This window comes from Perca flavescens, chromosome 5 (genome assembly GCF_004354835.1).
Source record: "Perca flavescens isolate YP-PL-M2 chromosome 5, PFLA_1.0, whole genome shotgun sequence".
NCBI classification, from domain to species: Eukaryota; Metazoa; Chordata; class Actinopteri; order Perciformes; family Percidae; genus Perca; species Perca flavescens.
The window spans coordinates 23,378,041-23,449,168 of NC_041335.1; the positions used below are offsets into that span (position 1 = coordinate 23,378,041).

The window sequence follows — 71,128 nt, forward strand, 5'->3', positions numbered from 1 at the left end:
AGTCAGCATCACATAGAAGAGACATTTCAGACTCCTGTTGGGAGTTAACATTGCTACTTGATGTTTATATCTCTAAAATAAATGAGGGTCAGACAGTTCATAGAGTTGATAATGAATCAGGGTGTTGTGGACGTTTGGGGGGTTTGACAGACATGTCAAGTGTATTAGATAATCTGAAATGTTCATTAGATGTGATTTTAGCATCACCCCAGCAGTCTATTTAAAAAAAAAACACTGTGTAAGAAGTAACACAACTTGGATGAATTGCAACTATTTGAAATCAAATGAGGACAAAACCAAAAATATAGTTATTGATGCTTATTTCAGTTTTAAGAGGGCTGAAACAAGCAACCTCTGCAAATTCCTTCAAAAAACATCTTTAGACTCACATTAGACAATTTATTTTAATAGTGCCACTTATTATAACTATTTCTTATGTCCCTTTGCTCCTCTTAATGTGGACAGAATCAGGCAGACTATGAACATTTTTCTATAGATTTCCCAGTTGTAACTTATAGATGCTTTTTGTGCGCCAAAGAGGACAAATATAGTTTGAGTGGTATCAGTGGCCTTTAGTTCCAATATACAATCTACAATGATAATGGGTTGAACGATGACATGAGCCTTGTGATTTTCAACCCTTTGAATCCATGATCAAAGACACTACAGATAAATGCAGCGTCTGAAGTCCATTATCTGGCCCCTATGGACGTGTACACCCATGACAGCCTATCTGCTCCTCTGTATTCTAAAATGCTTCCTTTACTCTCTGTGAATCTTAAAGAAGTTGAAACTGATATACTGCAGGCAGCTTGTTTAGGTTGTCAAGACAAACATCTTGATGGAGGTCCCTTTTTCCTGCATGCATCACTGATATGCATCTTACAAACATGTCAATTTTCTTACCTAACAGAAAGGATACAGACCAGGGCAGTGGGTCTCAGCTGTCCTATCTTTTTATAAGAACATCCCATAAACAGATTTGGGACTCATTATTTTTCTTAGTACAACCGTTTTTGTCACGATGATCCATTTTAATCTACTCGTTGAAATCCAAATACGTCTGCAAAAAACAGTTAAAAAGGATCGTTATACGTTGTAAACTTAACAGCAACAACTAAAGGGAATTGTAAGTGAATAAATATAACACTAGCAGAATAATTTGACACATGCACTGACCCAAAACCGCACTCTTAACCACATTCTGCAAAAGTACTTAAACATTTGAAATCAGATTGTAATCAGAAGTTACAACAGAAAACATTACATTTGGCCACACAGGTGCAAACATTAACAATTAAATTGTTCCAAAACAGAGTACAGAGTGCCAATTGTGGATGAATTAAGTTTAATGCAGGGAGAGACAGAGAGAGAGAGAGAGAGAGAGAGAGAGAGACACAGACACAGACACAGACACAGACACAGACACAGAAAGGCAGAGGGAAAAGGAGAGGAAGGGTGAGGGAAACAGAAGGAGGAAGATGAGGACAAGGAAGAGGATGATAAATCCAGGGATTCATTGTGGCTGAACACATACACTGTGTCTACTGTAGCCAAAGGAAACATTGCCAAAAGTGGAGACAAAAACCCTTGGCCAGACAGAAAATGAATACTAAAATGAAGCCTTTGTTATTGTTTTTTTCACAATTTCCCTATTTTCTACCATTTTGTTCATTATGTAAAAAGCTATACATATCACAGAGTTTGTAAATATATTCAGTATCTTGTTATTGTAGGTGTAGGCACAAAGCCTATCTTTTACACTGTGCATACTGGACTATAAGTGTACATAGAAAATTAAGAAACCACTGAGTTTTGAATTTAAAGTTCAGGTTTTGTGTAAAAAGCTTTACATAATGCATAGAGCTTGTTAGTATACATAAAGCATTTGTTTCTTTGCTGTTTTTCTTGTTTTACATCACAAACTGAATGATGCAACCAGTGCTTATTCTCTGTTGAATTAATGTAATGGTGCAAACAATAACTTACTTTTAATCCAAATGCAAATGAAGGTGTCTCCCTCTGCTGGCTGTAATCAAGCTTACACAAAACGCAAACATTCAGAGGCACCGTATTTTCATTTACTTTTTTGCTACATGAAAAGGTACAGAAGCAGTCCAGATCACTGTGGTCTGACAAGTAAGATTATGATGTTGTCTCCCTTTGAGCTGATTTAAACAGCAATTCCTCTTCGCATTATCTACTACAGTATCACATGCATATAATTGAAAATAAAATTAATTGCCTTAGAGTTTATAGCATGTAAAGGTCTTCATACTAAATGTTAATATGCCACCTTACAGAAAGCAAACAGCACAGACATGAATCTATAGACACTAACAATTCATAACCTTCCTCTCTGATATATAAAAGGGAATAAGTGGAAGGTCTATTCGGTAATAGAATACTTGGAAAGGATGTATGGTATGGACGCACATGCAATAATTTTGATCATTCTAGCATAATGAGTGTGTAAAGTATCACTAGTTTCAATACATTTCAAGTAAAAGTTCAGCCACATTACAATCAAACCCTAAAGCTGCACCTTTTACAGACAGAAAATGCTGATGGAGAGCACAACTAATTTAAAAGATATATTTCCAGCTAAATAAAAATACAGTAACTACCTTCCAGTAACAGTAGTTGGCATTTGATAAAACCAGTGGTGGAAAGTAGATTTACTTAAGTACTGTACTTAGGTAGGCCTATCTTGCAACTTATGTCTACTCCACTACAATTAAGAAATAAGAGGGGAATGTTGTACTTCTTACTCCACTACATTTATCTGACAGTTGTAGTTACTAGTTAGGCTACTAGATTCAGATTAAAAATACAAAATATAATCAACAAATAAATTATGATTTATTATTATAGATCAAGATAAGACTGGTATGCTTCATGTTGGAAAATCCACATGCTACTCAGCAGCATATAAAGTACCCTAATTGAAATTAATCCCACCTTTACTAGCGGCAACATTAAGGTAGGTGATGTACATTAATGCATTAACAATTAGCCTGTAATACATAAGCTACATATATACCTTTTCTTTAGGCACTTATTTTGATGCTAAAAGTTATGTACTTTTTATGTAAAGTTTTAAATGGAAGCCTTTTACTTGTAACAGACTATTCCTATACTTTGGTATTACTACTTCTACTTAATTAAAACCTCTGAATAGTATGAAAAACAAACAAACAAACAGATAAAGCAGCAGTTAATTTACATTGTGTCTACAATAACTCATAAACATGGCTTCAAGGGGGCAATGTTATTCACCAAATGTTATCAAATACACAATCGTACTCAAACACTAAAAGCCTAGGTAAACAAAAAAAGTAATGTTAATTCGCCGTACTCACCAATTCAATTCAATTTGAGTCTTGAGAAGGGAGCAGAGCCAAGCAGCCAGCGGCACAGTGCGTGACAATGTTGCAACTTGCTTGACCAGGCTTGCTTAACATCCTAAAACAGCACAGCCTAGCTAGCTGGTAAAGAAACCCGAGCATCAAAAACCCAGGTATTTTTCTGGTGGAGATCCCCAGAGCAAAAAAAGGTGAGTGAGTCTGGTGGTTGAAAACATTACTTCAATGGAATGTCAATGTTGTGTCAGCTGGTCTTCTTCGCAGTGGCCTAAAGTCGCTCAATTCACCTTTTATCTTATACAAAAGAAGGGTTCATTGGCAAAAAACGATATATTGCCGTTTTTATTTATTTCCTTAAATCATGTTTTTTTTATAGCACACTGGGAATATATATCAAACTGATGTTGGGTTGTTTTGATAAGTTATCTCAATTTCTTTTTTAAATGTTCATTAATTATGTTTTATACTGTGTAGGCTACTCAAGTTAACATTAATCAAACTGAAATGAACGCTTTATATAATTCAAAAAATAGTACATAGTATGACTTATTAAATAGGCGAACGTAAAGCAATGTTACATTCATTATTGGCTTGTTTGGATGTCGTCATCATCATCCACATGGGTTCTGCTTAGCTGCAGGCCCAGCTGTGTTTAAATGTTTTTTTTTTTCTTTTTAATCTGTTCATCCCTCAACTATACCTATAAAGAAGTATCTACAGTAATAACATTCCACTTTAAAGGAGATTGCTGTAAGCAGTTTAATTGTTTCAAGAGAGTTACTGCAATACCTCTTCTTCCTCTGGTCAGGTGACAACATGCAGATAATCATTTTGAATGAGCTCAGAGCATCTGCTGCTCTTGTAGGTCAGGATAACCAGCAGAGAGGGCTTCCCCTGCCACCTGCCAAACAGCAGTCTGTGAGCTCTACTCAGGCCTGTCCTGCCAGCTGGTCACTCATGCACAGTCTTGGGTCAGTTTAATCAAGTTTCACCGGAACAAACGGGAACCGGTTACAGTTACTAGGTAGTAAATAAATTAAAGATGCCCACAAAAAAGAAAAAAACAAGACAGGGCACAGAGGACGAAACCAAAGATGTAGGTGACGAGGACTCAGAGGATCAGGAACCAAAGCCCAAGAAGAAAAGTAAGCAGGTGAGTAAGTCAGAGGATGCTGGAAGGTTGAAGAAGAAGAAGTTTAAAGACAGCGATGAAGAAGGATCCAATTCTGAAACATCTGGGCTGGATGTGACGAGCACCAAGAAAAAAGGGAGAGATAAAAAAAAGGTCAAGAAGAAGAAAGCCAAAAGCGGGGATGAGTTGAGCAACGACTCACAGGATACTGATAATGAGAATAACAACAATGACTCCAAGAGTAAAAGGAGAGGAGAAAAACTACCTGATGTGATCGAGACCACTAAGAAAGGATCCAAGAAGTCCTCAGTCAAAAACAAGATGGGAGCAAAGGATAAAAAATCCAAGAAGAACTCGGAGAAAGAGGAAGAACATTCAGCTGAGGATGAAGAGGAAGGGAAAAAGAAAAAGAAAGAAAAGAAGAAGAAAGGTTCGGTAAAGAGAGATAGCGATGAAGACACCAAGAAGACAAAAGGAAAGAAGAAGAAGATTGAAAATTATGTTGAAATCTATGAGAATGAGCTTCGCAACTATGAGCCAGAAAAAGTGGAGAACTACGAGGATGAGTATCATAAAAAGAAAGGTGATTGCAAACTTTTTTTTATCTCAACCTGTAAAATGTACAAAAGGTAAACTCTGGAATTAAAGTACTCTCTATAGTGAGTATGTCATTAGTTCAAGGACAATTTGATGTAAGTTCTGTTTGGGGAAAGACACCTGACACCCAGAGTAGAGGTGAATTGCAATTATGGGATTATGCTTTGGTTTGATGTATATCGTAACATTACACTGAGGGAAGTACCATACATGTGCCGTCAGTATGTTATCTTCAACCTACAGCTATATGACACCTGTCCCTCACTTATCTTTACACAGGGTGGTTTCACATCCTAATGAGGGGCTTCATAGTTCTCCAAAGCTCCTTTTTGGCTCTCACTGTTGAATTTAAAAATCCCAATGTAAAGCCATACTGAATGTTTAACTGAGTTCTACACACACACACACACAAACACACACACACACACACACACACACACACACACATACACAGAGAGACACAGAAAAATGCTCTGACTACATGCACTCCATACATTAACCCAAAATTAACCTTTAAAGGTCCCATATTGGAAAAAAGTGAGGTTTTCTGTCTCCCCCATGAGGAATTCTAAGTAATGACAACAAAACTGTCGGCGCATCCACATGATACAATCCTTCCGTCATCGCGTAACACCCCCACCCGTCCTCCACGCTGTTGCTTGTAACCAAGGAGGACACGGATGATTTAAAAAAACATGATGGACTCTTCAGAAGAGGTAATTATCTTCGCTCGATTTTCACGAAAAAAAAACCCCATAAATAAGTTCCTTAACAACCCATGATACTAGCTCTTACTTTTTTATTGTGCAGGGCCTTCACTAGACAAAGTCATGTCACTCTCATAGTGGAGTAACATGACCTCACAATAAAATCCTTTTTCTGAGGAGTTTTAAAAAGAGGATAGAAATATTACAACATGCACAAACATACAGACACAGATTATAGCTGTAAACTGTACATCCCCCTACTATATATGTTTACTATTGTATCTTACCATACTGCCCAACATTCCCCTTGTATTGCATCTCCTGCTGTATTTATGCTTTCCGTCTGCTTTCTAAAACACACCTCTGTTTGTATTCTGTCACTAAACCCTGCAGTGTATGAGGTGGTGACCATCACTGGTGATGAGAATGGAGCAGGAACCGACGCCAATGTGTTTGTCATTCTGTTTGGGGAATATGGCATCACTCCCAAAATCCACCTGGCTAGCAAGTAAGTCCTTTTCAAAGATAACTGCAATTTAGATGTAAGGTCATCTGTTTTCAAATGAAAAACTTAAGATTTATTTTTTAATTTATCATGCTGGTCTAGCCTCAGATCCCATAGGTGAATGAGTTGGTTATGATGCTTTAATTAAAACTGTGTATTTTCTTCTCCACTTTAACAGCACAGAAAAGAGGTATTTATTTCTTAATGCAGTGATGGTGGTGGTTGTGAAAGAATGGCTACTCATACGACGGCCTGTGTGCTGTGATTTTGGTTATCAGTTTGCATGAATTGATTTGCTGCATGAATTTCCTAACAAAATTGACAGGCTTTGTGTTTCGTTATGAATTATGCATGTGTAATATTTTATTTTATTTAGATTTATCTAGATATGTTTAAAACTTTCCTGTTTTACTTGTTTGCATTTATTTTGTAGTTGAGAGTTTGATGAGTGAAAAGATGCTGAAATTCAGGGTGGTTCTCAAACTCTTACCATTTTGTGATTTCAGGAGCCGCACAGCATTCGAAAAAGGCAAAACTGATGTGTTCAGAATTAGAACTCACAATGTTGGACCTTTGCAAAAGATACGGTATGTTAGACTCTAGACATGTTATCCCTGATCCAGACTGTTTTTCAGTACAGCACAGATCAGCTTTTAGTTCGACCTAGGCCAAAGTTCCTCCCCTGAGTTTGTTTGCAAGAAGAGTGAGACTTATTTATCTAAATTTTGTGTTGCTTCAGGATTGAGCATGACAATACCGGCCTGAACGCCAGCTGGTTCTTGGAAAGAGTGGTGGTGACAGATGTGATCAGGCCTCACCTGAGGTTCTACTTTGCTTGTAACAACTGGTTGAGTAAGGTGGAGGGAGACTGCCTTTGTGTCAGAGACCTGCTGGGTACTATGGACCCCATGGACTTTCCAAAATGTATGTATACACAGATAAGTACTGCATATCTGATATACTTTATATTCAGAGTATTATGTAACAAATTGCTTTTTTTTAGAAAGTTAGTTATTTGAAGCATCCATATTTCCTCTAGTAACATACTATTGCTGCAACAAATCCTCATATCTAAACGACAGAGTAGGTCGATTGTCATTGACTCCCAAAACAACATATATGAGTATTCCATTTACTGCCGTGCGGTGGCCGTTTTTAACATGTGACCACGGTGGAAATTTTAATGTGATCATTCTATTCAACGTAACAAGCGCCGTTTTAAACACGTAGGAATTCTCATGAAATGGAACTAGTTACGTTTAGGCAACACAAATAAGGCTTAGTTAGGGTTAGTAAAACGTCAGGGATTGGTTTAAAATGAGTCACGTAAAACTACTTAAATGAAGATGTAACTGCGTCATGGACTAAGGTCTGTAAAAGTCGGTTAATTTCAAAAAGTGACCGTTGGTCTTTATTTTCCAGATAATAAGTATATAGTGAGTGTTTTCACTGCGGATGTAAAAGGCAGTGGAACTGACGCAGATGTCTTCATCAATATCTTTGGGGAGTTTGGAGACACAGGTAAATTAAAGCAGAACAGGTAACGTGTGCTTACATGAGCTCTCTCCCAAAGGGAATACCAGCTTAAATGCAGTCGATTCTTTTCAAATTGGGTTTAAATCAGGATTTATCTGATAGAATTAACAATTGTTTTGTTGTTTAAGGTGAAAGGCGACTTGCCAGTGACAAAAATAACTTTGAAAAAGGCACAGAAGACAAATTCACCATTGAGGCACCAAACTTGGGTAAAGTGAGGAAGATCACCATTGGCCATAATAACAAAGGCTCTTCAGCAGGATGGTTTGTGGAGAAGGTAAGAAACAAACAGATATTATTTACAAGACTGTTTCTTTAGTAAGCTAGAAATTAAATGAATTAATTTAAAATCCATCTATACTTAAGACAGATAAATAAAGAATAATGTGTTAATTTCATTTGTGTCATCATGTGTAACTTATGGGTTTTACAGAACCTTATCTTGAAACAAAACTCATAGAGTCTTACTGTACCTCATTCTGCTCAGTTCTGCCTCTGCAGAGGTACTTTAGACATATGATCCTCTTATTTCCTCTCAGTTTTCTCATCTGAGTCTGGTGTCCATGCTCTTCCAACACATAACGTGTGCACAACTGAGAGATGAGTTAGTTTAAACAGAAGCACACACACACACACACACACACACAAATATACACATACACATACACATACAAATACACACACACACATGTCGTCATTCTACCCTCTGTGTAAAGGGAAACCATGGCCCATTAAGGGATTGCCTTACAGCAAACAGACAGACGAGTCGGTAGATTTGTTGGTGACTGCAGCACAGACTGACACCAAAGATCAGTAATGAATCATATTCTATTTGCACTGCACCTGTGCTGCCTGTTAAAGTTCACATGGATTTGGGACAAAATATTATTTGAGCTTGCTTTTGCTATTTTCATTGCTGCTAAAACATGTTTAAGCTTAGGCTATATACTATATGATATGTTAGTAAATTATTAAGTGAAACAATCTTTAATTAGTTTATACAGTTCATACAATTTTATACATTTAATATCAGATTTAAAGACATCAATCAAATGATGTCAGTGTGTGTATATATATATATATATATATATATATATTATAATAAATATTAATTATAATTATAATTTCAATAAAGGCAACCTGTTGCTACATTAACTTTCTTAGTGATCAATATTTTCTTTATAAAAGAGCATTGTCTTGTAACTTGTTGGCTGGGATTACATTCTATTTTTCTTATTTTTCCTTTTTATACAGGTTATTCTGGATGATATGGGAAACAAAATAGTGTATGAATTTCCAATCAATCGTTGGTTTGCCATCGATGAGGATGATGGGAAGATCCAGAGAGACGTTTTGGTGGGGGGAAACCAGCCCACAGGTGAGAAATGTGTTTATGAGCCTGGATAAACTGCCTTACATGAACTTGTCCTCATGTCAGTGAATGCAACCATGGATAATGAACTCAACACTTGGCTGTTTAAATTATTTGCCTCATTTTGGAACTATTATTTGCTTCCCTGGTCTGAAAAATATTGCATAAAGGATTGTAAGACAACATTCTACTGCCAAGGAACAGATCATTTGCTGTTTTTCTTATTCAGTCCAAAAAGAAAAATGTGTTTTCTGTCCACTGCAAGATCATTAATTCTTGGGTCAGACTATCAATGTTTAGATCTGGTTGATCTGGTTCCTGCTAAGCTCCTTGGGGAGTTTGGGTGCCGTGACCATAGTGACCCACTGGCAGATGATAGCCTGACATGTAACTGTACCCACTAGGTATTGTGTACAACGTCCAGATTGTGACAGGAAACATCCGAGGTTCTGGGACCAACTCCAAAGTCCACATTGTGATGCACGGCTCCAAAGGCATGAAGAACAGTGGCAAGGTGATGAGAAGATAACGTAGACACAGAGCTGACAACTTATACCTCATTTTAAAAAGAATTGTTGCGGCAGTAGTTGTTATATACAGAGTATATAAAGAACTTTAACTTAATGTTGTAATGTTTGTTCTAGTAGTAATCCAGTAAATGGCATGTTAGAACCCAAAACAATTGAATTTTAGACCACCACCAGAGTATGAATGTGATGAAATCTCATCTGGGTTATACATCTTTCTTACAGTAGATAAACCACCGTTTCCTTTAACCTTTCTTCAATGTATTTGTATCCAGGTGTTTTTGGAGGGTGGAAAGTTTGAGCGGGGACTGACAGACATCTTCAATGTTGAGATTGCTGCGCTCCTTAGTCCCCTCAGCAGAGTCACCATCGGACACAACAATGAAGGAGTCAGTGCTGGGTGGCACTGCGAGAAGGTACATTGAACATGCACACACGCATACAAACGCTACAACCTGCTAATTTACTGAGAGTTAATTCAGCTGAATCAATGTTTTCCGCAGGTGGTGGTGTACTGTCCGTTCACAGGGATAGAGCAGACTTTCCCATGCAGCAAATGGCTGGATGAGAAGGAGGGAGATGGGCTGATAGAGAGAGAGCTCTATGAGATGGTCTCACTCAGGCAGAAGAGACAGAAGAGTAAGTTGAATGTCAATATTCATGGCTATTTTTTTGTACTTCTTTTATTTCCGGAAACACTGAGCAAACATATTTAAAACCCCATTCCAAACTCCAAACTATGTATCACACATTTGCATAATGACTCAGCAGGCAGTCTACATTCTACTTTGTAATTTTAATGAGTTGTTTTTCCTATTGCTTGTGAACTTAAGTATCCAATATCTATTTTAAAGAAAGGTAAATGATGAGTGCAGTTTGTATGTACTACCGGTATATTTGTTTTCTTCTGGTCCACAAACGTATACAGCAGAATTTGTGCATTAGCTTAAATTCTTTTCTGTCCACACAAATTTGGAAAGTGAGTATTCCTTTACTGTGTCATGTCTTGCCTTGCAGCTCCGCTACCATCGGTGTATGTGAATTGGTGAGGCAATTTGAAAGGCAAATTGTAAAGGGCTTTGTCCCGTAAGGCAGAAAGGCGCTATATAAATGCAGTACATTTACCATTTACCATCAGATGAGTAGTTTTCGAGAACACGCAAGCAGCAATTCTGGGAACCAAGCATTTTATAACTGCATTTTCTGTCACATGTTTGTGAGAATTTACATAGTAAAGTTGTGAAAAAAAAATAATACTGGGAACCACACAATCAACCCGTTCTGAACAGGCACGCGCTCCAAACGGGCACTGCATTAGTTTGGTTTGGTTCCCCTCAGAGCACCCATGGTCCTTGTGGATCTGGACGTCAGACCTCCCCGGTGCAGGAACCGATGCAGATATGTCCTTCCAGGTGTACGGAGAGAAGGGCAAGAGCGATGAGATCAGACTGGACAACAAAACAGACAATTTTGAACAGGGACAGGTGGATAGGTTTATGGTAAGTATCCTTTATTTTAATACCACACACATTAATATCAGCAATCAGATAATGAGGCTTCTTAGGAAACTTTTTATGTGATTTTACAGGTTGAGCTGCCTGATTTTGGAAAACTGACCAAACTCCGTATCTGGCACGAGAAGAGAAATCCTTTTGCAGGATGGCATCTCAGTAAGGTGAGGAATTATAATATCTATCATCATATCAGTTAAATTAGCTCAGTTTGTAATTTACTCAGATGCATTCTGCCAGTATTAATATATAAAGCAACATTTTTGCTATTTTATATTAATTATATAATGCCTAAATATGCACAGTTGTAGGTATGCTAGTTAACATGAAAACTAGGATAATGAAACAGTTTAGTATCCTCAGTTCATAAAAGACACGGAAAGGCATTAACAGAGTATCTCATTTTTAAATATTTCATTCAAACAAAACAATTCCTTTTTTATGTACCTTAGAAATAAAGAAGGAAATTCCGAAGATTGTTCCGCTTTGAGTGTTCAGTGTTTACACACGTGAATGAATTGATAATCCAGACAGCCCCTCACATATCAAAGTGCATTTTTCCAAATAGGCAACTTTGATGAAGACACTGACAAAGGAGAAGTATAAGTTTCCTTGTGAGCGCTGGCTGGACACAAATGAAGATGATAACGAGGTTGTGAGGGAGCTACCTGCCATAGGAGACCTCATCGCTGAGCCGCTGCCCGGTATGTATATGCACCTGTATTCACCATGAGCAACAGAAATCTGCTTTGCCAAAAAATAAATAAGAAAGTAAAATCAGATATAATTATGTTATTTTGTTCTGCAGTGATCAAATACAGAGTGACAGTTTGCACAGGGACTACCGGAGGCAGTGGCACAGATGCAACTGTTTTTCTAAATCTGATTGGCGATCAGGGAGACACCGGAAATCGGGAGCTGGTCAACTGCAAAAACAACGTCAACAAGTTTGAGAAAGGAAATGTGGGTACTTTCAGTACACGAGCTTAGTGAAATATCAGGAAGGAAAACTTAATTCTTTGTCTTCTCCTTCTTTATATGCTTCTTGGTTTTTGTTTCTTTCTGTTTTATCTGCTGATTAAAAAAATGTGCAATGATATCTGTCAGTTGGTCGTCACCACATATTCCTCAGTTTGACACAAGAACGTATAAAAATTATGCTGACCGTTTTTTTTTGTCTTTCTAGCTGGATGAGTTTATAGTGGAGGCAGTAGCCATTGGGCAGATCCGCAGGGTGAGGATTGGACACAATGGCAAAGGTGGAGGCTGCGGCTGGTTCCTCGATAAAGTGATTGTAAGAGAGGAGGGACAGGCTGAGGCCCACGCTGTAGAGTTCCCCTGCAACAGGTGCATTAGTCTCAGTGTGAATACAGAAAAAAAACGTGCTGAACAGTTGGTAAAACTACGGGTGTGAGATATATGAGAGTTTGTTCATTGAATGTGCTGTGCAGGTGGCTGGACCGCAACGAGGATGACGGACAGATTGTCAGAGAGTTAGTGCCACTCTCAGATGGACAGCGTCTTTACAGTAAGTTAGAGGAATCTCAAATTTGATTCTAACATTTTAATTTAACCTTATGTTTGTGTCTCTGTGTGTGTCAGACACAGGCTATCACATCGCGGTAAAGACAGGTAACATCTCTGGGAGCAGTTCAGACTCTAACGTGTTTGTCAAGCTCTACGGAGAGAAAGGCGACACCAGTACAATGATGCTGGTGGTCTCTGCCAACAACCTGGGGAACTACTTTGAGACGGGTCGCGTTGACATCTTCACAGTGGAAACCTTTGAAATAGGACAGGTGAGAAAGTGGAGGCAGAAACATGATGATGATGTACTATGATGTTGATAGATACAGGCGCTTAAGAAATCCTTTATCGGGGCCCCTGAGTAGCTCACCTAGTGGAGCGCGCGTCCATATACAGAGGTTTACTCCTTGACTCCGGCCTGCGGCCCTTTGCTGTATGTCATTCCCCCTTCTCTCTCCCCTTTCATGACTTCAGCTGTCCTATAAATAAAGGCCTAAAATGCCCCAAAAATAATGTATATAAAAAAAAAAAAAAAAAACTGTCAGTGATTTTGAGATTATGTCCATTGTGGGCTAACAATATGTGCTGTCAAGGTGCACATGATAAATATCAGCTTATTTACTTTTAGGCAATTATATTGCAGAAGTTATATTACAAAAGATTATTATCAATAGAGGTCTAGATAAGATCTTAACTTTGTACTTTGTACTACTGCATTTCTAAATTTGTAACCGCCTTCCATAGATAGGGTTCCCAGCATGAAAAGGGTGATCAGTCTGTGTGCAGACAGTGACTGAACAATAACAATCATGAGTAGTATACAGATTTTTCATTACACTGGGGCTAAGCATGAGGCTGCGTTTGTTAAATAAAATGATTTAAAAAAAAAAGAGAAGAAGATAGAAAGTGTATGATGTAAATATAAATGTATTTTATAAGCATGTTTTTGTCTGACTACTCAGTAAATGTGTTTGGTAATATCTTTTATTTATCAATTTTAAATAGTGTCTTCAATTTAATCTTATTCCAGATCAACCGTCTGATGATTGGCCATACCAACGAAGGCATGCGTGCTGGCTGGTTCTTGGACAGCGTTCAGGTTATGGTTCCTATCCAGGGAAAGCAATACATGTTCCCCAGTCATCGCTGGCTAAGCAAGAATGAGGCTGACGGCAAGACAGAGGTGGAGATCTACCCAAGCGAGATCCTGGACATAGAACAATGTAGGCAACATACACACACACACACACACACACACACACACACACATCAGATTCATGTTGACATTCTTTGTAATTGGTCCTGTGTCTTAACACTGTGGTTTTCTGGTCATTTAGCAAATGACATAAATACTGCATATTAAGATCTAGGTGTCATTTTAATGGTAAAATATAAAACGTAAGCATTATATTAAAAACTACTCTACCTTAGTCACATTTTTCCAAGAAATAATGGCCCAAATGTGTGCTGTTATTTTTATATTGGTTTAAAATCATTTGTGTGTCCTTTGTCCTGTGTCAATGTGTATTTTACAGTGATTAACTATGAGGTAACAGTAGTGACTGGAGATGTGTCGTTTGCTGGCACCAACGCCAGAGTGTTTATCCAGATCTACGGGGACAAGGGGAAGACAGAGGTCATCACGCTCGGAAGCAGATCCAACAACTTTGAGCGAAACACCACAGAAATATTTAAGGTATCAGATTGTGGAGTTCATGATAGTGCCAAAGAAAAGTTCTCGATGTTGTTTTGAATTGAAACATTGCAACTGTTCCCCAGATAGAGGCCAAAGATGTGGGGAAGGTCTTTAAGATCCGCATCGGTCACGATGGCTCAGGGATCGGATCTGGCTGGTTCCTGGAGACAGTGGACGTAAAACATCTAATCATGGCCTTGGTGCCCAAGGAGAAGAAAAAGGAGGACAAGAAAAAGAAGAAGAAAAAGAAAGAAGATGAGGAGGAGGAGGAAGGAGGAGAGGAGATGCAGGAGGTGGTGCTGAATTATCATTTCCCCTGTTCGCGCTGGCTGGCCGGGGGAGAGGAGGACGGCGAGCTGGTGGTGGAGCTGCTGCCTCAGGATGCAGAGGACCTAGAAGGTACAAAAGAAATATAACCAAGTGTAATGTTGGATTTCAGAGAGAGAAGTGTTGAACGTCTGCTATTTATGCACGGATGACTTCAGGAAAGCTGAATTACTCATATGCCACTTAATTTACTGTTTCATGAACTAAATATTCTTTCACACGTTTATATATTGTACTACATTGTCTGACAGTCAACACTTATGAAGTGTGCGTCTTCACTGGTGACACGCTGGGTGCTGGGACCGACGCCAACGTCTTCATTAATATTTATGGAGAAAACGGAGACACCGGAGAGCGCTATCTAAAGAACTCTGACAACCTCAACAAATTTGAGCGGGGGCAGGTATGAGAGATGACAACTTTTTTTTTTTTTTTTTTAATCAGCTAAAGATAACTGAAAGGCAAACAATGAATTACATTTTTTTTTTTATTCATTAATGTAAACAGCAATGTGAAAACATCCTGGGAAAAATGTTCCACTATGGTTCATAAAAAAGGCAAAACACACACATATTTATATTAGACTGGCTCACATTTTTCCAATTATTCTTCATTGACTTAACTTAAAATCACAAGCATAAAAAATCGCGGCTGAGAAGGGTAGAAATGTTTGTTTGAGCCAGGATCTCTAATGTAAACAAAATATTTAATTAGGGCTATACAATTGTACCCTGTTTCCTGGGAGGGTATCCTGCTGAATATTAACCAGCAGCTAGTCAAAGACTCAAGCACTTCCACGCAACATGAGCCCTGCACCAAGGTGTGGGTGGGAGTGTATTCTGGTGGGATTACAAACTCTCCTGTAGGCAAGCCAGCTGTGACTGAGAGGAGCTATGAGAAGTCCTCTGTGTCAGTGAACCTGTCCTACTTTTACTGATGACTTAATCCAAACCTGTGAATTATTAATATCTACATTACACCTGGCCCATGTCCACAGATCCAAAGCAACAATAGCCTCCCTTCGGTGGAGATAATGTTTGTTTACAAAAACGGCCACACATACTGTACTCATTTCAATAATAACTATGCAATAAAACTCTTAGTATATTATATTTTTACATATGTTTTTTTAAATGCCATAAAAAAGTATTGTCTGGAGCAGAACAATATCTCTGGTTGCTGTATTTGGCAGGAGGATGTTTTCATTGTGACAGCTGTTGATCTGGGTCCTCTTAAGAAGCTACGGATCCGTCATGACAATTCTCGGTCTTATTCAACTTGGTACCTGGATCGTGTTGAGATAGTGGACACAAAGGATGATACAACGTAGGTGAAACCAACATACAGTTTGCATGGGTTTTGTTCAATTATTCAGTTATCACAGGGAAAGATCTCACTGTACGCTTTAAAGAGCAATAGTTTTGTGTAATTATACAATTGATAGTGATTTGATAACATGTCGAGTGCTGATCAGAGTCTTTCTTGGATCTATAGCTACTATTTCCCTTGTAACCGCTGGTTGGCAGTGGATGAGGACGATGGACAGATAGCAAGAGAGCTGGTCCCTGTGGACGAGGCCTTCATGAGGAAGGATGAGGATGAGGAGGGGACAGCCGCCACTCTGGGGCTCGAGCAGAAATGTAACAGTTTCAAAGCTGACTCATATTTTAGTAGAGGGACAAGATAAAAGGGAGCCCTGCTCAAGTATTTATCTAAGTGCTGGTGAAACATGCAGGTGGAGACAAGAGCAAAGAGGGACTCATGTATTAGTGTGAAGATGAAAAGGATTAAAGTACTGACTTTAATTTTTATCTTGCAGCCATGTCTACTACATATACTATCAAAATAAAAACCGGAGAGAAAAAGTATGCTGGAACTGATTCCAACGTCTTTGCTATCCTATTCGGAGAAAATGACGACACAGGTACGATAACTCGCCAGCATCCTGGCATTGTTGAGGCAGCCTCCTGCTTTATGTTTTTGACTCAATGATACCAATCTTGATTTAAAATGTTCATGTCACTCACAGGGATCATCAACCTTAAGGCTTGTAAGAACTATAAGAATAAGTTTGAACAGGGGATGATCAATGAGTTCACTGTGGAGGCGGTGGATTTGGGCGACCTGGAAAAGCTTCGAATAGGGCACGACAACTCAGGTGGGGAAAGAAAAGGCTCTACAGAATAAAAATAGTCACTGGCATAAGCAGTAAACTATATAAAACTGAATAACATGACTGCTTTCTCATTGTCAGGGGGTTCATCTGGTTGGTTCTTGGACTGGGTCGAGATTGACGCCCCCTCACAGGGTCAGAGACTACGCTTCCCATGTGGCCGCTGGTTGGATAAAGGAGAAGATGACGGGGCGATTGTGAGAGATCTCTATCCTGCCGAGTTACAGACTGAACTCTACATACCATGTAAGTGAACAGCTGTGGAAGAAGTACTCAAATCCATTAGTGAAGGTAGCGATGCGCTGATTGAAAAATCTTCCTGTAAAAGTGCTTTATGCAAAATTTTACTCTGATAAAAGTGTGGACGTATTAGCAGTGAAATGTATTTAAAGCACTCTATCTGAGAAGGGTGCTTTCCAGAGCATTGACTTTTTGATGCAGCCTGTAATAAGTGTTATGTTTCTGATGAAGCCTGACTTTTAAACCTTATCTTCTTAATTTACACATGAAACAATCCAAATCACATTGCTGCAGCCGTAGATACGGTTCACTTCAACAACATTATGCATTATGCTGTTGAATGTGAGGTGAAAAACTGTACCAGTGTTATGCTCTACACACGCACTACAATCTTCATCCTGCTCAAGTGAACATTGCCTTTCCACTTCCTTCTACAGCAGGTGATCGTCATCATCTAATTAACCGTAACAAATCCATCACAAAAAAATTCAATAAGTCTAAAAACAAAATTCACATTCTTTCATTATTATGGCATCTTAAGAAATAAAAACTTTGCAATTAACACCAAAATGACTCTAACCTCTAATTGCTTATTACATAGCAATGATCTTATGTTAATAGATCAGGATGTATTTTGCATATAAAACCTTATTAATGCAACTATTAATAACTATAGCCATCAAATAAAATCCTGTGGGATCCCTTTTCCAAAAATAGACAGCGGGTCCCAGGATTTAGGAGAGCTGCTCCTGATCAGCACTGTAACCGGCTGTTCATAGGTTCGCCTAACTAGGTTTTATAAGAAAAGAAAAGAAACGCACATGAAGCATTCAGTTGAACACCAGCCAAATGCTTTATTAACACTTCTCTACTCCCTCACTCACTCTCTTCCTTCCCGGGGCTCTCCACCCAGCCCCTTTTCTCCTACGGCAATCTGAGGGACACGATCAACAGGGATTAACATACAATCTGTTACAGTGCCTAAAAAGACACATGGAAACAAAACTAAATAAAACCACCTGAGCAAAACAAACCACAGCCAACAACATGTTCTAAAATAATAAGTGAAAAAAAAAATTAATACAATGTGACTTTTCCCTTATTGCACTAGAATGTAACGTAATTTGCTACTTATTACCAACAGGTATGCATATCTTTATTAATACTACACAGTAAACTAAAGTGTTTTCCCTGCGGGACAGGTAAGGACACAAAATCAATGGTCAGTCTATTGACAATCAATTTAGTTTTTGCCATGCAGGTGGGAGCAGACACTGCAGGAGCAGGATTAAGAAAACAGCTCCTGAAGTTTCCAAAATATGATATATATTTTTTATTTTGTTCACATTAGATATTAACTTGTGCGCACACATTATTATATTGGGCCTACAAAGTATTGTCTTGTGCACATAAAACTGTGCATGAGTGCTTGAGTAACTGCACATTTACTGCATATCTTCCAACTTGTAAACAAAACAAAGCTGTCACTTTCTCCTCTGATTTCTCAGTTGTGCCTTATGAGATAAAGATATACACCAGCGATGTGTTTGGTGCGGGAACAGATGCCGATGTGTTTATAGTCTTGTATGGAGGCAAGGGAGTGTGCACACAGCAGAAACACCTGTGTGTCAATAAGAGAGAGAGACGTCTATACTTTGAGAGGGGAGCTGAGGACATGTTTATTGTGGAGGTGAGTGTGTTGATCTGGACTTTACATCCTTTTAAGACGGTGGCTTCAGCTCTGTTAACACTGTGTTGTCTTTTTCCCAGCTGGAGGATGTTGGTGACGTTATAGAGAAAATCAGAATAGGACATGATAACAAGGGCACGAACCCAGGATGGCACCTGGACAGAGTGGAGATCAGACGACAGCTCAGGAAAGGAAAGGTAGTAAAAATGAACTTGCGTAGATAAGTGTATCTTTAAGAATTTCCTTGTCTGTACCCTAATGAAATTAATGACCGATTAATAATGTCACACCTTTTGGCTCACACACCTCTTAGAGTCAAATATACTTTCCTTTGGTGTCAGTCAGACAAAGCTGGGCCCAGTTTGGGGATTTTTTTATTTATTTAATTTTTTAATGGCAGGGTTCGGAGACGACCATTTTCCCATGTGAGTGCTGGCTGGCCAAGTCTGAAGATGATGGGGAGACGGTGAGGGAGCTGGTCCCTTCAGACATCATCACAGAGAAACTCCTCAGGGATGGGAAGCTGAAAAGGACTGAAGTTGAGGTGGAGGACGCTTTGGAAAGTAGGTTAACCCTGAAGTACTTTTCTTAAGTATAAATTTGAAGGACTTTATTTAAGTTTCCATTTCATGCCCCTTTATACATTTACTCCACTTCAATTCAGAGGAAAATAACCACTTTAGTCACTACTTTACAGATTAAAATAATACTTATAAAAGATACAATAAACTTATAAAATATGATACACTGTTTTAGATTAAACCAACTAACAGTAATTAAAATAGTTAAAATAAGCTCCATCTAGAGCAACTACATCTGTAAAATACCACTACACATGATATAACACTCATGAGGCAATTTTTCTGCATACTTGTGCTTTGAAATAAAAGAATGCTAATAATTGTTATATGCTTTTAAAGATTTAGTGCATAACCTTTTGATATTAATGAACGTCAGTTACATTCAAGCCATTGCCAAATGAGTTGCTACAAACCTAATTAAGACTATCAGCTTCACACAACTCTCTCTATATTTCTCCGTGTGACTATGTTCAGAACAGTGTGTCGTCCGACGACTTTAGCGCACAGAAACTCGAGTGACGATAATTACACCTAAAGAGTCCATCATGTTTTTTAATCCTCCGCGTGCTCCTTGGTTACAAGCAACTGCGTGGAGTAGGGGTGGGGTGCGCGATCACGGAATGTGGACAGTTTTGTTGTCATTACTTAGAATTCCTCATGGGGGGCGACAGAAACTATGCACTGTAGCTTTAATGTGGCTATAGTCACATCCATCCATCCATACATCTTCGTCCGCTTATCCGGTGTCGGGTCGCACGGGGAGCAGCTCCAGCATATAGCATATAGGCTATAGTCACAGTTTTTATAATAACAATGCATCGAATGACAATCTGAAAACAATGTGAAAGGGGTCGCTTGTAGTGATGAACCTACAAAGAATTATCACCTGAATCTGCAGATGCCCTCGGTTTTATGGAGCTTCATAGCGAGTTTCAGCTCATTGTGTGGCTTAATTAATATACTGCATTAACACACACAGACTGTTGGATGGGAATCTACTTAATTCATATAAGCATTGAAACTTCAGTACACACCAGAAATTTCTAAATCATCTTAGTTTTCCATAATTACAAATCTGTGAGCAAACATTGAGTACGTCTACTTAATTCATATTTCTGTTTTTTCTTCCATCACAGCTCACATGTACAAAGTTTCTGTGCGGACAGGTGATATGTACGGAGCAGGAACGGATGCCAACGTTTTTCTCACCATCTACGGAGACCTGGGAGACACAGGAGAGCGTAAACTTGCCAAATCTGAGACCAATAAGAACAAATTCGAAAGAGGAGAGGTATGTGAGGAAAGGTGTGATATGTTATGACACAGTACTGCTGGTGTCTAAAGGTATCAAAATGTGTCATATTCTCTTTGCCTCTTAGGTGGACAAGTTCAGTATTGAGGCTGTGGACTTGGGCCAAGTGTTTAAGATACGTATTCGTCACGACAACTCCATGCTAGGGGCCGATTGGTACCTGGACCAGGTGGAGGTGCTGGATATGGAAACAGAAGAGGTGTACATGTTCCTGTGTGAGCGCTGGCTGTCGACCAAGAAAGAGGACAAACGCATAGAGAGGACATTTTTCGTCAAGGTTTGTTAAACTCTGGTTATGGTTATTACTTTGTTCTTCGTATCTTATTTCAAATAAGCTGCTGCTGCAGATAAGTTATGAGAATTAAATGCATTGATTATCTGTCTGATATGTGTCGGGTTCAGGGGTATGAAGGTGAAAGAAACACTGATCCAAACTCCAAGAAGTTGCTTCAGGCCAAACTGGGGCTGGACAGAAACGCCAACAAGAAGAAAAAGAAAAAAAAGGTGGCAGTGGTGGAAGAGGGTCCAAGTAAGGTCACAAAACTATTCTTCATGTTTCCCAAGATGGGTTTGGAGTATGATGAAAACATGTGCTTTCCTGCAGCAAAGACAACATAAAGGAACCTTTTGAAAAATTAGTCAAATTAATAATAGCAATACCAGCAGGGAAGAACACTCCATACTAAAATCCAAAAAAGAAAAGCCCTGCATGCAAATCTTAAAAAAATAAAAACTTTTAGAAATACTTCAAAATGTTTTTAAATTTTTCAGTTTACAGCTTTGTGTATTTATATCTCTAAAATTTGAACAAATTAAAGAATTAGAAGAATTAAAAAGAAATAGTTCAGCATTGTGGGAAATATGCTTATCTGTTTTCTTGCCGAGAGTTATATAAGAAGATCGATTCCACTCATGTTTGCTCTAAATTTGCCGCTATATAATATGCCTGTATAACAAAAACTCCTACAAACACCTTAAAAGCTCACTAGTTAACACCTCTTGTTTGTTCCGAATGCGAAGAAGAAAAACAAAGTGTAAAAACAACAATTTGTTGTTTTTCAAGAAATAATCTGTATTTCATATCTACGACTATTTCTTGGCCGTTTTTTGCCTGGCAATCTCACGGTGACGAGATATATCATGTTTATGAGTTTTAGAGGTGCTGGTTGGGGGGGTTTGTTACCCTCCGACAGAGCCAGGCTAGCTGTTTCCCCTTTTTTCTAGTCTTTATGCTAAGCTAAGCTAACCAGCTGCTAGCTATAGAGTTATATTAACTGTACAGGCATATAAGTGGTATCAATTCCCTCATTTAACTCTTGAAAGAAACCAAATAAGCGCATTCCTCAAGATGTGAAACTATTTGTTTGAATTCAACTATTCCTATTCTTCTCCTCTGCCCAGTCATCCCCTATCACTTCACCTTGTCCACTGGGATGGAGCGTGATGCCAGCACTACAGCCAGGGTCTATGTCATCATCATCGGCCCCAATGACGTCGAGACAGACAGGTTGTGGCTGGACCTGCAGGAGGGAAAGAAATCTTTCACAGCCGGAACCATGGACCACTTTGTGTGTTATGGAACTGACGTTGGAGAGATCAAGAGGGTGGAAGTGAGAATCTAGGGCTGTCTCTGTTGCTAAATCTGTGAAACTGTCTTCTCTCTGCTGCCTCCTCCAATGCACTGATGTTAAAAATTTAAATAAAGCCATTCTAGCTCAGCAATAATGAATTATATCTGTGCCTTCTGGTACCTAGATCAAACAAAATCAAATGATATATAAATTCCCAGTTCTACCTTCCCCCTCTTTTTCTCTCTCCTGTCCCTCCTCTTTCCTCCCTCCGTCTCTTCCTCAGCTTGGCCATAACGGTGTCACACCAGAGAGCTGCTGGTTGGTGGATGAGCTGTCTGTTGCCGTGCCAACCAAAGGTATCAAGTACATCTTTCCATGTAAGTGCTGGCTGGCTAAAGACAGGGGAGATGGTCTGACTGCCAGACTGTTCAATGTGCTGGACGCCAGCACGATCAACATAAACCGCAAAGTGAGTCACAGCACCTAAAATATAAAACCTTGGAAAATATTCATTTAATGTGTAGTATAAAAACAGAATTAGTCTCTTCCATATATGTATTATCTGTTGCTGTATATTGTAGGTTATTTATTCAGCAACAGTTGTCACAGGTGACACTCAGTCTGCAGGGACTGATACTAACATTTTCCTGACGGTGTACGGAGCCAATGGGAGCACAGAGGAAATGCTGCTGCCCAAAAATGAGGACAGGTCAGTCATGCAATTAGCACCTGATTGTATTGATCACTTGTCATTAACGTAATGGTTTTATATTTTGGGAATTACATTTATTTGCTTTCTCGCCTTCTTTTATTTGTATCAGCTAAATATTTCCATCAAGAGTTGGTAGAGACCAAAAACAGAGCTAAAAGTTATGTTCGCCTGTATGGAGCTAAATCGGGGCCAAATGTTTTGTTCATTCGAAAAAAATATATATAGTTGAAAAAATAAAGCTTGAAATTGAAAATTTAAGTTTTGGTCAAAACTTGGAAAAAATAAAACCATGTATTTGAACTAAAAATAAGTGTACCAATTTTTCTTTCAGTTTGAATAAAATATAGATTCAATTCTGGAATTATTTTGAATAAATTATAAATTTTCATTTTTCACTTTTATATTTGTTTTCAGTTCCACATTTCATGTTTTCAGATTCAAAAGTTTTTTTTTACGGCTTCAAATTTTTTTACGGCTTCAAATCTTTTTTTTTTTTTTCGGTTTCAGATCTGTTTTTCACTTTCAGATATTTTTTTTTTCGGTTTGAGACTTTTGGCCCTGATTTGGCGTGGGGGCGTGGCTTCAACTCAGAGGGGCGTGGTATTATGAGTGACAGCCTATCAAAGAAGGCAGAAGACTCCTCTGTCATGTTGACTTCAGGAAATGGTGTTACTGTGAGAACTATGACTGAATGCTTTCTATCCACTATATACATGTGATTTTTACTTAAACTGATGCCAGTGACAAAGTTCCATTTAAAAAATGTTTTGGACAACAAATGGCACCAATTACATTATAAGAGCAATAAACTGTGCCAGATTGTGCAGTTCAGCAGGAACAATGACTTCTCCCACTTCCATGTATGACTTATAGCACCACAGTATTCACTGGCACCAGCCCACAGGTAGGACATGTGAAAGATATTAGCATTTTTGAATAGATACTTTGCGACGTTATCCCTCAATGGCATTTTTTTTTGTGATTAACACATAAAAAGGAAAATAGGTGGACAGCTGGACAAAGCTGGCAATCAAGCATCGCTAGCACTAAAGTTAGCATTAACTAACGTTAGCTTCACACTAGCTGGTGTTTTTACACTAATTTCAGTGTCCAGCTCAAGGTTTTTTACTTTAACGTGTATTGGTCTTTGTTAACCTCGGTTTGTCAGAATGACCATAACTTGACACTGGCTGCAGTGAAGAAGGTCTCCTTTTATAGAGTAGACAAATATGACTTTACATTAATGCTCTGGCCTGATAAATTACGTTTTACACTATAACGTTACATGTAACAGCATGACAGTTATGCCTTACAAAATATGCCAAGTGGGCAAACTTTGAAGGCTTCTACCACAGCCTAACTTAAGTATCAGAATACACTAACTTGTCTTTTTGTATTTGTATGTCTTACTGTCTGTTTTCTGGACCGTGTGTGTCCGTAATAAAAGCTTTGATTGATTGATTGATTAACAAAGCGGACCAGGACAAGTTATGTTGTTTAAACTAACCATGAAAAGGTAACACTAGCAATGTTAGTTATCTATAATGTTTTATATTTATAAGGCTGTACGGCTGCAGGCAGCCACTGTCGAGTTATGGTCATTCTGACAAACAGAGGTTAACAAAGACCACTACACGTTAAAGTCAAAAAAACTTGAGCTGGACACTAAAATTGGTGTAAAAACACCAGCTAGTGTGAAGCTACGTTAGTTAATGCTAACTTTTGTGCTAGCGATGCTTCATTTCCAGCTGTCCACCTATTTTCCCTTTATGTGTTAATGACAAAAAAAATGCCACTGCGGGGATAATGTCCCAAAGTATCCATTCAAAAAGGCTAATATCTTTCACATGTCTTACCTGTGGGCTGCGCCAGCAGGTTGCCTTGGCGGAGCGGACGCTATGCTGACTGCCGAGTGAATACTGTGGTGCTACATTTAATGTCATACATGGAAGTGGGAGAAGTCATTGTTCCTGCCGAACTGCACAATCAGTTTATTGCTCTTATAGTGTAATTGGTACCATGTGTTGTCCAATACAATTTTTTAAATGGAACTTTGTCACTTGCATCAGTTTATTAAGTAAACATCACATGTATATAGTGGATAGAAAGCATTCAGTCATAGTTCTCACAGTAACACCATTTCCTGAAGTCAACATGACAGAGGAGTCTTCTGCCTTCGTTGTTAGGCTGTCACTCATAATACCACGCCCCTCTGAGTTGAAGCCACGCCCCCACGCAAAATCAGGGCCAAAAGTCTGAAACCGAAAAAAAAATTATCTGAAAGTGAAAAACAGATCTGAAAAAAAAAAAAAAAGATTTGAAACCGAAAAAAAAAGATTTGAAGGCGTAAAAAAAATAAGTTTTGAATCTGAAAACATGAAATGTGGAACTGAAAACAAATATTAAAGTGAAAAATGAAAATTTATAATTTATTCAAAATAATTCCAGAATTTAATCTATATTTTATTCAAACTGAAAGAAAAATTGGTACACTTATTTTAAGTTTGAATACATGGTTTTATTTTTTCCAAGTTTTGACCAAAACTTAAATTTTCAATTTCAAGCTTTATTTTTTCAACTATATATATTTTTTTCAAATGAACAAAACATTTGGCCCCGATTTAGCTCCATACGCCTGGTGGACAGAAACACAACTCCAAAAAAAGAATAATCAATCATGACAATCGCAGGCTTAAGCAAGACTTTTGTACACATTAAACAAACAAGATATAACATGTTAATCTGTGAGCTTTAGAGGTGCCGATAGGCGTTTTTAGCCCGAGCCAGGCTAGCTGTTTCCAGTCTTTGTGTTAAACTAAGCTAACTGGCTGCGGTTTGTAGCTAGATAATTACCATACTGACATGAGAGTGATATTGATCTTCTCACCTAACTCTGGGCGAAAAAGCATATAAGCATATTTCCAAAACAATTTCTTTAAGATAACCATCTGAAGTCCAAATATATGTGAATGTATATATTGTTTCTGTTTAGGTTTGAAAGGGACCAAAAAGACACTTTTAGTTTGGAGATAGATGACATTGCTCCTCTAAAGAAGATCAGAGTTTGGATTGACGGTTCTGGAAGTCGCCCTGACTGGTTTCTTGACAGGGTAAGGTGTAGACTAATAGGGCTACTAACCTGTAGGAGCACTATATAGCACCATAAAAATAAAAATGCAAAAAGCCTCTGTATTTGATCTGGTTTTATTCCTGTAGATACAAGATACATTAGTGATTATGCTTGGTAATATCATATCTTGTTTAATACTATGTAGACCACAAATACAAGCTTGTAGTTCAAGTTTAGAAATCACAGTATTGGTCCGAAAAATTGCAATTGGATATTTTCCTGAAATCTTTCACGCTACTGTCGGTCTGTTTCTGTCATATCTTCTGCTGCAACTAAACAATGATATTCACCAAGAAAACATTTAACTTCAGTGGTCAATGAATGTCTAAATAAAAATCCTTTTAGATCCTGATGCGGAACCTGAGCACAGAGGAGATATATATGTTTACCTATGAGAACTGGCTGTCAAAGACAAAAGGGCCAAAGAGGACAAAGGTGTGTGAGCTGGCAGCTTTGGTGGATGACGAGGAGATGGTGGAGAAAACAACTTACATCATCCAAGTCCAGACCAGTGATGTTGGAGGTGGGTAACAGTTTTTGGACTTTTTGAGCATTTTACATACAGTATACAAAATACAACTAAAACGAGCACAGTATTTATAATTTAGTGTTACAACATGTAAGGCCACAGGGTGTTAACGTTGGACATATTTTTTTTTACTACTGATTGCTTACCATAATATATATGTGTGTATATATGTTATAGTAGCATCCATGCAACATTATTAGGCAAATATAAAGATCTGTTTTCATCAGCAAATGCTTGTGATATTTTAGGTGCCGGCACTGACGCCAATGTGTTTGTGATGGTGTTTGGGGAGTATGGGGACACCGGGACACTGCCTCTAAAGGAGAGCACCAACAGGAACAAGTTTGAGCGTAAAATGAAAGATGTGTTCAGATTCCCCGACATGCTCAGTCTGGGAGAACTGTCAAAGGTCCGAGTGTGGCACGATAACAAAGGTGAGGAGGAAGGGAGGGCTGGGTGTCAGGACAGCACAACAGACAACAACAGAGGGATCTTTGTTCTCTTTTCAGACATGATTTTGATGATTTGTCCCAGTGATTCGGCTTCTTTTTCTTTTCTTTTTTTTTACACTTTATTAATTTTTCCATATTAATAGTACATTGTTAACAGTACATACACCACCAATGACAGAAAACAAACAAAAAACATCCAAAAACTATTAGACAATTGCCAACTCTACATGATGTTGAGAGTCATATAAAGTTCAAATCCCGGGGTGCCTGGGTGGCTCACCTGGTTGAGCATGTGCCCCATGTGCAGGGGCTCAGTCCTTGCCACAGCGGCTATGGGTGTGATTCCAACCTGCGGCCCTTTGCTGAGTGTCATTCTTCCCCCTCTCTCACCATTTCCTCTCTACAGCTGTCCTGACAAAAAAAAAGAGTCCTGAAATAATATGCCCCCTAAAAAAAAAGTTCAATCCTATATTTTAATGACAGAACCAGCCTTTCATTTTGCATAGGACCCTTTATATCCTAATTATGCCACCTGATTCAATAAATCTTTATTGCAGGTATGGTTGTGTAGAGCAAAGATACAGGAATCATGGCAGGAATAAACTAAAACCATATCTACAAACAACAATAAATAAAACCCAAATAAAACAATAACAATTTTTACAGTTACATTAACAATCAAGAAGTCAGGAAGGATAGATTCTCCACATAGGGATGAAGGGGGACCAGATTCCATTATATATCTTAAAGTGATGGTTCGGAGTAATTTCACCCTAGGGTCCTTTGCACCATGACCTCGAGCCAAACACCCCTCCAGAAGCTTTTTTCACCTGGGTCGAACATTGGGAGAGTTAGCGTAGAGTAGCAATAGGTACAAATAGTACAAATAGGTTATGTACTCATAAAACGATGGATTGGAAAGTTTGTAAGTACACCAGAAGTTTATGTAAATAACACTTGCCTGTTGACTTCTGCTCTCTGCTGTTGCTGCTGCTGCTACTGTTACCGGTAGTAAGAGCGCTTAGGGCTGTCTACAAATTACAACACCGAAAAGAGATACAACAAAAATATTTATTAATTTAATGATTAAATAAGGTAATGTCTCCAAACTTACCTCAGTTATAACTTGCCTCCTGCTAGTTATACTACAGCACTTACTTTAAAAAAAAAAAAGTTAAATTAATAAATATTTTTGTTCTTTTCGATGTTGTAATTTGTAGACGTCCCTAAGCACTCGTCTTACTGCCGGCAGCAGCAGCAGCAGCAACAACAACAGCAGAGAGCAGAAGCCAACAGGCAAGTGTTATTTACATAAACTTCTGAATACTTACACACTTTCCAATCCATCGTTTTATGAGTGCATAACCTATTTGTACTACTGTAGAAGTTTGGTATCATTTCGGGCATTATTAGTGGGGTCATTTACGAGATACAAACGTGGGTCCATTAGCCCATGCGCTAAGCTATTCAGCCGATAACGCTCTACGCTAACTTTCCCAATGTTCGACCCAGCTGAAAAAAGCTTCTGGGGGGGTGTGAAGGCTCGAGGTCATGGTGCAAAGGACCCTAGGGTGAAATTACTCCGAACCATCACTTTAAAGACACATCATGACTTCCTTGAAGTGATTTGGCTTTTTCTTTTAGACTTTCAAGGCTTGTTTGATTACAATCTCAGTATGTTTATGTGTGCTTTTACATGCCTGAGACCATCTATTCAAACAAGAAGTTACATGAGGGGAAATCGCTGCAGTAAATCATTTTAAAATAATTTAATATAAAATTTTACCTTTTCTTATTAGAACTCTAGTATTAGAACTCATATGACCAGAAATGGATGAAATGCCAGAATCTACCCCTTTTTAGCGTACTGTTATCTTACTTATCAAACATGAAAAGAATATTTAAACCTTTTTGTAAAATACGCTTGTTCACTTTCTTGCCGAGACTTAGATTAGAATATCAATACCACCTTCAGACATGAGAGTGCTATCGATCTTCTCATCTAACTTTCAGCATGAAAGATATTTCACAAAAATGTTAAAACCATTGAATTTGTTTATTTTGCACAATAAAATCAAGACAACAATAACACAAGATTAGGAAAACCCATAGGGGCTTATAGAAGGAGTCTCACCTAAGGAAGAGAGGAATAATATAGATAATGAACAATTCCTTCTGGAGTTCCTCAGCCAATTTTGATATAGTATGTACCATCACAATTGATAGCTGCAATGCACAGAGGGGTGAATATCATTAGATTGCAAAAAGGTGACACGGGTAAATACACATCATTGCTTTAAAAAAAAACATGTACTCATTGAAAGGATAAAACCGTAATGGACTTTGTTGCTCTTGCTATAAACAGGTCCTGCTCCTGGTTGGCACCTGGAGTACATTGACGTGAAGGATGAGGCCATGGACCAGACCTTCAGGTTCCCCTGCGACCGCTGGTTTTCTAGAAATGAAGATGACAGGCAGATAATGAGGGAGCTGGCCTGTGCCAACAACGACTCCATAGACCTCAGTGACAAAACCAGTTAGTACAAATGGAAGTCTGTGGGCATAATTACAAGCTCTCTAATTTTCGAAGATGAACGACTTGCAGCTAATTACAACCATTTGCCAGATGTGAAATGAGCTTAGTGCGACAATCTTTGTCTGTCTGCATTGCCACAGAATATGAAATTGCCACAACAACTGCTAACACAGACGACGCCTCCACCACGGAAAACGCCTGGATTGTGTTGGAAGGAAGGAAAGCTCGTTCCAAGGAGTTTGTTCTGGAGAATAAGAAAAAGAAGTTCTTATGGTAGGTCTTCAAAGGGAGTCTAGGTGCAACAGCTAATGGTAAAACCTTATTATGTGGCCTTACATAATCCCCTCTCTTTCACACGTTTTGTTTTTCCACCCTCTTTTATCTTGTAGCTTCACTTTCTGTTCTCCAAGTGTCTGTTCTCAGGAGAGCTAATCCCAAGAGACGCACAAAAGAAAAACTCTCTGGCAGACCACTGAATTTAACCATTCACTGTTCAGAATTAAACCCTGCACAAACTATGCAAGTTGTTGTAACTTTTGTTTGCCCTTTCACAGCGGTGCCACTGACAAGTTTGAGTTCTCGTCCAAGCACGTTGGGGAGATTGCCGGCATCTGCATCGGCCACATAACAAAAGACGGAAAGAAGGTGAAGAAAGAAGCCTTCTGGCACGTTTTGGAGGTGGTGGTGACAGAAAAGGAGCTGGGAAACAAGTGAGTTGAATCTCATACATCCTGCATAATGTTATATAAAATGTCACTTTGATGTGACTTCAAACCTTCTCTCCTGTTTAGGTATTTCTTCCACTGTGATGCACAAATCCCCCTGGCAGCCAAAAAGGACCAATTCCTGACATTTGAGTGCTCTAAATCCATCGAGAGCTTCGCGAGCAAAGTCCGCAACCTGGTCCCTGTCAAGTATGAAATCATCGTCATTACTGGGGATCTGAAAGGAGCTGGCACTGACGCCAACGTTTTTATCAGCATCTATGGTGTAAACGGTGACTCCGGCAAGCGTCATTTGCGGCAGACGTTCCGCAACCTTTTTGAGCGAGGGCGAACAAACCGCTTTGTTCTGGAAATGCTGGACCTCGGGGAGCTGCTGAGGGTCAAAGTGGAGCATGACAGCACCGGCTGTGGGTGTGGGTGGTATCTAGAGTGTGTGGAGGTGACCAACACGGCCAATTCAGTGACAACCATCTTCCAGTGTGGAAAGTGGCTGGACACTGGTAAGGCCGACGGGCAGATTCAGCGTGTGCTCTATCCCAAATATTAGGAGGACGCATGAAACAAAAAGTGGGGGAACATTCCTTTAGAGACTTAGTTAGCATAGCTCGTCTGCATGGTAGAGGAAAAAGATTGAAATTAACAGAACAATATGTACCTTAGTGTCAACTTCTAAAGGAACCAACAATGTTCTTTTTTAAGTTTGTGCCAATTGTTTAGGTTGCCCCTCTTCTAACGTCAGAGAAAGCCATTTGCCACCTCTCTTGTTCAATTTGAAAAGTAAAGCAAATCACATCTGAATATTGCCCATAGCAGATGAGAGTCTGTCATAGTCACATGCTTCAAGAAGTCCACCATCATTCCTGTGCCCAAGAAAACAAGACCAGCCTTCCCGCTCTCTTATACGCAGGCTTGGGGAGTAACGGAATACATGGAACGGCGTTATGTAATTAGGATACAAAAAAAGGTACATAACTGTATTCTGTTAAAGCTGTGGTTAACAATATATTTTTTTCGTCGTAATCTTTCAAAATATTGTAATTCAAGTGGTCTGAGAGAAAACTAGACTTCTGCGTTTCCTCTTGGCTTTGTTTTCAGGCTTTAGATAGTCTAGCTGTGACAGAAGTCTTTTGCCAATCACAGGTCATTTCGGAGAGAGGGAGAGCGTTCCTATTGACTGTTCTGCACATGCAAATTACCGTGCAACAGAGAGGGAAAGCTTTTTGCATTCTAGATGTAATTGGATTACCGATACATTTAGTAAAAATGGGGATTATTAACAGGATTACAATTTTAAAACACATTTTAAAATAAAGGACGATATGTAGCCGAGTGTTATGAGTGACACGTATACTTATGAAGGTAATAAAATAATAATACGGAGGCTTTGTAGTCTGAACCAAGGTGACACATTGTCAACGGCATCGCATTACAGCTCTACCTTTCCACTCTGACCTTTCACAATAAAAGTCCTTTGCTAAGAGACAACAAAACAGCTTACTACCATGCACATGCACACACACTACACTTGACAAGTATCACACAACAACACTCTGGTCTCGAAGGAAACCAATGTTATCATGTGTTGTGCACTTTCATTGCAGGTCTAGGGTACTGCCTGAATTTGCCTCATGCTAAGTAGTATTTTAAAAATACACTGAGCAGAGGACACATTTTTTTTATGCTAAAAATCTTGGTTTTCCCATTTTCTTTTCTAAAGTTACATTGTTCGGTTGTCTTACAGAATACACAAATGTGTATTTCAATCAGGAGAGACTTCCTTGCAATTATGAACATATTTATTGTACAGACAAACATGTAAATGTAACGAGTCTCTGGAGATTGGACTCCATCGAAACCAAATGTCATAAAGGGTTAATGAAACCCAAACATATCCCCCAATGGAGGCCAGACACTGGTGGTGGTGATGAAGTTGCACAGGAACCACCGACAGCCAAGCGCAGGCGAGACCCGAGGCCGTGGGCGTGACCACTGGTGGTAGAAGGGGAGGAGGCGGGACGCACTCTATTTCCTGAAACGACAACTGCCAACCGCGGAAGAGAGATCAGATTTAAAGCAGGTTGTCATGCTGTGATAGGCTTGTGACAAATGGCCGACTCTGATTAGTTTAACAAACAACGACACAGCTGGATCTGATTTACTATTGACAAGTGACATACCATGAAACGGCTGATCATTATGAGCGATGGAAAAGGAATATGAAGTCTTCCTGTAAGAACTTATGCTGAGCTTCATTAAGTTTAAATAAAAGTCATCATATTGCTATTTCTTTTGACTTTGTTTGCATATTTTGTATTGAGGTAATCCAAAAGTAAGGGGATGTATTCAAGTTACGTTACTTTAATATTGTGATACTTGGCAAACCAGTAAATGAGACCAGTATTCACCCTGAAGAGTCTTTACAACTGTTTTGACACAAATGCCACAATTCCCATATTATCTAAACATTAAGTTGTGACAAAGAATGTTTATTTTATATTGTTACTTTGCAAATCTACAAATTGTTTCAGGTTGAAATTGTCAGCCTATTAAGGATTGATATAATAATAAAATGTAGATTTGAATGACTATCGTATATGTAACGGCTTTGTTTGGAACACAGTAAGCAAAATAATGACATTAAAGTTCACAAATTCAAATTATAGCCCACAGATCTTTGAGGTTACACAATGATAGCTTAGCAATACTCATTTAACAAACATTTGTAAGTATCCCTTAAATTAGTTTTTTAAAGAATTGTGATCAAGATATGTAATGAGCAGGACATTGATACTGTTTCTAAATGATCTCAAGCATATAATTGGCATTTATGTACTGCAATGTCTCTTAAGTTGCTTACTACTACAACTACAATACTACTTTAAACTCATTTTGGCCAGTATATGTAATTCAAAATGTTTGAGTATTAAGTATTTTTAAGGAAATGATTATAACAGGATGCCAAATAACAACTTGATTAGTTCTCAGCATTTTAGGCAGTTTATTTGAAAAACACATACAAAAAGATCATATACAAGACAATAAATAAAAAAGAGACAGAACAGTTTGGGTTAAGCTATGCAACTTTTTGCATCATCATTAGTAATAAATACAGTACAAAATCCACCCAGAGTGAATCTAAAGATTTTCCACAATATTCACTGATCAGGTTATTCTTCATTATGATTTAGCTATTGCTTTCATATTATTGATACATACTTCTACTTTTCTATAAAATACTCAAGATCATAAAACATTGCGCGGTTACAGCAAAACAGCAGTGTGTTGTACAAAGATGGCCACTTCCCTTTTTCACTGGCAGGTTAATAATCAACATTTTTTCAGCAGCAAAGAAACATCTGAAATATTCAAGAAGGTACAGCATCATAATAAACACATCTACAGAGCTACTCCCACATACACATAGGAAAACCTGAGAAGGACATGCATTAAAAAGCTTGTGCTTTAAGTTCTACTGTTCATTCCGGTTCATCAGCTTGAGTTAATACTATGGCTACTGTCCAGTTCGCTCTGGAGTAATGGGGTACACTGTGGACGACATGGGGTAAGGCCAGTGAGAGCCAGCTTAATTCCAATCCAATACATGGTATAATAATTTGCAGGATTAGTAGAGTATTAATAAGAAATGCACATCGAAAACAAAGTTAGCTTATTATACCCAGGTGTAAAACACGCTATCTATATTGTATGACCACAGTACACCAGAAATTTGCTCAATAAGACCAATGGCTCAAGTTAGCATGTTAGATACTTCCCAAAATCCCACACAAAGCAACTGCCAGCAATACATAAGGACAAATACATATCATTATGTGGGACCTAAAATAATAAGCACTAATTTGAGATCCAGATATGATAGATGATATGAACATGGTCAAAATCAAACAAATACCAAAAATTAAATCAAATATGACTGATTATGGGAAACAAAGCCGTGTCATATAACAAAAGCAAGCTAATTGTGGAGCCATACTAAGACAAAAACGGGTTGCGCCCCGCCATCTGCTTCAGATCAAAGCAGGGGTGATGTTTATTAAAGGAAAAGATTTAATAGTAAAATCAAGAGGTGACATGAATGGAATGTAATCCAGATCAACAGCACCATGCTGGTTAGAAAATGTGTTGGGAAACACCCCCCCAAGTCAATTTTTTTAACAGGTTTCTTTTTTTTTTCCTTTGAAAAGAAAACAGACGGCATGCAAAAGCATCCCTACCGACCAATGCATAATGAGGTATTATTTTTTTTATATTTTGTGTTATTTTAAATAAATATATTGATTAAATTGCAAAGTTATGAGATAGAGACATTAAATATTCCACCACAATAGCTAGCTAGCTACAGTTAGTAATAAATAATGATTGTTAAATACTTAAGGCATCTTTAATCACAGCATTCTATGTGAACTAGCAAAACCTCCATTTTCATCCGTCTGTAGTTTTTTGGATGGAGGTTTCATACAAAAAGAAAAAAAACGCAACACAAACAGTCAAGTTACCCTCCAATAATACACAAGGAAGCATGAAAATACTTGTAACTTAATAGAAACACAAAATCTAGGACAAGAGGAACCCACACCACCAAACCAAAAGAATCAGGCAACTCCATATTATAGTGCATTTACAAAACACAAGCTACATTATAACAACAATAAATATGTTTTTGCAGCATTGCAGCTTTTTCTTCACTATGGTTAAAATGGACAAGGACTCGGCATATTAGTACCATGTCCAAATTGGCATGTGAGCAAAAAAATAAATAAAAATACAAGTAAGAAGAAAAAGGAAATGGCAGAAAAAGACAATTGAAAACAAAATAATGTGAAGAATTGTTTGGTATTTTCAAATGGATGGCTTTTTCTCCCTTTCACCCTCCTTCAAGTGAACTACGCCACCATGGTTCATGCATGATGTAGAGAAAACGGCTTCTATCACTGAACGTATCACAGTTGTTCTAGCAATACCATACACCACTACCATGGAGGAGGGGGGGGTGGGGACAATCATACACATTCTAGCACATATCACAGGCAGGTTTGTATTTTCCCTGTAACACCAGACACAGTCTTTTAATCACAACAGTGGGAGCAACTTAGATTGAAATGAAAAGGAGCCGATTCACTGTATATAGAAATCACATGTGCTTGTTTGATAGGCAATAAGGTTCTGGTAATAGGTAATACAAATGTCATATTTTAATTCACTCTGATGGCAAGACGTCAGGCACTGCATCCTCAAGCCCATGCCGGCCTCTCATGTCATATGATCATGCCATGAGTGAGGCAACAGAGGAGTTGCAGTTAGACACAGATCTACTAGCAGCTCTTTGAATCCTAACCTTGAATATCAGGAGAGAAATGCTACATTGGTCTGAGATCGGTGTCTAAGGGCAACTTTGGTCTACTCGGGATGAGTGGGGGAAGAGGGGGTGTAGGAAGGTGGGGACGGGGTATTAGGTGCATTCTTGTCCTCCTCTATGAATGAGTGGGATCGTCAGAGTCATAGTATACGGTTCACATGCACAGACACAGTCCCTGTTTCTACTGCTCCACAATATTAACAACACAGCCCAAGCCTGCCATACAGCATGCACATCTGAGGCCTCTGCTCTAGATAATAGAGGCCCAACTACGACACTACACAGATCACTGGAAGCCATGCCTGCAGTTAGCGGGTTTAGCATCAACTCTGATGGCATCTACTAACTGTAAATCCAAAACCATGTTAGACAAGAAAGAGGGTTTTTTGGCCTTTTTACAAAACTAGCTCTTCCCTCATTGTCTATGATTAATTAACACACTGAATATTCTCTCTTATTTGAGCCATATTCAACCTCTCTGTGGGTTTATTTTTCACAAACATATTTCTCAAAAGGCTTTTGCTTGCTACACAACACTGTTACTCTGTAAATACTTATTCAGTACTATACTCCATTACACCACAAGCGTTCAGCTACGAGAGTTCACACCAAACAACCTCATGCTAATCATTTGATAATGTTCTGTACAGATGTGCTGAGGGCTTGGGCAGAATGCAGCTTAAAGGATTTTTTTCACAGGCCTGGGGGGTTTAGATGTAGTGGCAAAGAAATGGCCTTAATACGCCACACTGAGCTGGGGAGGTTGGTGGTCAGTGTCCTCTCTCGATGGCTGTATGGAGAAATGTACACAGGGTACACAATCTGACAGAATCTGTGTGTGAAGCCTCAGCACATCTGTCCATACGTTTCCGCTCCTACCTTTTACATCCAGCAAGTCCATTCAAACCAACCTTCAGTCTAGCCTCCTACCTATGCATCAACCCCCATCCCTCGTTGTGTTGTAGGTGAGTGTGCTTTGTTGATCCCTCTGTCACTGCTGTCTTAGAAGGCAGGCTCGTTGAGTGATGCAGAGGGGAAGAGAGGGGTGTTTGGCAGAGCTTCCCCCAGAGGGAGGCAATGAAGAATTAACAAGACCAGATCCAAAGCTGCAGGAGTCGACAGGAGCTATCAACTGTCGGGGGCCAGCTGGGTCTCAATGTCCACTCTGCAGATGGGGCACTTCCTGCTGGTGGCCAGCCACTGGTCCACACACGCCTGGTGGAAGAGGTGCATGCAGGGTAATCTCCTAGAGACACAGAAGAGACACGGTCATGATTTTGACAGAAATGTAGGACTTGACGTCAAGTAAATGTTCAGCAACATTTAATCGTTGCCCTTTGAAAACCAGGTAACCTCTAACATGTCAACTTTACTTATGAGAAATGATAAACCGCAAGTGTTTCAGCTTTGTGACAGTACATCTTTTAGATAATCCAACAGGTTGATTAATGGTTTATGTAGCTTAAGAAGTAGAGGTTTATCAATTCTTCAGTTTATCTGAAAAAGAATAATCAAAATTATCCAACTTGGAGATTCATGATTTTCATTGGAAAGTCTTTTGTTCAAAAAGCAATTTCTAAGATTATGATTCGATCTCTAAGATTTTATTCATTGATATTTATGTCATACAACTGTTGTTTTTTGTGTCTTTGATACTTTTTTACCTTTTCTGTTTTAGAAGTGTAATGATTAGTTGATCAATCAAATTAGCAAAAAAGTAACACAAGCAATTTGATTATGTCGTCTTCAACTCACCATGACCGTTTTTTCAAAGATTTCTATAACTTCACAGCCAAACAACCGATTATTTTAAGTTCCTATTTTTCCGAACATTTTTCATGTCATACATTGGATGCTTGTCTTGATAAAAGGTTGATGAACTGTGTGAACATTAGTGACAACAATGGAAATAAGTCCAGGATTTAATTTAAAAAGTAAGTTTTTTATGTTGTATTTTATAAATATATTATAAGTTACAAGTTGTCAGTAAACTTCACATGTTCACACTGTTCACATTTGATTTTATCTGAGGGGGAAACTTAGCCTGCTGCTAAAAATCCACAGAACCAAAGGCATATGCTCTTCTCACAGTGGTCTTCTTTACCATTAACCTTGTAACTCAGAAATAAACAAAACCTGAAAAGTCATGAATGATGAATGCCTTGAAGAACATAGAATTGCATTCAAACACCAGATTCACCCTCGACCACAGAAAACCTAAAACTTTCATTCTTTTTTTCTTTTTCACTGAGGGAAATAACTTTCTCTGCCAGTTAGACAGATCCCAACACTGGACACACATCATAAGATTGCGTGATACGCTAATGTTGCCTTCAGGCAGTATTTTTAAGATGAAGAGCTGGATGAAATCCTGTGATAGGATTTTCTAAACTGATGCTTTGAACTCACATGGCAGAACAATTTTACAATTAAAAAGAGCTTAGATTGTATATCCATTCTGAAGGAAAGCATTATGAATATATATAAATTAGCAAATGTTTTTTTTTTTTAATGGGCATTTCCACCTTTAATGATAGGACAGCTCAGACATGAAAGGGGGAGAGAGAGAGAGAGATGGGGAAGAATTGCAGCAAACCGTCACAGGTCGGACTCGAACCCTGGACATTCTGCGTCAAGGAATTAACCTCAATATATATGTGCCTGCTCTACCAACTGAGCTAACCGGCCACAAGCAAATGTTGTCTGTCTGGGGAGACAAGACCTCAAGCAGCTTTGCCCAAACAACCTTAAGATTACATTTTGGTCACAACACTGTGCTTAAGTCCACTGCATTATAGAGGTTGGATGTAAAAACAAATATTATGGACAAATGAGACATTCCATAATGTCTGTCTCCAGGATTTTCAAGCCAATGTAAAACCTCACCAGGCAAGAAACACATAGAAGAAGATCTACTAACAAACTCACCAAACCAATCCTCTTTTGGAGAACAAGACTAACGCACAGGGTAAAGCTGAGGTTTTGGGAACGCCATATGTTTTGCAGGTATTTACTCAAAACCCCAAGTCTTGGACAAATTACAATTTTGACTGATAATGGCGCTAGATGATCGTTGAGGGATGAAGAACGTTATTACAATTCATCCTGAGGGGGGAGATAATTATCCAAACCAAATTTCATGACAATCTATCAAATAGTTCACTCAAAAACCACAAATGTCAACCTGCAGGTGGCGCTAGAGGAAGAGTCATGGGATCATGGGAAGTCCATAGGATTCATCTTTTTGGGGCCATGGATGTCTGTACAAAAGTTCAAGGCAATCTATTGAATAATTGAGATATTTCAGTCTAGACAAGTAGTGGACTACGTGACCGACAAAATGACTGACAGGCCAACATTTCCATACTGGCACTTTACAGTGCCCCCCCTTTGAAAAAGAAGAAGATGAGCGTATACCTGACATCCTCTCCATCCTCCAGCATTGACAGACAGATGGTGCATTTCTCATCGGTGTCCAGCTCCTCATCCTCCAGACACATCTTCAGGTCCTGGGGTATTCTCTGCAGAGAGAGAAAGGCAAACAGACTTTATTTATTTAGCTGTGTCGTGCATCTGCGTGCATGAGCTGTCATGTTTATGCCCTGGGCGGCTGAGTCAGCCCAGACGAAGAAGAAGAAAAGAGTCACCTAATCATGCTTTCCAGAAAAGAAAATAGACATCAGATGGAAAAGACTCAATTATTTCTTCTTGCTCATAATGTAGCAAATGATCTGACACTCTTTTCAGAGTATTTGGGTCATACTCGGTGTAGACGGTTTTTAAAATTCATTCCACGCACATATCTGCAGACAGCTGGATGAGTCATCCCTCGCCTTGAATTGGGCACACTGCAGACCTCACTAATCTGCTAACGGAAATAAGTTTGACCTTTGAACTGCTGTGAGAGTCGTGACCATCTTTCCACTCTCTTCTTCACTCTTTGATCCTTTTGACCCTGCGCTGCCCTTTTCCATCCCCATCTTTCTCATGTAGCTCAACTTATTTCTTGTCCAATGCCTCCAAGATCCATCACTTAGCTAGCAAGTAAAAAGCTGACCATTTGTTTTCACCTTTTTGTACTTATGAGGGAAAGTGAATCTCTCTATGGTGGTTTGGACTGCTCCACGGTTTACACTGCCCAGCCTGTCCTCCAGCTGCAGAAGCTCCTAGAAAGGAAACATGTCTTTTCATTCTTTTAGGTAAAAGTGTAATGTCTGTCAAGATTAAAATGAACCTTTGTATAATAACATATTCAAATGCAAAAGACATACAAGTGTGGCATACTAAAATTAAATTGGTGCTTCAAGGAATAGGAAAGAGATTCTCAGAAAACAACTGCATTTTGTTAAATGAAAACAAATGTCATTACATTAAAGGCAGTTGGACAATTTGAGGCATCTGGAAGCCGGAGTAATTGGAAATCAGTTACACACTCGAGCCTGTCCAGAGCATTGGTCACAGAAAAAAAAAAAAGATAAATAGTGCAGACTGGTTCATCTGCTGAGGAGAGAGAGGAAGCAGCAGCACAAACCTCATAGCTCTCTCTAACAGCAGACGCATGCCGGGAGGGATTGAGACTCTGCAGAGCCAGCAAGTGCAGCTGGGGATATGGGTAGTTTCTGATCTCATGGACAACCTGGAAGAAGACAGATAAAGGAGCTAGCATCAGCTCTGCAGTGGAAATCAGAAAAAAAAAAGAACTGGAACACCGGTCATACCCTGTTGCTGGGTATCAAGATTATTCTGAGAAACCCAGAGGAGCATCGCTAGGAGTTCATGGAGACGTACATGATTGATTGTACTGAGGGAGAGGGGGCTCACCACTTGTGTTGAGGCATTGTTTCTAGGGAAGTGGTGCATCCTAGGAGAGGTCAAGTAGTGCTGATAGTGCTGCGGAAGTGGATGGATGTGATACTGGTGGGGGGGCAACCCAGCATCTACACTCAGATCCCTGGACAGAAACCAAAAACCAAATCAGCCGATGGCACACAAGTCATTATTTCATAGTGTTTCTGGCAAACCTGTTTTTTTTTTATAACAGTGGGTTACCACAGCATTATTTAGGCCACTGATTCCCAAGCAGGGGTACTTGTACCAGAGGGGCTACTTCTCCAGTTACTTAGAACGATTGTGGAGTAAGATCAACTTATTTGTGAAAATAGAAATTCCAGTTTGAATAAAAAATATATCCACATATTAAGTCAGCTCTAACAACACAATACCATGTTGAGAGTGCACGAAAACTAGCTAGCAAGTAGACAGAGAAGCCTAAGCAGTTAGGAAAAACTGGTGGATAGGTGGTTGAAATAGATACCTTAAAGTAATGGATTAACAGTTGGAAACTGTTAGCTAAAAATAATAGAATAGCAATTGACATAGTTGGCAAAAAGTATTAGATAAATAGTTAAAATGATTGACTGTCAGTGAAAGGGGTTCTTGCTGTGCAGGTTCTTCAGACAAAAAAAGATTGCATACCACTGGCTTAAGTTATAACTGGAGCTGCAGTACTTGAGTTCAGTTTTGACCCCTCTCCCCTTATGTTTGGTCATGTCTTGGTCTTGTGATTGTCTTCATAACCTGTGCTCTTAGGTGTTTTTGTCAGATCTCAGATTTTCATAATAATAAAAAATAACCACATTTTGCCAATCACTATCTGATATGTCAATATGAAGCACTCTTTCCCATTTTGCTTTTACATTGCTTTTATTTAGTTACCCTTCCCGCCTTTATTTTTCTCCTGCATTACAAAACATAACTACACTTTTTTACCCCTTATGAAACTGCTTATGCATTATTGCTACATTCAGCAAGACGTGCAATGTTTATTGACAATTTTAGTGTCTACTAAGAGTTGGTTTGCTTTGGGTTTTTTTTTTCTACTTGGTCTTAAACCCCTTTCATCTAGTCTTGACCCAGATTTGATGGTGATCTGCTGCAATCAAACTAAGACAAGCTGACAAAAAAAGGATGTATTGTCTGACTGAGTATCATTGGTGCAGAAATTAGTAGTCTACAATTCTGTATCATTTCTGTTGGTATGAAATTTAAACCTACATCTTTTTTTTACCAAGAGCAAAGTAGCTGGTACTGTTTTCTTCTGTCACACTGCGCAAAAGAAACTCCTTATGTATTTCATGTTACATTTGTGGAGATGTTTACATTGTTTATAGCCACTTTTATTGTCTAATAAGAGTTGATTTTTGGGGGGGCTGTTTTCAACTCCAAATTGAATTATTAGTTGTGTAAATATTAGTAATATATTATTTTGTACCATTTAATAAGACTGTTGGTATGTAATTTAGATCATGACAATGTACTTTTCTAACAAATAAAAATAGCTGAGACCTATTGCGTCTGAGGCTCTACATGCTGCATTATAAAAGAAGTATATTGCTTACCAGTCTGTGCCCTCAGCCAGGTAGCGGGGCTGCTGCACCACAGACTGAGGAGGGACATGAAGAGGGGGAGCAAACTCGTAGCCAGGCCGAAGTCTGTGGGCCTGGTGAGGACCTCTGTCTGGATTGCGTCTACTAAGACAAATAACCATTTCATACAGTGTGTTATAATCATTTAAAAAAAAAATAATAATAAGTCCTGGGACAAATTGTTAAATATTCAATCAATGCAAAACCATTAGGTTAAGTGGAAACATTTTCAGTTTTTATATTTCTTTTGACTTTTAAATTTCCCTGCAAACCTGTGTGGATACCTGGAGGTTGGCAGGATGTGTCGGTGCTGGGCCTCGAGGATCTGCTGCTGGAGGAGGTATTGCTGGTGTAATGCCTGAGGTAGGAAGGGGGGGGCAGAGATGTCCTGGAACTGGGGAGCGGGCAGGGGGTTGAGGGGCGGATGGAGCGGAGGGCCATGCTGATGGCCCGGAGGGGCCAGGTGGGGGTTAATGCCTGACTGTGGCTGCCCTGGGTGGGGCATGGGGAAATCCATGGGCAGCGGGGCCTGAGGACCTAACTGGAAGTGCCGGCAAGAGGTAGCATGGCTGTGCTGCTGCTGCTGCTGCTGTTGCCGGTTGAAATGGGATCCTGTAGAGGATAAGGAGAAGTTGTCAGGCACCTGAGGGGGCAGATTAGCTGGAATTAATTGTGGGTGAAATGTGGTGTCACTGTGTGTGTGTGTGATATAGCATGTTAATGAAGCCCTAACTCTTACCTAGGGTGACAAATACTTCTGTGGGGGTGGGAAAATGGTTACCACAAATACCATGAACATGACAACCATTTTTGGTCCTGCACACAAAACGCGAGCTTTCATTTCTTTAATTGCATTTCCGACCTCTGGATCGACTCCTGGTCTTCCGATTCACAGACAAGCGAACTGGATCAGAACAGATTAAATCTACCAGTATATGGTCTTCAACGCAGCTCGGTTCTTGTAAATTCAGCAGCAGACAGTGGGTCAGTGCACTCCAAGTAAAACCTTTAGTACCTGGCTGTCTATAAGATATACATTAAACTGTTTAGATGCCAAGTCTCCATATACTGTATGTAACCGTAAAGAACAATTCCTTCCTCCTTAAAAATTAAACCAGACTATAAATTCTAATTATTATACATCTGTGCTTAACTGAAACCTACTTTATCTTTGTGTCTTCTAACATACAGTGTAGCTCTACTTGTTGTTCTCACATATGAACACTCCCATATGAACATTCAGGAGTTGAGAGGAAATAGCTTGAATGCTTTTTTTACTCTCTCCAACCACAGCTATTTGGCAACTGCAGCAAAGACTGCTGAGGAGACTCAACAGGGACTAAAATACAGACTAACTTGTGCTGTGGTGCAACATGGTTTTAATACTGTGCTTACACTTAAAGACCTTTTTGATTATGGAAGATATGAGAAATAGCAATAACAGTTCCAGCTTTTTAGAACTTGAGAAAAACCTGGCTAAAGGGAGCCATGATAGGTCTGCAGTGGAGCACGATTCAATGTTCTCGGTTACGTCCATCTGGCAGAAACTGAAGCAGTGAATTTTACAGAGTTCATACATTAAAACTGTGCAGTAAAATTACAGTACGGTTTAAATATAATCTACTTTGACAGTGTAAAAGAGACGAAGAATTCTGATGTAGAGTGAAAATATTTTTAAAAATCATGAGGAAATAGGCAAAGTCTACATTGCATTTACTAGGAGTACACTTGAAAAACGCAGTATGATTTTAAAACAACCCCAGCAAAGATAAGCAGTATGACCTTTCAGCAATATTTTCAGGCCGCCAGTGTTGCCGGGCAGACAAGAGATGACCTTGCTGCCATGGGTCAAAGGCTCAAGTCTAGACTGTAAGTAACACACTGCGTTTTCAAGCAATCACCATGAATGACAGCAGATAGACTCATTCAGGCTCTGTGATGGAGGAAGCGTGGAAATTGTCTATCTTTGTCACAGCAGGACAGGAAGTGGGTGGGGGGTGGAGGGGGGCAGGTAGGGACAAGGAGAGGGAGGACAATAAATGGAAATCAGCAAGAAGCACACTGAAGGTTAGGAAAAACACTATATTCTTTATTGAAAAATATTAGTATATGTGGAATTTGTGTTTTTTTTCTCGTTTGTTTGTAATAATAGTATAAATCCATGCAACAAAAATAAACAACATAGACTGAAGGCAAGGCCCACCATGCTCCATATAGGGTTAAAAAGAACAAAAGCAGCATCCAATGAGCAGACGTGTTGGCTACAGCACATGATTTCAGTACAGCAGGGTACATCTTTACTACAGAAAGATTACATTGGATTTTCACTAGTCAATGTAGAAAAACAAAAACAAAAAATTATGAATCATAAATGTGACCATGCATTGAAAGTACTATTACCAGAACAAAAGGTAAAGAGAGACCACAACCAAACAATAAAGACGTTATTACTAATAGAGGATCTCTTTAGCAGTGCAGGAAAATAGGCATCCCTGTGAAATGGATAGCATTTTGGCCTTATGTTAGTGGGGAAAATTGGGAAGTGATGAACCACCAGTGAGCATGTTTTGCTTACGAAAATGTTTAGAGTTTCATTTGCCTGTAAGGGGCAAACAGCCCTGACAATTCAGTGTGATTCGAAGCTTGAAATTTGCAAAGGGAACAAAAAGGATTACACAAAAATGGAGACGGTTATGGCAGGTTGTTGTGTGCAGGTGCAGTGTACCTTCAATTATTTCAAGTGATCACATGACAGCATTTGCTGGAATGCTGGGTTTTAACAATAAAACGGCATGCATTAGGTTCCAATTACTTGCATGTTTTGTTTTTTTAAATTATAGGTCACTTCAATCATGTACATTGCACCTTGTGTGAAGAGAAGGAAGATGAGCCGAATTCTGGTGTTCAACAATGCAGTGCAGTATTTAAGATCATGCAAAATGTATCCACTTTACAGGAATTTACAGCATGTTGTCTATCAAGACTGGATGGGAGGTACACAATGACATTTAACTGATATCTAAAAAAGGAGCTAAAATGTTTACTCAGTGCTACAGCAATTTGACAGAAAAAAAGACAAAAAAGGTGTTCTGTTCTAGGTGTTAGCTATTGTTTTAGTCTGCTCAACATGGAAAGTCTATGGCTAAATACATCTTGGGAGGGGGTGCTTTTTAATACCAATGTCGTCTTCTGATGGAAAGAGGAAATGAAGAAGGGATTCACAATACAGCTAAATGCAGAGAACAGGCAGAGGCCACGCCACACCACACAGCAGCAGATGATCATTAGCTACACAATGGGGGGGACGACAAAGATCTGATAAATGCAGAATGTAGAGCCAGCCTCCATACTATGAAACAGGGAAATAAGAACAGAAATAAAAGCACAATGAAATCATTGATGCCACTGTTATGAAATTAATGTTACACTGTAGCTTTACTACTATTGTTTAACTGTGACCGCATACTCAGGTCTTTTTACAATTCGGCAGCTTCAAACAAACAGCTGCTGAATTGCCAATTAACAAATAATAAAAAGGGCGACTAATACTTTAGTGGCTCAGAGGTCCACGCTCCCCGGGCAACTGGCCATGTATCGATTATGACATTGGCCAATTGACACGGATAATAGCCTACTGAAATCACGATAGAAAAACGGCGAGCGCTAGCAGAAGCAGATGATCTTCAAATGACATCATCCAGGCACAGATAAACTGGCTGGAAAGGCTACGTCTATTTTGCGGTATTTTTACAGTGCAGATACACGATAGAGCCTTGGGGGAAATAATAACATTTTGGTAATGTTAGTCAAATAAAAATCGCACATACATTAAAATGTATCTCGGATAACATTGTCTGACACTACTACTGTCTATACGGCAATGTGGTTTTGACATCCGACACTATAGCACGCATCCCCGTGCGCGAGTATGTTTTTTTTTTCCTAGGATGGCGAAGGCATGTTCCGCCTTACTCTGCATCCGATTGGCTTACCTTACACTAACCAATCCCACTCCTCTTGTCTAAACCTAACCAACCCAATCAGATTAGCCAACGAGTACTAACCAATCAGAGGGAGAGTAGGGCGGGTCATGCCTTCGCCATCCTAAGAAAATAAATGTGAGATCCGTGCATGTGAAATCCTTTGTGAGAAATGTTTCCGTTCCAAGGTATAGCCTGTGCCAACGAGCCACTTAGCTTATCTTAAGCGGCGGTATTTTTCTAAAATTAAGCGGAATTTCGCCCGTCAAACAATATTATTCGGGTGTTTATATTAATCTGCAGTTAATATGAATTGAAGTAGTAGCACGTTGCGGGCAGTTTCTTGAATAATTTGACGGTGAATTTTTTCTATAGCTAACGTTAACCCGACGGCTAAACTCGAGGTAGCCAGAGACAGCTGCAGTGAATATTAAGATAAACAGGGCACATGTTTTGGATCGATATGAATATTAAAACCGTACCTCTGTTTCTTACTGAGCCGAATACAGGAAGAACCAGATATCCGACATGCACTAAGACCATCCTGGGATCCTTATCTTATGATTCCGCTGGGTTATCTGGTGAGAAAGAGGTGAAGTAGCCCATGCGGATCTACATTCAGGCGGCTGGTTGTTGCTGGCTGGCTAGCACCACAGGCAAACCCAACGAAACGACTGTCTGACTCGACCGGGTTGTCGTTGACAAAAGCAGACATGTCATTTGATATCCGGAGCACAAGAGGGCGATGTTGCGGCACAGTTCTTCTTCTTTGGGTTTTAACTGCAGCTCGCATCCTTAATGTTGTACTACTGCCATCTTCTGGAGGTAGTTAACTCCTACAGTGTTCAGTATGTCGGATTTTCCTCATCAGTCGTGTTCTCCTTAGGAAGCTGACCAAGCAACTTCTGCCTTGTCTACTTTCACCACACTGCAGTATGTTCTTCACTTTTGCTTCTGTTATCCCAAATCGTTTAATTTCTTCTTACATGTTGTTTCCTTCTGATAGGCCTACATATTTCCTGCAACTATAACAAGCACTTACTCTACAGTTTCTGGTAGGCCTACCACACAATGATCACAAAAACACAGATGCTTTCCTGTAATGTGTTTTGTTTAGGTTGCTGTGTCCAACTCTCAGCCTGCTTATTATTACTTGCTCTTTCCATTGTGTTCCCTTACTTCTTAACATAGCCTACCTACTCCTTTTTGGATTTAGTTTAATGTCTCCCTTTTATTACGTTATCCCAACTGTTGCCACTATAGTGGCATAAGTTACTTTTCTCTACGTTATGCCTTTCCCTCTTTCTTTCTTTCTTTCTTTCTTTGAAATTTATTTTGAACATGTAAAAGAAAACCGGAAACCAGGTCATTCAGATGATAATAATAATAGGCTAGATGACATAGATACATCATCATTTTTGTTCATGTCTGAAAAGGAGTGGGGAGAAGTAGGCCTATGCACACTTATTTAATCTCACCCCTTCTCCATAAAACCTTTTTAATTATTTAACAAGCTTTCTCTGTCATAATTAACCTCTGATTTTGATAATTGAATATAGACTTCAACGATTTTTTTTTCAACTGCCTCTTTTGCCAATCTGTCGGCTCACTCATTTCCGAGGATAGGCCTACTTGAATGTGCTGGGACCTACATGAACACTGTAGTATAACCATTTTTTATAAAGAAGATCCTGATGACCTCTGGCTGAAACTTACTTTAGGCTTGCAAGGACCTTTGTCCAGCATTGTCAATTCATCTTAATACAAATAATAGTAATCGGCTATTGCTTAATGTTTAGAGTGAAAACCATACACAAGAAGTTAGCTACATTTAAAAGAAAAAAAAACTGTAGTTCTCCACTCATGAAGAATATGAAGGGCCTTTTATTTTTTCCACTCCATGTTGCACTTCTATAAAGTTGTGGGACTCACAAGAGACAGGTTTAAAGCGCCCATATTATGCTCATTTTCAGGTTCATAACTGTATTTTAAGGTTGTACCAGAATAGGTTTAAATGGTTTAATTTTCAAAAAACACCATATTTTTGTTGTACTGCACAGCTCTCTCTCACTGCTGCAGATCCTCTTTTCACCTGGTTAGATCATGTCAGCTAGCTAACTCTAGAGATAGTAAAAGAGAGCCTGTTTCTCCAACTTCAGTCAGTTACAAGGCAGGATTAGCTGGGAGACTTCTAAATGAGGGCACACATGTAAGTAGTTATTTTGTAGATTATGGTGAACTTGTGTGTGTTGTAGCAGTGCTTTGCTATTGAGAACGATGTAGCATGCTAGCGTTAGCATGCTAGCGTTAGCATGCTAGCGTTAGCATGCTAACGCTACAAGCTAACGGTTGTGGTTAGCCAGCTCATTTCGGACTGTGACGTCACAGTCCGAGCCGATTTTGAACGGCTCACTAGGAGACTGAAGGCAGGACACATTCAGAAACCGTATCTCACTCAGAACACCATGGATGGATTTTTTTCAAAGTTTGTATGTGTGTGGAAGCACCAGAGACACAAAAGAAAACCCCAAATCGCAGAAAAAGGTTTTTTTTTCATAATATGGGCACTAAATTAATGGTCAGTAGGCCTATATATGTGTTTATTAATATTGTATCCACCCATATAGGCTACATACATATCCTTCATATTATAACATCAAGTTGGACAGCTTTGTCCAAAATAAAGTTATTAAAGGTCCTATGGCATGATAATTTCACTTTATGAGGTTTTTTAACATTAATATGAGTTCCCCCAGCCTGCCTATGGTCCCCCAGTGGCTAGAAATGGCGATAGGTGTAAACCAAGCCCTGGGTATCCTGCTCTGCCTTTGAGAAAATGAAAGCTCAGATGGGCCGATCTGGAATCTTTCTCCTTATGAGGTCATAAGGAGCAAGGTTACCTCCCCTTTCTCTGCTTTGCACGTCCAGAGAATTTGGCCCACCCATGAGAGAGAGAGAGACATCATGGCTTTCAAACAAGCAAAGTGGCAGTTGGTCAAGGCCACACCCCCACCCTCCACCTTGCCCCCCCCCCTCTCTCTCCTCCTCAATAGCTACAGACACAGAATGGCACATAGCATACTAAGGAAAGCTTATTGTGGGACTGGCTCTAGTGGCTGTAATTCTACACCAAGGCTGAATTTCAGGAAATAGACTTCAGAAATACAGTATTAGGGGACCACTAAGGTCTATATAAAAGCATCCAAAGAGCACCATGTCATGGGACCTTTAAAAAGTATTGCGGCTAGTCTCATCTCCATGACGGCAGGGGGCAGAGTAGAGCTGTAGAACAGGACATTTAACGTCAGTGTCACATAAATAGAAGAAGAGTTCATTCAGCCATTACATTCTCACTCACAGCCAGGTCGAAGCCGCTAGTGGTGGAGGACAGGTCATTAGCAACCCGACAAAATGTTAACCGTGAGAGTTGCAGCAGCTTTGGCCAGGACCCTGCCCAGAAGGGCTGGATTTGTAAGTATTATACTTAAACTATCTATATCTAATAAATATGTTGCAGCAAGTTTATCTAATATCAACGTGAACATTATGGGCGTGAAGGGTAACGTTAATGTTAAGGCCGCTAGCTGCCTTGTCATCGACTTATTAATGCGGCCCTAAACTCTCCTAAATCATAGTTCGCGTTAGTGACCTCGAAATTGTCTTATACAGTGTGTTTGTTGAAGTTGCCCTTGTGAAACGACGTCTTCGTCCTGCAGCAAGCAGCGCTTAAGTTAGCACGCAAGCTAATTGCTAGCTACCAGCTAAGGGCTCATTCAGCCACGCTTTGAAGGTCAGGAAGCCTGACAGCGCACGTCGTCTCCGCTGCACAGCGTTAGCTCAGCTTTTAAACTGCACATTTTAACTGCCGCTGCAGTATGTTTAGGCAACTTTTATTTGCTGTTAACGCTTAATCAAATCTGTCTGTCGATAAATCAGGTGTCCAAGGCTGTACCGGCCGCCTGCGTTGGGGTCAACCACCTCCACACACACAGACCATGGCTGCAGAAGATCGGTAAGTAAAAAAAACATGACAGAAACTTTATCCTCCACACTATAGATCAGCTCCTAAAGGTGATTTATGAAGGTCATTGATCTGTGTACAGAAGTTGTCTTCGTAATTGCTATGTCAAATTAACAGGATCGCATTCTACAGGTTTACATGTATATCTGAACAAACAAGCACATCAGTATTCATACGTGCCATTGTGAAGACTTTCTATATAGCTTACCTGAAAATGTTAAGTAAAGAGAGTAATAAAGTTATCCTTTGCGTAGAAGAGATGCTGACAAAATCTCAGCAATGTCACAATATCTTTCACTTGCAATTGAGCTGTGTTTCTTTATTGTTAGCCTTTACAATATTTATACTAAGCTAGTGGTGGATGTTTTAGAAAACATTTTTGCTGTGTAACTCAAGTGGCTTTATGTTCAGAAAATTGTATGACTGTAATTTGGATATTTTGCAGTACAATAACCAAAATCTGTATTGTCTTGTAGTTTTATATCAAGATGTTTTGAATTTATAGATCTGGTTTTCCTAAATTTGACCTTTTTGTTAAATCTGGGATTATTCAAGCAAGATCCTGTAACAAGCATGTCTTGTTTCTCGCAGGCACAGCCGAGGTGTCTTCAATCCTGGAGGAGAAGATCTTGGGAGCTGACACCTCTGCCGACCTGGAGGAGACAGGACGTGTGCTGTCCATTGGTGACGGTATTGCCAGAGTGTACGGGCTGAGGAATGTCCAGGCAGAAGAGATGGTGGAATTTTCTTCTGGACTGAAGGTATGTATAAAAGGACACATAAAAACACGTTTTGTTTCTGGGCTAAGTAAAGCTAAACTTAAGACCAACCTATTGCAATAATTATACAGTGCACTTATCTTGAATTGACAAAACTGAAGTCTGTTTTTTTTTTTTTTTTTTTTTTTTCCCTTCCCATAAACTGAAATGTGAAATGCTCTCAAACCTTAAATAGACATTATCTTCAGTTAACCTTCAGTTATACTTTGTGGGTCAAAGCGACGAGCTTTCAAACATCATTGTGCTTTTTGAGTTCAAATTTATTTTTTTCCTCCCAGGGCATGTCTCTGAACTTGGAGCCCGACAACGTTGGTGTTGTGGTGTTCGGTAACGACAAGCTGATCAAGGAGGGTGACATTGTGAAGAGGACTGGTGCCATTGTGGATGTCCCTGTTGGTGAGGAGCTGCTCGGCCGCGTGGTGGACGCTCTGGGAAATGCCATCGATGGAAAGGTCACTTGTGCCACTTTAACTTGTGTTTTTAAATAGAAACATTGTTTTCCCTCTCTTCTAATTACTTGAGTATATGTGTAACTGTTATTTATTAACACAAATAATACATCACATTCCAGTTTTGGTCAAAGCAACACAAAGAATTGTTGCTTATTTACATTAAATGGCTTTATTGGCACACTTGTCAGCATCTTTATGTCTGTTCATCTTTTAAAATGCATATTTACTTTTTCTCAGGGTCCTCTTGGCTCCAGCATCCGTAGGCGTGTGGGTCTGAAGGCTCCTGGTATCATCCCCCGTATCTCTGTGAGGGAACCCATGCAGACTGGAATCAAGGCTGTGGACAGCCTGGTGCCCATTGGCAGAGGCCAGCGTGAGCTGATCATTGGTGACAGGCAAACTGGGTAAATACTTTGGAATAGATATGTACTTTATTTGGACATACAACCATTCCATGGATTAATGATAGCCAATGCTTGGGTGCTTTGCAAAAGTTGGTAATGTGTGGTGGTATTTTTTTTTTTTTTTTTAAATCTATCTCCAATTTCCAGCAAAACTGCCATTGCCATTGACACAATCATCAACCAGAAGCGCTTCAATGAGGGAACTGACGAGAAGAAGAAGCTGTACTGCATCTACGTCGCCATCGGGCAGAAGAGATCCACTGTTGCTCAGCTGGTGAAGAGGCTGACTGATGCTGATGCCATGAAGTATACCATCGTGGTCTCTGCCACCGCCTCTGATGCTGCTCCTCTGCAGTACCTGGCCCCATACTCTGGCTGCTCCATGGGAGAGTACTTCAGAGACAACGGCAAGCACGCCCTGATCATCTATGATGATCTGTCCAAGCAGGTGAGGACTCGGATTGCTGTTGTAATTAAAACTGAATACCCTGTAAAAGGTTGCCTGTGATTGCATCTAAATATATATATATATATATATATATATATATATATATATATATATATATATATATATATATATATATATATATATATATATATATATATATATATATATATATATATATAATAATATGATGTAATTGTGGCAGTATTCCCAAGTGCAACCATGGTAAATTAACTTTTTTCCCTTCCTCCACTCAGGCTGTTGCCTACCGTCAGATGTCCCTGCTGCTGCGTCGTCCTCCTGGTCGTGAGGCTTACCCCGGTGATGTGTTCTACCTGCACTCCCGTCTGCTGGAGAGAGCTGCCAAGATGAACGACAACTTCGGCGGCGGCTCCCTCACTGCCCTGCCCGTCATCGAGACCCAGGCCGGTGATGTGTCTGCCTACATCCCTACCAACGTCATCTCCATCACAGACGGACAGGTTTGTCAAATTGTCCTAAATTGTTCGTTGTGTTTTGGATCGTATATGAAACGTTCTTCATTAGAATGCTATTGTATTGTAACCTTTTATCTGCTTGCTGTAGATCTTCTTGGAGACTGAGCTGTTTTACAAGGGTATCCGCCCAGCTATCAACGTGGGTCTGTCTGTGTCCAGAGTAGGCTCTGCTGCCCAGACCAAAGCCATGAAGCAGGTATCATCTTTGTTTATTTTTTTTTACCCCAATTCAGACATCACCCTAAAGTTTGTAGCTCCGTTTCATTTTATTTTTTATTTTTTTTTATTTTTTTAAACAAATCCTGCATTCCATTGAATAAAGGCTGCTATCTCGAGCATTATAAATAATTTTATTTATACCCTTTTAGGTGGCTGGTACCATGAAGCTGGAGCTGGCTCAGTACCGTGAGGTGGCTGCCTTTGCCCAGTTTGGCTCTGACCTGGACGCTGCCACCCAGCAGCTTCTTAACAGGGGTGTCAGGCTCACTGAATTGCTTAAACAGGGACAGTATTGTAAGTGTCAGTTTCTTTAACAATTTGTTTCCCAAGAAGTATAATAGAAATGCCAAGCTTGTATTGTATGTCTTTTTAAAATGCAAAACTCAACTCTTGTCTCCCCCACCCCCTCTCCAGGCCCCATGGCCATTGAGGAGCAGGTAACAGTCATCTATGCTGGTGTCAGGGGTCACTTGGACAAGATGGAGCCCAGCAAAATCACGAAGTTCGAGAAGGCTTTCCTGCAGCACGTCCTCAGCCAGCACCAGGACCTGCTTGCCGCAATCAGGTGAGATAGATTTCTCAGCCACAATGTTTGAGCAATTAACATGGGTATTTTATATAAGTTTTAATTTGACTTTAACTGTTTTCTGTTTTGTTTTTTTAGAGCTGAAGGCCATATCTCAGAGGCATCAGATGCTAAACTGAAGCAGATTGTACTGAGCTTCCTGTCCAGTTTTGAGTAATGGATAGCACTTCTCTTGATCTTCAGTGAGCTACCTGTCTGTGTCCCCATTATGCTTATACATGTGAACACACTGAAGGCCAAAACCTCCATGTACAGATTTCTCCAAATAAAATTTTACAACCCTAATGAGCTGTAAAATTCTTCTGATTGTGCGCTTAACTACAGTAAGTTAAGTTTGTGACCTGAGCAGATTTCACCAGTGGCAGAAAAGTAATACAAACAATACTTTTCTTTAAACGCATCCAATGTGTAATTTGAGTATTTTAGTGTACCAAAATATAAAGGTAACTTGCATAACGGGCCACATACCACAGTCTTTAATTCTGTTTACTGTAACAGTTGTTCATAAGCGCATTATATTTAAGAGGGCAAATGAGTGTTGATAAGTGTCTGTTTTGCTCCTCACTGTTTTCAGAGGATGGAAGGACTGTAGGCCCAGTTTCTCAACTGTGGGTGAGCTGTTTGATACTATGGTAATAAATTGGTGACACTGTCACACATCAAATCCATCTTGTATTGTCCTGTGTTATATCTTCGGAGACTGCTCCCAACCATTTGACTTTGAAGTGACTACAGTGATATTTAGAGACTTGCAGCCGAAGTCTGTCCTGCCAAATCAATACTAGATTCCATCATTCACATAGCATATTTATTTTAAGTAGGGTTGCAACAAAAAACCTTTTGGTCTTGTCCTGTGCTTAGACTACAATGAAAATCTGTCTGGCAGCTCTTCAGCAGTGTGCATTAAAGTTAAAAAGAACAAAGAGCAAATTGATACCTATCAACTAATCAGCATATATAATATCTTTTTTTATTTTGGTCTAACCCTAAAATACTGCATTCACACATTAAATCATCAAATTCTCACTTCTGCAAAGCTGTAACTAGAGAATATTTTGTATTGAACTGAAAAGCTGAATCAATTAAAGTTTCAGATTGATTTTCTATACATAAATGATTCAACTCATTGCTCTTTTTTTAAGCATGTAACATGAAACCTGTAAAACAAATAGTGTGCAGCTCTTGTATGATATATGTCCAGTAGGTGGCTATAAATGCCACAAACTAGACTGAGCTACTCAGACTAAAGACTCGACAATAGTTCTCAACTGTATCTCCTACCCAAGGTTATTTTAACATGAGTCACTAATGGACTGCATTTGGCCTTAATTACAACCGTTTGATATGTAGTATATATTTTTGAATGTTATTACAGTTTTTTACAATTGCTTACACTAAAATTAAAACTTTCCCACAATTAGCAAAACCTTACACTCAAGGAGCAAAAGACTAGCCTAGATTTGCACAACTGTAAGCACATTTTCAGCTTCACACTTTTTGCAAAACATTACACAGTGATTGCAAAACACTAAACACCCTTGTATGCATTTGACACGGAAATTTATCATGATGTCATTTCCCTGCAATTTCAAAGCAAAGGCTTTCAAATGAACACACCCATAAACCAATTGGTTAAACACAGCCACCAGGTATGCAAACACGTCATTGCTTAATTGTAGACACACCAATCAGGTTTAAACACTATATAAAATACAGCAGGTAAGTTCACCTGCCTTCAACCAAAATGGAAGGAGTCAGAAGAAGAATACTGAGGGTGAGAGGGGGAATCCACAGAGGAGGAGAAGGAGGAAGAGGAAAAGGCCCAGCCAGAGGTGGAGGTGGAGGTAGAGGAAGAGGGAGAGGGAGACGAAGACCTGAAGCCGGAGAATATGCTCAAAGAAGAAGAGGACCAAATTTATCAAATGAAAGTCACGCAACACTAGTGGACCATGTTGTGAACCACGGATTGACGCTGAGGGAGGCTGGACTAAGAGTTCAGCCAAATCTTAGCAGATATACAGTGGCATCTGTCACAAGGACATTTTGACAAGGAAACAGGTAAAAGAAAATCTGTCTACAGTTAACAGTAATCAGCTGCTCATTGTATGCACCATATCAGCACTGTTGATACCCCTCCCTGTGACATTTGAGGATTGAGGGTCGAGAACGACAAGGAGGAAGGTGGCCCTTATTCACGCAGGCTCAGGTACCCCTCATTGAGGCCATGGAGGACGCCTGTGACCAAGTCGACGCCGCAGCTTTGCAAGGATGGATTCGACATTCAAAATGGTTGTCTTGTCAATGAGGATATCGCCTGTGATGTTGATGAAATTCTCTGGCCAGATCCAGCTAGGCAAAGAGATAATGTCTAGAATTTTCTGTACTCTGTCAGATCATTTTTTTGTTGTTTTTTTTGTGATTGTAAGCTATACTGGATAGCGTATTTTATGTTTGTCTGTTGTTTACTGAGCTAACAGTGTTATGCACACTACTTGTAATTCTCCATGTTGACTGATTTGGGTATATGGAGAGAAATAAATTATATTTTCCTCAGTCTGCAGCATTGGTCTTGTGTAGTGTTTGGTGAACTTATTGTAAATTTCTCTGTGTACTTCATTTACAGTACTCTAATCACTGAGAAGTAGAATTGCTAAAAGTGTTTTAGGTTAGCAACAGCAGTGTGTATCTGGTTAAAACTTCATTAAGTCAAATGAAACGTGTGTGTTTCATATGGTAACAAAATATGTTTTTTATAAATTAGTGTATAGTTTTTGCAAGAGTGTTTCATTTTGCAAAGGTGTTCTGCTGATTGGGTGTGTTGTTGTGTGTAGTGTTTTGACAAAGTCCCTGTTTTCAAAATTGTGCTTAAGCAATGGAAAAAAACTGTAATCTCCATCACATATCACAGCATATAAGCAGGAGGATGCAGCAAAGTCGTCTCCCATTTTACTCCCTTTCTCCCCTACTTTTATCTGCTGTTATATAAAATATAACTATGCGATAGATTAAATTATATAATTTATATTAATGCACCAATTGTCACAGATGTAAACTTGAAGTTTTGTCAAAGTCAGAACAAACTTGCTGCCAATGATGAGAGCAACACAATTTCCAACACTGTGCAAATTTCACATGAAATCAGGTGCAGTGCTCTTCTGTAACAGCCTCATCCACAACTGCAAATTTAAAGTGTACCACCACAAACCTAACCTGCTATTTACACCTCATTTCCCAATGTTGTACGTAACTTGTTTGTTTCCTCTCAAACAGGAACAAGAGACACAGAGCTGTTGGTTCAGTTGGGTTACTCAACTTTAAACTGCTCTCTCATAGGTGGAGTTCAAAACCATGTATGGCTCCAATTGCATCTATTATTTTCTCACTCTTTTTTTTTTATAACAATTGATACTGTTAATAGGATCCTCTAGTGTGAGTATTTGAGTCATTGTGTAAAATTGTCTCAGAGAAGTGTGATGACAAAGTATGTGTAAGGAACAAAAAGTAATTGTAGTGTGAAGGAAATTAAATTTATGATGTTTCAGTGCCAATTCTTTAGAAGCTGCCATTGCACATTGCATTCTGAGTCGCTTGTTTCTCCAGCGGCATCACTGCCTGGCAAGATAAAGTGAGACATGTGACACGTGAGAGTGAATGGAGCTGCTTTCAATGAAGACCATTGTCGAGGTCAGCGTGACAACAAGAGAGAGCTCTTATGGAGCAACAGACAACATGATCGGTCCGATTTCACACATGTGGGAGGTAGAATTGATGCTCCAGCAACATGGAGCAGTTTTTCAATGGACAAACGGAGTCCTGATCTAGTATCCATGAATAATATTCGTAATAGTCTTCATATTCCCTTTGTTAGTGATATATACAGTATATATATATATATATATATATATATATATATATATATATATAGCAGAACCCCAAACGCAATAAACTGACAGGAAATTTCACCCAGCATTTTAAAGTGCCTATTTCTACATACCTGCTCAGTTCTCTTAATGCATTGCATGCATAGTTTCAAAAGAAACTATTTGGAAAGGAATCTATGAAACACCTATTCATATTACTCTCTAGATAGCACTAGTGCTATTTGGCCTCTAAATCAAATTTCAGGTCAGCAGAGTTAAGTCAATAAAGAGACAATGGTAAGTTCTTGGTGGGAATTTCCTACGTTTACAACATCAACACATTCCTAAAAATGATTTGTGTGACATTATTTCGGAGCTTTAATAGGAACTGAAACTCAAAAAAAGTTTCACATGTATTTTACTCTATTTACTTTTTCTTTGTGGACTATGTGTATAATTACCAGATTAATTACTGTGTTGTGCTTACTATGGGGGCTTACGCTGCATCCAGTGGATGGTAGAAATGGAAAAGGAAAAGATTCCCAAAGTTAGTTGTATGAAGAAAAAAAAAGTTAGTTTTACGAAGATTAAAAAACTGCATCGATAACATCATAGCCATTCAATTTGGGTTTAATTACATGGAATGTCAGTCTTTGGTAGATGTGAGGTGTTCATTTTTCTTTGGTTTTCAGGCACAAATCGGCGCTCTCATAATTATGACTTGGAAGTTGGCATGACTCAGAAACTCATTAACCATCATATGACATGAAAGGCAGCTTTATTGTTGATATTTCAGTGTAATTCTTGAATGAGGTGTCATAGCTAAATGGACAGCTACTGTAGTCTAACTTTTGTGAATCCAGTTTTCTTGTTACTGTACTAACTTCTGTATCACAATAATTTAATGTGTTGTCCAATACTGTTTTCACAGTTTGACTTCCAATAAAGACTTAAAAGGCCAACGCCTGTTGTCAACATAGCTGTGCACCTACACACATAATGAGTGCAGAAGAATCCCAATTGCCCTGCTGATACATACATAAGTGACTTTGCATGGAGCCTGTAGACTGTAGACATTGATGAGTGTGGTATTATTGCAGTCACTGTGTGTTAAACTAAACCTAGTTCTCTCAGTCATTGTAATAGGATTTAAACTCTTAAGCAGATCCTCGACTCTGACATTAGCAGCCAACCATCAGCGCCTGTCTGCTGACAGTTTTCTCTGGTGAAGACAAGTCAACCTCTTCCTGTTGGAAACAGCAAGAATATGCAGTGATAGTCTGGTATTGCTTAACCTCTTAATCCATGACACCGGGATAACAGACATGTTGCACATTTGCATGCTTGTGGTTTCTATGGTCTGTCTACACAGCTAGTAAATGACCCGCCCAAAGCAGGGTTTTGTTTTCATACAGGTCTACATTTTTGCATTTGGTTAATAAATCACACTGTTGTTTTCTCTTGCTTAATGCCATTCCTTACGCTGGATTCTAACTAGAAAAAAGACAAATTATTCTGCAGCAGCAAATAAGTCTACACTTAAAATTAGCAGCTGCACTGTGTCCAAGGCTCCATTCCCCTGCATTACATCTGCTTTGTTTTTTCTACAGACAGCACACACAGGAGTCATTTCCCTCCTTTTTAGCAAAGTAGCAAAACAGAGCTCTCTTTATTTAGCATACATTTTTCCCACTACTGCTCTAAACAATACTACTTAAAGCTTCTGCATGGACCAAAACATAGTGAGTTTCATACAAACTGTATTTTTCATTCATGAAACAACATCAGGGAAGTGACAAGACAGACAGCAGGTAGCAGAACATCAACATACAATATATTATTTCTGAGTTCAGTCTCCAGTCCAGGTTTTCTAATTCACAGGTGCCAGGCTCTCTACAAGCCTGCTTGCAGTGCGCACACAGACACTCATTATATTCTGGGCAAAAGGAATTTCATTCATTCATGATGGCAACATCAGACCAATATGCACTAGAAACCACATTTCCAACAAGCGCACACTGTAAAAAAGCAACTCTTTCTAAGGTAAACCCAACATGCTGTTTTTTTTCATTTTGTCATTCCATAATAAACTGTTTTATGTTGGATTTACCCAAAACCTTGGCAGATAGTTCTGCTTCTTTATATCACAGTAAAGTGCATTAACTGTCTTCTGCAGTGCACTTTTCTTCCTTTAATCAAAGTTTAAGGACCACACCAAAGGTAGCAGCTAAAGGTAGCAGCTTAATCCTGCAGCATTGGCTCCGCAGGCCAAACTGTGTTGAAGAAATGCACAAAAACAGTCAGCAGTTAATATCAAACACTGGCAGTTCATTGGTGTGTTTTAGGTCCTCCGTTACTATTTTAAAATAAAGATAAAGGCCCTAAAGAGTATTGTCTCTGAGGCCTCAGATTCATTCAGTGCTGCCATAGTGGTTCCCATTGAAAGGGTTTTCCTGTAAACTGGTGTGTGAGGCTTCTACCTCCTGTGACACCACTGGGTCCACCGGCTGTTCAAAGAAATTGGACACACAGAACACCTGCAGAAAAACAAGCAACACAATTAAAGCACATTCCTACTGTTACTGCTATTATTATAATTGTACTATGAAGATGGATAACGTCATTAAATTAGACCAGACTTATATATTCTTTAATTTGTTTCTGCATAAAATGCCCTATTTATTTTTTACATTTACCTGTTTAATACATTGTTAATTCATCACTCTTATGATTTAGTAATTTTATGTCTTCAACCTCAACTAGTGGGTCAGTCATTAAAAACTCAACTCAACCCAACCAAACTTTGTTTTTGAACTCTAATGGAGACCCCAAAGATACTCAACATATGTTGAATAGTTATAATATAGCTTCAATAAATAGTTGGAACATGCCGATAACAAAATGTATAGTATATAATACTGTTAGACAGCATGTTAAAGGATGATTTTTCTAAACTTAAGGAGAGACACCCCAGGAAAAACCATAATTTTTCAATTTTGAGTTTTTGAATGTCTTCTTTCAGACTACTGGGGGGAAAAAAAACATCCAAAATACACATTTAGGTGTTTATTTGACTACACTTTCTGTATTTGCACCTGCAAATTTCTCCTAAATTCAGCAAAAGTTAGCATTAGATAATGCTTCATTTGCATATTTTAACATAACATTTCAGAAAACTGCACGTTCAAGGCTTTAACCTAACTTCTTCAGTTGCATATTGTGACAATAAATCTTAAAGAAAACATTATGCCTTGTTTTGCCATTATCCTAATAGAACTTTAGACGAAACTTACTGTGAGAGTAGCCACTAAACCTCCCTGCAGGAGGCCAGTGAGCACATCACTCCAGTGATGTTTGTAGTCAGACACTCGAGAGAGACCCACATACACAGCAGTGGCAATTAGGAAGAATTGGATGCTGGGACGCAGAAGCCTCGACCATTCTGACCTCAGTCTGGCTTGAATGTACAGCTACAGGAGAAAAGGAAATCCTCAAATATTAGAAACAAAAAAGCCTTGGGGTCACACCTAGACATTCAGTTTATATTGTCCAAGCCAATATTTACAGTACGGTTTTTGGCAGCTAATGTATTTGCTGAAAAGACTTATGAAGTTTATAATTCGTAAACTCTTTTGACAATGACATAAAGAGTCATTTTTAGGGTAAATTTGAATGGTATATAGACAGTAAAGCATATAAAGCAAAGCTATTTATTACAATTAACATTGTTTTTCAGAATTTATAGCCATTAAATGTAAGCCACATTTGGGCTTTAGTTTTTGAAGTAGAAAATATGTACTTACTACAAGGAACAGCATGCAGTACATAGAGAAGGATGAATGACCAGAGTAGAAGGACAGTCTGCAAAACATAAACAAAAGAGATACTTAACACAGGTCTATCATAATCCAACTCTTAAATGTAATTTTAGTGGCCAGTTAGCACAGTTGGTAGAGTGGGCACACATACGCAGAGGTTTATTCCTCGACGCAGAAGGTCCAGGGTTCGAGTCCAATCTGCAACGGTTTTCCTGCATGTTTCCCCCCCCTGCCCCCCCTCTCTCTCCCCTTTCATATCTCAGCTTTCCTATCTAATAAAGGCAGAAATGCCCCAAATTAAAAAAAAACACTCAACTAATTTTACACCTCAAAATGAGTTTACTAGTTGAGAGGCGCACGACTTGTGAAAACAGTTGTATAATGTCTGCTGGGACTCTAGAGGAGCTTAATCTCAGAAAATAGCTTTACTGATGTCATCAGAGTAATAGTGGAAAGTTTATGATTTGGAGTTTTAGGGACTTTTGCCTGAAGATGGTCTAGTACCGAAACGTTGGCTACTATTAAACTTAATTTTTGCAAGTTAGACAGTGTGCGGGAGTTTCTTTGCTACTTTTGACCTGCTTGTCCCCCTCCGACGAATGTGTCTCACGTTGTAGATGTGCAAAGTATTTTTCTGTACAGACTCTGAGTTTTAGGGACTAAAAGTCAGGATATATCTGGGATATATGGGAAGTAATGCAAATAACTGGGTACTCTTAGATGATCAGGCTCAGTGAGACTCTACTATCACATAATAGTACTAAATGTTATCATTTAATCAAAGAAAATAGTATATTTGGTGACGTTTTTCAGAAGATGCTCTTGTGGGTTTAATTGAATCCATGTTCAGGGCAATTACCTGGCCTCATCTACCAGAAACTTGTCTCCAGTGCAGGTGAAGTTCTCGATGTATCCGACAGTTTTGCAGTTGATGCTATTCCAGACTGGTTTGCATACAGCCAGGAAGTTTGGCCGCAGGCGGCCTATGGAGTACTTGGCTATGTCTGTCAGAGACTGGCTAGCAGCAGCTCCAAACACATAGCTCCCCACAGCTTTGTAGACACACGCCACATACTTGGTCCCAAAAGACTGGTTCTTGATGTGAGACAAGTAAACAGAAAGGCACTCGCCACAGACGATCTGCAACAGAAGAGATTAAAACAATAAGTAAACTCGACATTTAAAGGTCAGAGAACTTATGGGAAAAGACGAATGTTGACTTACCACGATCAGTGTGAAGGGGATCATGACTCCTCCCAGCAGCTGGTAGGATATGGTGTCCTCTTTGAGGGGGTATTTGATAGACTCATCGTTACAGAAGAACCCCCGTTTGAAAGGGTTGTGTTGAGGGGTAAGGATAAAAAATGGAAGTCCAACTGTTAAAAATGAAGAAAGAGATATAAGTATGAATTATATACCACGACCAATGTTGTGATTAATGCTGCCTTCATGTACAGCTAGGAAAAATAAGCAATGTGGTGTGTGTTTGTTACTGGCAACCTGTAGTTTTATCTGTGAAACTCTGAGTTGCTGAGTTGTGCCGTTGAGTGGGTGGAGAGAGTTTGGTAATAAAAAGTGCAATTCATCACAATGATCAATAAAAGTTTACTGATAAGACACATTTTATAGCCTACTAAAAGATACAATAGGCTGCATTGTGCTTTTCAAAAGACACAAAATAGAACAGAAAAAGCCACATGCGAAAACCAGGAACATTAAATTGATAATAACTAATTAGATTTCATCTTGTTTTACATCTTATATCATCTATCATATGTGCATCGTGTTTACAAGCAGCTGCAAATGTACTTGTGTGACTCAGAGTTATGAGCCACTGCTACTATTACACAATGCTAATAAAATGTATGTTTTTAGTGGCAGGAAAAATGATATGTTGGCATCAAACAGGCGTTTCCCCTCCTGAAAAAGAAGCTGGTGACTCTCTGGGTTTCATTTAGCTGCAAGGGAAACTATTTACTCTGTTCAAGTTGCACAATAACTGAATTAAAAGGCTTGAGGCCTTGAGTTAACACAGAACAATATTGCAAAAGTCATATGTTTACTTTATACTTTAGATATTGGAACAGCGAAGGTTTGATCAGCCGAAGAGACTCGTTGTGTGTATGTTTACTTAAGAAGGGACAATGCACTTAAATCAACATTTAGCCATACAGGCTAATTTTCATCTGGTGTTAATCTGTAACCTAAACATATAGAAAAAGCAAACTCATAAAGCAAAAACACGCAGGCATTTTGCTAATCTGGGGTAAGTTATGCAATGCCAAGCATTCTTCTAAGTACAATCATTGCTAATGATGCTTTCTGGCTAGATGAGTTATCACACAGTCACAGACCTTTTTCTAGGCCTGTCTGTTTAAATCTACTGCAGGGCAAATTCCACTGACTGTCTTTTGAAATTCTGAATAAACTAAACCTGGCTTTGAAATGACATCAGTGGACTATTTGGATCTAAGTAGCAGTACATCTTTTAAAGTACTGTCTACTTTAACTAAGATGAGTCTGTCTTCCACCTAAAAAGCAAAAAGTGGAATAATATCCACTATTTAAATGTTTATTTTTACTTATTTGATAATATGTATTCAGCAGTCATGTGTTTTATGTGTCTGTATTTCAGTTGACAATTTGCTGTAATTAAAGGTTTTTGATTTTAAATGAAATGAAATGAGAAAGTTTGCTCCGGCCGGGCTGTAGGTTATTTGATTTGGGCTCGGCTTGGTCACAAACTTGATTTTACAGCTAAACAGTACACTAAAATAGAAGAGAAATAGACAATGAAGTAACAAAATATTGATACATCTTTGATACATATCTGTCTGATGTGCTTCTGTCTGGATATAGTGATAGGTTCAGCAAATATGGCAAAAGTTATTTTTTATAAAAGTTACCTACTGAACCTTTAATAAGTAAAGAGAGTAGAAATAATGAATCAATGATAAGTTAAGCATTGAAGACATATTATTGGGATATTAATAGGATTTTTATACCACGAGGAAACAGCCTCACTGATATTAAAAATATTGTTTTTACTGTAAAACAAGTTAAAAAAAAAAAGTACTGTGGGTATACTTTACATTTTAGAGAGAAATAGTGTACTTTTTACTCCACCACATTGATTTAAGCACTGTAGTTACTAAGTCCTGATTTAGGTATATTAACTTAATATACCTAAATTGTGATGCATTGTTATAGATTAAACAACAAAAGAGTATTTAAAGTAGTTCAAATCAGCTCGACCAACTATGACAGTAAAACGCTGCTTACACATTGATGAATTAGTAATAATTACCCAATAGTATATAACATTCACAGGGGGCATTTTTCTGCATAATGGATAGGCCTAGGTCTATTTGGCTTATAATACTTAATACCTTATACCTAAAATACTTTTGAATGCAGCACTTTTACTGGAGTTTTGTTTACATTGTGGCATTTCTAATTTTACTCAAGTAAAGGATATGAATTCTTCTTCCACCACTGATTTTACAGGAGTGTCCCACATACTGTAGAACATGAAGTTTACTAAACCAAAATGAAGGACTTATAATGAACTAGACTTAGATTTAGACTTTGGACAGAAGATATGTGACTGGAAATAAAAGTTTACAATTACCAATTTTATTGTTGCTGTCAGCTCCAAACTAAATAAGAAGATTGGTGCACAGTCAGCAGCACAGCTGACCACATAATAAGACACTGACAGCAAAGTGAGGGAGTGCAGATTAACCACATGAAAAGATTTCAGTCTAAACCTCTCTAACTGACAGCTATCAAACTGAACTGTCTGCGTGTCCCCACATAGTAGAGTTTCTTTAATGTATTTGTATTGCAATATTGTCATTTACATTTAGCAGTCCTGCAGCTTGTCTCTGTGCTATGATTACATTACAAACACTGAGCTAAAAATACAGCTTTGCCTAGGAAAAAACACACAGGGTGGGACTTTTTTTCCCACCTTCCTGCCTGGTTCACAAAAACCTCAAGCCTCCGGGTGTGTGTAGCCTATGACGTTAATGCAAATAATATCATTACTACTACTTCGTTTAATATGTCTACACAGAATAGTTGAGTGTTATGACAAAGAAAGTCCACTTTAGCGAGAATTAAACAAAACGGATTATCAGGTCGGTTTAAAAGACGGGTGGAGCAGGTTTACATACCGAGTATGAGACAGACAAAGTCCAGCACGACGAGGGGGATCCCTGCAGCTTCAAACATGTTGCGTCTCTTTCTCCTGGTCTCTGTCTTTGTAAAAAATGTCCGGTCCCGGTGGTGCCGGCTGGTTTTAGGTGACAAGAGACGCAGCCTATCTGCCGCACATGTCTCACTATTCCAGTAAAAAAAAAATCAAAATAGTGTCATTGTGCTTTGAGAAGCTAAAACTACCCTGGGGGGGTTAAAAAAAACTAAATAGGCCTATTCTAGATCAAAAAACACCGAACTAAAAGTCTAAATCTATTCTAACACCACGACACATGTCAAGCGCCGCTCACCATCTCAACCGCTCACAAAACATCATAACACAGCAGGATTTCTTCAGCTCATACCGCCCTGTCCTCAGATACAAGGTAGGCTACGGGCGCCACGAGCGCTCTTCCACCGGTGTGATTATGCTGCCTTCACGTACAGCTAGGAAAAATAAGCAATGTGGTGGGTGCGTGTGTGTGTGTGTGTGTGTGTGTGTAGCTCCGCAGCGCTGTGGAGGAAGGTCTGGCAATGCAAGACTACATGGCAACCTGTAGTTTTATCTGTGAAACTCTGAGCTGCTGAGTTGTGACGTTGAGTGGGTGGAGACAGTTTAAAAGTGCAATTCATCACACAAGGATGATGAATAAAAGTTTACTGATAAGGAACATTTTATAGCCTGCTAAAAGACGCAATAGACTAGGCATACATTGTGCTTCTCAAAAGACACATGCAAAAACAAGGAACATTCAATTAATAATAACTAAATAACAGTTAATGAAGACGTGGGGCTCGATGGACACCCCAGCACCTCAGCCATGCTCTTGTCAATGAATAATTTTTAATCAATCTATTATTATATCAGAAAATTGAATGTTTCAACTCTATAACTGTGTCATTTCCCCAATTGTTTATGTTTATTTCTTTATGAAGTTTCTGTTAAATAGGCCTACTTATATGCAGCAGGCGATTTGGTAATGTTTAATTTGTTAATTGTTAATGACTAGATTCTAACTTGCACAAACATCAGATAAAGGATCAATGGGTCAGGCAGACCACACTAACAACCCCTCTCTGCCCCTGCACTCTCTCTGCTATAGGAGAGGGGGTTGGCAGGTTAACAATGGGCATGATTTTGCTAATTTGACTAACAAGGGAGATGGTACCCCCCTCAAAAGGCCTGACGCTTTGGGCTATAGGCCGCCGCCTATGGGTTAGCTAAAGTTATTATAGATTACTCTCTGGTATCTGGTCCCCTGTGATCAACGTCACCTGATCAGAGTAAAGTCCTGTTTTCCAAGTAAGTAGAATAATCTATCTGTCTGTCTGTCTGTCTGTCTATGTATGTATGTATGTATGTATGTATGTATGTATGTATGTATGTATGTATGTATGTATGTATGTATGTATGTATGTATGTGTGAAATATTCTTCTTTTATTGGACAGACTTTGTTTTGAAATTCCAACGTGTATTTAAATGCAGCCCGGGACAGGGAAGTGGTAATATGAGTTTCGGGCCTATCGCGTGCCTGTGTTGACGCTACGACAGTCGTCGGCCGATCCAGAGTTACTCCTCCCTCTGCGTCTGCAGAGCTGATGACGTGACATCACTATCACTATTAATAGAAGAAACTGTCTCCTCATCAATGCACCACATTGATTAGATATACCCGTGAGGGAATTACCTCCATGTTTCTTTATGGTGTTTAGGTGGAATCTTCAGCGTGTAGACTATAGACATAGTCTGTAGCATACGCAAAAAAGAAAAAACATCAGTGTAACACGTTTTGTTTCTGCTATGACAAGTCCAAATGTCTGTTGTGATAAAAGTCTATGAAGCAGATTTACTTGACAAGAAAATAAATAAATAAAAAAAAACTTGTACTGGTCACCAAGCTAAGGTGTCATTCATATTAAAAATATCATAATAAATTCATAACACTCAAGTTTATAAAGCACATTTAAAAAACACCAGATGATTTAAATGTTATACAATAAAATAACATAAATAAAATAACATAATATAGCAACTGCAAAAAAATAAATACACAAATAAATAAGTAAAGGAACAAATGGAAATAAGGGTTCAAATCACACTTGTTGAATATTAATTCACAGGTACTTCATACATTAATTGACATTGACACCAAATTAGCTGGATTCCACTTACATTAAGGTTTTTTTTAGGACAATGCATTAATTTCCCAAACTTGATACCATATTGTATCACTGGCACACAGGAGATTTGGGATTTGGTGCTTTTATCTATTTTATATAAATACATAAAAAATAATGGTTTATTTTCAATAACTTTCATGTGTTGTGACCAGCGACTCAAATTTAATACCAAAATACTACACTACACTGGACACACCTCTTCATATGGGATTTTAGTGCTTCTTTTATTTTATTTTATTCATTACATGGAAGTTATTGAAAAAAAATCATGAATTTTCAAAAAAAAAACATGAATATTAATATAAGTCATAGGGACAATCATTTGTTAATGGTGAGCAAAAATAATTCATAATACATCCTACATTAATTCATGCATTAAATCATCATGAGTCATGCATTAGTTAAGCATTACGTATATGATTTGTACCCTTATTATAAAGTGTTACCAAAATATGAATACGTGTATCTCACTTTCAGTATAGCAAGAGAGTCTTTGTTCTTTTGTGTATGATAATTTGCATTTTGCACAACAGAAACAAATGAATGAGAAAGATGCAAGAAAATGTTATTTCCTCTGTAATGTTACTGGTTGCTATAAACATATTTTTTGCTGCTTCCAGTGGAGGCATGACAGAAAAAGTTATAGACTGTAAAAAATAAGATTTTTTCCATATTCTCTCTGTGACAGTCCTATGGAAATAAAACATAAAGTACACAATTAGATCACATAGTTAATTATTTTATTCACACAAAACATTTTCACAAGTTTTTGTGTGAATTTGGAGAAAAGTCAAGCTTTGAAGCTCAATAGTTCATGTAAGCAAACCAGAACAAGAACGTACACAAACAGTAACTAATAACATCACCAGAGCCTATTATACTGTCCTCATCATGTTCCTCTGTCCATCTGCTTCTGGGAGCTCAAATGAACCTCAATCTCTCGTTTGAAAAACAGCTCCCCCAGCTGGCCGTGCGAGGCTTCGCTCATGGCTTTGGTCTGCATACACATCTTGTATTTGTCTGGAGGGAGCTCGTCTGCACAGTTCTTCTCGTGCCACAAGTGGAAAAGGCCTCTGGACGGAGAGCGAATCACTATCAGCTTACTGTGAAGGTACTTCCTGTACAGGTGCACATCCTCCAACCCCCAACCTTTGATGTTACGGTCAAAACCCCCTGCCAGGAAGTAGAAAGGTTTAGTAGTGCAGTGAGACAACGAGAATCAGGAGAAGCATATAACTTCACTTTAGGTTCAATGGCTGAGTTAAAATCATAGTCAAAAACAGCATTTTAAGAGAATCTTGTTTCCTTAATTTGACGTTTTTAAAATAAAACAAGGAAATGGGATTAAGCAGACAGATATCATTCAAATGTGTAAACTAACAACATATCAGGGAGTGAAAGAGCTTTAACACAGTTAGAGAAATGGTAGTCAAAACACAGTGTTTTTACATTATACTTTTTACATTATGTACAACTACTGTTGCATCATTGGGTATTAACTAAAAAGACAATGCCATCTGTTATAGAGAGAATAGTGGCATTTTATATAAAATACATAATCCTGTAATTTCATTACTAGACAGTAGGCTATGTGTATTGTAATATTTAATTGTGTTATGTCTTACAAAACTATTAAAGAAATTAGTGATGACACAAGCTTTCCCATTACCTATGTTGAGGAAATCAGACCTGTACTGGCATGTCATGCCAAACCCAAAGTCTCTCCAGAATCCAGTTTCCTTCTTTATCACCTGAGACAAAGAGAGCAAATCATTTTGACAATTCAAGTTAATGTAGTTGTTTGTATATTTTGTATATTTATTATTGTATATTTAGATTGTTTACCTACCAGTTGTTGTTGAACAGAGGGTAGAATTGTCTGATTACTATAGATAATAGATGGGTTGTACTGGCTAAAGAGCACTGGATAGTACACTTTCTTACCTAGAGACAAAAACAGTTTAAAAAAAACAAACATAATAAAACACCATCGATCTACAGTAATACATATTTTCTGTTTTAAACACCTGGCAGCCAGAAGGTGATGCATTTTTCATTACTGGCAGCAACAGCAGATGTTTGACTGGAGCGAAAATATTAAGAACTGGGTACAACAACAACCACCAGGCTTGAACAAAGACATACTGACTGAATGCTATTTTGTACTACTGTAGAAGTTTGGTATCATTTCGGGCATAGTGGGGTCATTTATGAGATATGGATCCATTAGCGCCTGCACTAAGCTATTCAGCTGATAACGCTAACTCTCCCACTGTTCCACCCAGGTGAAAAAAGCTTCTGGGGGGTTGTTTGGCTCAAGGTCATGGTGCAAAGGACCCTAGGGTGAAATTACTCCGAACCATCACTTTAATCTGTCTGATTAGACCTCATCCCAGGACTGTGTGGGAGTATATAGACTGATTGATTGATATCTTCCTGAGTCTCTTGTTAGCTTTGTTGCGCCTGTTAGTACAGGACAAATGACAGCTTTATTATTTTTGGTAGAAAAGATGTGTGACCTAATAAATTCCCATATAAGTTCCGGCTCACTTCAACATGAGCAGAGGTCTAATCAGCCACAACAGAGGTTTTAAAGGTCCTATGACATGCTGCTTTTTGCATGCTTTTATATAGGCCTTAGTGGTCCCATAATACTGTATCTGAAGTCTCTTTCCCAAAATTCAGCCTTGGTGCAGAATTACAGCCACTAGAGCAAGACAATATTTAATGGTGTCATTATTCACCATCATCAACCAAATCTTTAACCTAAGTTGTTTTATCCTTGTAGCAACAGATTATAGTATGAATCAAGGCTGGATAACATCTCTGGAAGGTATTGAAATGTTTCATATGTGTTGGCAAAGCTCATGCATAAATGTTTAATTAATCCTCTCGCTCACCAGGTTCAGCGTTGAGACGACAGGAAGTTAAGAAGTCGGCGGTAAAGTGGATGTCAACATCACAGAAGAAGAGCAGGACATTCTGACTGCGCCTCCAAGCCCTGGCGCCCACTTCTAAGCCCCGACCACGAGAAAACTCCTCATTCAGCTGGATCAAAGTGAAGCTCCTGAACCGAGTCTCTCTGAGGGAGAGAAGAAGAAGAAAAAACATCATCTCTCTTTACTCAGACAGGTACTCTGATGCATCTGAGGCTTTTAATTTTAAATGTTTAGTGAATAATCATTTCAAAACAACCAACCTGCAGACATAAAGTCTCGTCACACTGTTGCAGCATTATATATGTTAGTTGCTGATAGAGGATCTATGGTATTTTGCTCCCATACTCTTTTTCAATTTTTTTAATCAGTTTTTAGACACATTTGTGAAAGTAAATTCCAAAAGAGCAGAGAAGAAAAGACAGATTTCCATATAGTCTTGCAGTAATTGCATTAATTCTGTTAATATTAATTAATTAAGTAATCAGTGCCATTGC

General features: G+C 38.9%; 5 protein-coding genes across 9 annotated transcripts in view; 2 read left to right on the forward strand and 3 right to left on the reverse strand.

Moving 5' to 3' along the window:
• Positions 1-7,486: 7,486 nt before the first annotated feature.
• Positions 7,487-31,251, forward strand: loxhd1b (lipoxygenase homology PLAT domains 1b). The gene is made up of 38 exons (XM_028579079.1): positions 7,487-7,846; positions 7,971-8,119; positions 9,097-9,220; positions 9,619-9,728; positions 10,017-10,157; positions 10,245-10,380; positions 11,080-11,240; positions 11,330-11,416; positions 11,821-11,956; positions 12,061-12,215; positions 12,439-12,599; positions 12,704-12,780; positions 12,855-13,051; positions 13,810-14,002; positions 14,315-14,475; positions 14,559-14,874; positions 15,054-15,205; positions 15,995-16,128; positions 16,297-16,442; positions 16,622-16,726; positions 16,832-16,960; positions 17,057-17,221; positions 18,724-18,905; positions 18,986-19,102; positions 19,306-19,468; positions 20,623-20,777; positions 20,866-21,075; positions 21,201-21,327; positions 22,200-22,408; positions 22,653-22,838; positions 22,951-23,078; positions 26,074-26,191; positions 26,557-26,734; positions 26,989-27,174; positions 29,558-29,728; positions 29,869-30,001; positions 30,283-30,438; positions 30,520-31,251. The coding sequence occupies exons 3-38, from the start codon at positions 9,112-9,114 to the stop codon at positions 30,998-31,000; spliced, it is 5,871 nt and encodes a 1,956-aa protein (XP_028434880.1). The 5' UTR covers positions 7,487-7,846; positions 7,971-8,119; positions 9,097-9,111; the 3' UTR covers positions 31,001-31,251.
• A 2,190-nt stretch (positions 31,252-33,441) lies between these two features.
• On the reverse strand, positions 33,442-47,182 carry ark2cb (arkadia (RNF111) C-terminal like ring finger ubiquitin ligase 2Cb). Of its 5 annotated transcripts, none has more exons than XM_028578008.1 (8): positions 46,715-47,182; positions 42,537-42,864; positions 42,226-42,354; positions 40,649-40,778; positions 40,359-40,463; positions 39,898-39,993; positions 39,245-39,348; positions 33,442-37,073 (listed from the first exon to the last, which is right to left on the reverse strand). In XM_028578008.1, exons 1-8 carry the CDS (start codon positions 46,773-46,775, stop codon positions 36,956-36,958), a joined length of 1,071 nt encoding a protein of 356 aa, XP_028433809.1. In that variant the 5' UTR covers positions 46,776-47,182; the 3' UTR covers positions 33,442-36,955. The 5 variants fall into 5 exon arrangements, 4 of the variants coding, with proteins under 4 accessions (XP_028433809.1, XP_028433807.1, XP_028433808.1 ...); XM_028578006.1 differs by having other exon boundaries at positions 42,226-42,357; XM_028578007.1 differs by having other exon boundaries at positions 39,898-39,981; positions 42,226-42,357; positions 42,525-42,864.
• A 2,370-nt stretch (positions 47,183-49,552) lies between these two features.
• Positions 49,553-54,299, forward strand: LOC114555206 (ATP synthase subunit alpha, mitochondrial). Its single transcript, XM_028577437.1, has 11 exons — positions 49,553-49,703; positions 50,169-50,244; positions 50,845-51,014; positions 51,311-51,484; positions 51,722-51,888; positions 52,036-52,336; positions 52,591-52,815; positions 52,919-53,026; positions 53,199-53,343; positions 53,464-53,614; positions 53,714-54,299. Exons 1-11 carry the CDS (start codon positions 49,644-49,646, stop codon positions 53,790-53,792), a joined length of 1,656 nt encoding a protein of 551 aa, XP_028433238.1. The 5' UTR covers positions 49,553-49,643; the 3' UTR covers positions 53,793-54,299.
• A 3,957-nt stretch (positions 54,300-58,256) lies between these two features.
• Positions 58,257-65,941, reverse strand: LOC114555793 (phospholipid phosphatase 1). Its single transcript, XM_028578490.1, has 6 exons — positions 65,492-65,941; positions 62,538-62,689; positions 62,173-62,453; positions 61,299-61,356; positions 60,789-60,965; positions 58,257-60,032 (listed from the first exon to the last, which is right to left on the reverse strand). Exons 1-6 carry the CDS (start codon positions 65,547-65,549, stop codon positions 59,907-59,909), a joined length of 852 nt encoding a protein of 283 aa, XP_028434291.1. The 5' UTR covers positions 65,550-65,941; the 3' UTR covers positions 58,257-59,906.
• A 2,643-nt stretch (positions 65,942-68,584) lies between these two features.
• Positions 68,585-71,128, reverse strand: part of LOC114556240 (chondroitin sulfate N-acetylgalactosaminyltransferase 1) — a 6,091-nt gene continuing 3,547 nt past the window's right edge. The window contains exons 6-9 of the mRNA XM_028579151.1: positions 70,596-70,777; positions 69,545-69,639; positions 69,365-69,446; positions 68,585-68,868 (exon numbers count right to left, since the gene is read on the reverse strand). Of these exons, the coding sequence (XP_028434952.1) occupies positions 68,585-68,868; positions 69,365-69,446; positions 69,545-69,639; positions 70,596-70,777 (643 nt within the window). The remainder of the gene's footprint in view (positions 68,869-69,364; positions 69,447-69,544; positions 69,640-70,595; positions 70,778-71,128) is intronic.

What these genes read in the sequence shown, in the direction of transcription:
- loxhd1b (XM_028579079.1), top strand. Translation starts at nt 9,112, where the DNA reads ATGGGAAACAAAATAGTGTATGAATTTCCAATCAATCGTTGGTTTGCC. An exon ending in AGGACATGTTTATTGTGGAG is followed by an intron (nt 18,906 to 18,985) that starts GTGAGTGTGTTG and finishes TCTTTTTCCCAG; the next exon opens with CTGGAGGATGTTGGTGACGT. An exon ending in CTGCCCAAAAATGAGGACAG is followed by an intron (nt 23,079 to 26,073) that starts GTCAGTCATGCA and finishes GTTTCTGTTTAG; the next exon opens with GTTTGAAAGGGACCAAAAAG.
- ark2cb (XM_028578005.1), bottom strand. Translation starts at nt 46,775, where the DNA reads ATGGTCTTAGTGCATGTCGGATATCTGGTTCTTCCTGTATTCGGCTCA. An exon ending in ACCTCCAGGTATCCACACAG is followed by an intron (nt 42,358 to 42,524) that starts GTTTGCAGGGAA and finishes TATTTGTCTTAG; the next exon opens with TAGACGCAATCCAGACAGAG. An exon ending in ACAATGCCTCAACACAAGTG is followed by an intron (nt 40,464 to 40,648) that starts GTGAGCCCCCTC and finishes GTCTTCTTCCAG; the next exon opens with GTTGTCCATGAGATCAGAAA.
- LOC114555206 (XM_028577437.1), top strand. Translation starts at nt 49,644, where the DNA reads ATGTTAACCGTGAGAGTTGCAGCAGCTTTGGCCAGGACCCTGCCCAGA. An exon ending in TCTCCATCACAGACGGACAG is followed by an intron (nt 52,816 to 52,918) that starts GTTTGTCAAATT and finishes TGCTTGCTGTAG; the next exon opens with ATCTTCTTGGAGACTGAGCT. An exon ending in GCTTAAACAGGGACAGTATT is followed by an intron (nt 53,344 to 53,463) that starts GTAAGTGTCAGT and finishes CCCCCTCTCCAG; the next exon opens with GCCCCATGGCCATTGAGGAG.
- LOC114555793 (XM_028578490.1), bottom strand. Translation starts at nt 65,549, where the DNA reads ATGTTTGAAGCTGCAGGGATCCCCCTCGTCGTGCTGGACTTTGTCTGT. An exon ending in TTTCTGGTAGATGAGGCCAG is followed by an intron (nt 61,357 to 62,172) that starts GTAATTGCCCTG and finishes TATGTTTTGCAG; the next exon opens with ACTGTCCTTCTACTCTGGTC. An exon ending in ACTGCATGCTGTTCCTTGTA is followed by an intron (nt 60,966 to 61,298) that starts GTAAGTACATAT and finishes TTTCTCCTGTAG; the next exon opens with CTGTACATTCAAGCCAGACT.